This window comes from Pleurodeles waltl, chromosome 8 (genome assembly GCF_031143425.1).
Source record: "Pleurodeles waltl isolate 20211129_DDA chromosome 8, aPleWal1.hap1.20221129, whole genome shotgun sequence".
Classification (NCBI taxonomy): domain Eukaryota; kingdom Metazoa; phylum Chordata; class Amphibia; order Caudata; family Salamandridae; genus Pleurodeles; species Pleurodeles waltl.
In genome coordinates, this window is record NC_090447.1 from 266,010,909 (window position 1) to 266,082,997 (window position 72,089).

Sequence of the window (72,089 nt, forward strand, 5' to 3'; positions counted from 1 at the left end):
AGGGTGACAAATGCAACAAGAACTGATGATGGACGGAATGCTGAAAAATGTAAAATATTCACCACCAGTCAGAGATCTGGGCCTAAATCCATTGTTTTTTTATCCACCATGCCAACCTAGTTTAGACCCAGCCATATACAAATCAGTCTTGAACCTGCTCCCCATGGGAACAGTTCACCCACCCCTCATCAGCCAGGCTAGCTTGAATCCAGTGGCACAGTGAGTCCAGGGCCCACGCCTTGGCATACCCAGCGCACCTAGAGTGACAAATGCAAAAAGAACAGACGATGAAGCATTTCCATTGACATCTTTTCATAGTAGACACAGTGCTCATATGTTCAACTTGGTCATAATTAGTTGGCAAGGGTATTTAGGGTCCCAAAGTGGATGTCGAAGACTCTATTGTATTATTGTTTATTGTGGAGATGTGTATTTCTTTCCATATTGCCAACACAATATTGTAAACTGGACATTACCACTGACTGTATTTGTCATTTGTGTTCTTGGAGTGTTAACAAGGGGCACATTTTTGATAAAGCATACCTGTGAAAATTTGAAGATTTTAGAGTAACTTGTACTGAGGGTAAAACTTAGTTGAGAGTCAAAAAGAGCACCCAGTTCCCTGTGAACTCCACCTGGGTAGGCGGTAGCCCTAGTTTTGATGATCAGCCCACTTTCAGAAGCATATTTACAATTGTTTTCCATCAGTTCAAAGATAATTCTTAGTATAGCTGTGGTGTTAAGACAAATATTACCGTGAGACTTTCAATGAACCTGTGCATCTTCTCCTAAAGTTGTTCACACAAATTGTTTCACGGAAGTAAAGAGAATGATTTCAAGGACCATCTGAAAATCTACAAATATTATGGGTTATACAAATATTTGGACCCGTCAACCACAATGACAAAAACGTCTGAGAAAAACTCAGCACGATACAGGAAATACTTTGGTTATGTAGAATGTGTATGACTAATGCATCACTCCCAACTATTATTTGAGATTCAGCATCCACTTTTGCATATATGTGTGATAACAATGTAAAATATTGAGGGGGACTATATTCACTATTTACCATTATCAGAGTATCCCAAATGAGCCCATTTAAGACAATGCATTAAACACAAAGGGCTTGCTGCAACTATTCCAGTGGCACCAAGGAAACCTGGAAATATAGGGAAACAGATTTGATGTCTATATTAATGATATGATGGCAAAATCTGAATAGTTTGATAAGTGGAGAACACAGACCGCAAGTAAATTTCACATGGAATAGGGTCATCTGTTGCCCTTTTCTACTTCATAGAGATTGTTGATTGGCTGAATCCTTGCATCTTGTTTTATGATGAAGGTGCTATTACAACTATCTGTTGACACATCTTGTCCTAATGAGGACTCATGGCCTGTCTATCTAATGGGTTAAAACCTCAATATAAAGAAATCTGTTTTTTGTTTTGGTGGATGACCTCCAAACACTGTGCCATATTGGATACCTCTTGCCATTTTTACATTGAAAGAATGTACTAGGTTGCATGATTCTCCATTGTAACTTCTTTTTTCTTTGGATGATTGTTCTTCACGACTGCTGAGCACTGCATTGGTAACACAATTGATAAACTGGGACCTATACTACATGAAAAATTGAGACGTTTGCTATCTGAAGAGCATTGCACATGGAAAATGTGTTGCCTTAACTCCATTTTTAAGCCTCATAATATTTGTAAACACTGTATTTAAAGAATTTAGTAAGTGCCACTGATCAGGCTTAGACCTCTTTGCGGATCAACATTGATGCTATAACCTGTGAGTGATTAAAAATGCACCTAAAGTGAATCCGTATGAGCCATTGTTTGTCTATATTTTATATGTACCTGGGCTCTGAGAAATACAGGGTAAAACACCTATTCTTTCTATATGCATAGTTCATCCAAAACCATAAAATTTTGCCCCACTGTCAGGGGAGTGAAGGAGCAAAATACCACTTTTCCTGGTGGGGGGTGTCAAAGAATGTCACTTGCCCTGGATAACATGTTTTTTGACTAGATACATACAATTTGCAAAAATGGTTCACATAACAAGAGTTGCCTGGATTCTCAACATGAACAAGAAACCAATCATAGATTTAATTATGCTTACTCTTTTCTATTTAAATCTAGTATGGATTTAGGTTCCCCACATTTAGACATGGGTAATTCACTCATATCAAAACTTATTTTCTTTTTTTTTGTAGCATTTCTTTATTAAGGCATTTTCATTCATACACTGCCCATACTACAGTGGATATAAACCCAGATATTAACATTAGGAATAAAGAATAACATTTAGGCAAATAACATATTAACTATAACTCAAAATAGTACAATATGGCCAGAATTGAAGAGTTCCATGTTATAGGAAATAGCCACAAGAACTGAATCATCAAACCGTGCTGGCTCATGGAACACTGAACAGTGAACTGAAGCTATATCCCAGGAGAAATGGAGGAGATGCCAAAGAGAGCGAGGGAGAAGAGTGAAAGAGAGACCAACAAGAGAAGATGGGAAGAAAAGTACCTATCCCTCCTCGGGGCTGAGGGCCACCCTGAATTCAGGGAGGGGAGGTCTTCAGGCAAATGAGGACTATCTATATTTTCAAAGCGAGGACGTTTATCTAGGAGCCAGTAAATGATTTGTTCATGCGATGTGGCTCGCCCTATCTTCCATCGGGTCAGTATGGGAAGGGGGTGTCACATGCTTCCACCGGCAGAGGACAGGCATGGCAACCACCTTGAGCGCTGTGTCTATGCATCTCTTCTGATGGTTGCTAAGGTCTGCTAACAAAACATATTTTCTAAGTTATTCTTTTAAATATATTAATCCATCATCACACATCATTCAAACATACAAATTATTCTAGTAACCTACACAATAAACACAATTAACAACCTGAAAACAAACCCTGCCATTAACTCCATTGACTTTGTCGCTCTTTTCCAAAACTTTCATGGCACTTTTTTCAATAAACCCGTTCTATTGCCCTTATACATACATCACATCAACATGGGTATTAATTCATCAAAATGTCAGTCCTGATGGAAGTTACATAAAATACTTTTTGAATCCCCTGACAAACTGAATGGCTTCCTGGTTCCTGTTAAGGAGCTATGGGGAGGAGGAGGACAGGCTGTAGAAACACCAGAAAAGAAACAAGGATCTCAGAATCTTCTTCACTTATTTTGTATGGGTGGGTGGAACTCGAAAAGTTTCATTCCACAGAATTTCACGGGGTTAAATGAAAACTGTTTTTTTCAGATTTATAGAGTGCAATCTCGAGCCACAGGTATCGGAGCGCTTTACATGAGCATCATTTACGTTACACAAGGTCACAGTTTTTTTTAAGCATGGGGAGACGAAGTAATTTGCCCAGGCACATATGATGTTGAGCTGACACCAAGACTCGAACCCATTTCCAAAGTCTGCAACTCTGGCCATAATGCCACATCCTTTCTCAGTTCTACCACTACTCTCCAACTTGTTTCCTGGTGTGCCCTTCATGATTGTGACATGGGGGCCCAGCTATCAATGGTGCAGATTGTGCAGTTGCACTGCGTCCCAGTGACCTACGAGGATGGATTATTGCTGTACATTCCACTCACCCATACTCCAGGGGACCCATTGTTCTTGTTTGTATTAGGGCCATTGATACCCATTCTACCCACTGCCCTGGCACCAAAAGTAGCAACGCCAGTGCTAAGGAACCAGCAGGCCAGCTAATGTCAGCAAATGTTGCACCTAGTTATCCCTAATTGATGATAATGCATCACAAATCTACCATTGCTGCCTTGATTCCTCATTGGACTTCCTGTACTTTTTTCTGATGTGCACCGTTGGGAGAGTGGGACTCGAAGAGTGACTGACCGAATGTGACCCCAATAAAATAAATGGCCTGTATTTGGCTTTGGAGGTCACTGGGCAGATGCACGATAATACATAGACAATCCAAATCTCTGAGCTAAAAATGTCTGTAATCAAAACAAATCCTCCACCACCCCCGACGCATCTGCTTCTGATAACCATACACGATTTATAAAAAAAATGATGGGCAGTGTGGCAAACTGCTGTGCAAAACCTCATTACAGTTTGATTTAAGTAATATCTGTGTTTCCTTACCTACTGTACTTATAAATTAGTCCATGTACTACACTGCCAAAAACTGCAGCTCACATCTTGTTTCAAAGAGAGCTTTTACAGACCCTGCCAGCGCTATAATGCGATTAGCTTCAGTGGATTTGAGTCTGCCAGCCGGCTCTGGTACAGTGCCTTCGTCCAACCACCAGAGAGACCTCCTTTTGACAAAGTATAAGTTGCATTTGCTAGATTTGTTGTGTTTATGTGGACATTATCGAGTAACCCATAAATATCTGCGCCCTTTTTGCATGTTTTTCTGGAATTATTCATTAATTAGCAAAAAAGAAAACACACAACATGTCCTTCAAGCGTGCTCTGGTGGCGTTCAGTTATGATAAGCCTCCAAAGGCCATTGCATCCCTGCCCTCTAGCCCCCCTCCCATTTTTTGGAAAACCCATCTGTAAAAGCCGGTTTTTCGTCATGGCTGTTTTCAGGCTAAGATCAGGAGACTGGTTTTGAGTAATCTCACATTTGCGGTTCTGTTTCCCTAAACTCAATAAACAGCAGTGCCTTGAAATGTAACCTGCAAAAGTTAGAAAAGGAAAATTACTATTCTCCTTGACAAACTACTGCTTAACCTTTGATCCGTTTCTCTGTATTCCTACACAAATTTACTCTTCCTTGGTAACACCTTTAATTCCGCAAAATAATTTGCATAGCTATCACAGGCATCAAACACTCTTCACCGCTTTTTACCCTTTTCCATGCTCCTTGACTGTGCAATGCAGTTCGCCTATCACAGATACCCCTCCACTCGTCTCTGTACACGACTCCTATAACATACTACACTTTACAATATTCTGCACGTGCTCAGTAATCTTTGGACCCTTTACTCATTCCATTGTTCATAATGAGCTGATAGTATTATTGCTAAGAATGAAATCCACAAAGGGGGTCATTCTGACCCTGGCGGTAATTACCGCCATGGCGGAGGTCGTCGGTAGCACCGCCAACAGGCTGGCGGTGCACCGCTGGGCATTCTGACCGCGGCGGTTCAGCCGCGGCCAGAAACGGAAAGTCAGCGGTGTCCCGCCGACTTTCCGCTGCCCTTGAGAATCCTCCATGGCGGCGGAGCGCGCTCCGCCGCCATGGGGATTCTGACACCCCCTACCGCCATCCAGTTCCTGGCGGTTCTCCCGCCGGGAACAGGATGGCGGTAGGGGGTGCCGCGGGGCCCCTGGGGGCCCCTGCAGTGCCCATGCCAATGGCATAGGCACTGCAGGGGCCCCCGTAAGAGGGCCCCAAAAAGAATTTCAGAGTCTGCCTAGCAGACACTGAAATTCGCGACGGGTGCAACTGCACCCGTCGCACCTTCCCACACCGCTGGCTCAATTCTGAGCCGGCGTCCTCGTGGGAAGGGTGTTTCCCGCTGGGCTGGCGGGCGGACTTTCGGCGGTCGCCCGCCAGCCCAGTGGGAAAGCCAGAATGACCGCCGCGGTCTTTTGACCGCGGAGCGGTCTTTCGGCGGGAACCGCGTGGCGGGTGGCGGGTGGCGACCGCCGTCCGCCGCGGTCAGAATCACCCCCAAAGTCCCACATGCAACTGACAACAATTTGCATGGGTACAGCTTCAGCAATACTTTAAGTTAATGGCATTATTACTCCAATTCTCTACATTTCCAATCGGATTACATCTCCCCAAAAAATGTTTTTTAGTTTATTGTATCCGTCTCATGGGTGTGGGCTGGGAATAACGAAGCCAGAATATCGCTGGGTCACAATATTATGACCAGACTATTGAACGACAAAATATCAAATTATAAATTTGTATATATTTTCCATACTTACATCCAAATATGCGCACCTTGGTGATAAATGTGTATATCCTCTAAGTACATAGACGTAATATTGGTAAATCTATACCACTTACATCTTCGAGATTTTGTCCCTCGATATTCTGACCACGATATTGTGGCCTGTCGATATTTTGGCCTCAATATTTCATACCACACTTATCTCATGCAATAGTATTTCATCTAGATGCTTGTGGCTACTTTTAAAGATTAATTTCATAGACATGCTAAAATATGCTTAAAAAGTACCACATAAAACTAAGAATTATCACTACGTTTACCCACTTCCAAAGTGCACCAGAAGAAAGGCATGCATGCTAGCAATAATGTCGATACATGCACAAAATCTCCCTATCATACTGTACATCTCATAAAACACATACCCCCTTTACTTCTCTGAAATGCAACCGCCCCTGCCCCACACAAAGTAATGTGTCAATATCACACAAATTAAAATGCTTGTGGATTGAGCTAGCTGGTTCTTTAGTTCCATAAACTACTAGCAAATAATAAACCAGAGGTCTGAAGCAACTAATGTTCACATTACTCTCGAAATGTTGACAAAACATGCACAATCACTCTTTGCACAAACAGTTTTATTCCTGAACTACATTTTGCAGTTTTAAATGGGTTTGAAAAGCAGTTACCGAATTGCAATATCACCATGAAAAATCGCATAAAAATACTAAAATGCGTATGGTAAAATGAGAGACCAGATAAATTAAAAGCACAGCATTAAATGGTATTGTCAGAGCAACACCAGCCATGCCTATCTATTCTGGGGTAGCTAAGTTAATATAAGAGCGGCAGAGCTGCAGAACTTGACTAAATGACAACGGGCCTTCTTTCCGCTTTTAGAGTGTCTATTTCGCCTAGAGAGGAAAACTGGCTCTGATCACTTGATGAAAATCGTATGCTTGATCCCGAGTAACGGATAAAACATTGTTCAAGTCACAGCAATGAACATGTCCTAAAATAAAGAAAAGGATGATAGGTGGAATTCCTGCAAAACTCTCAGGGCAACTTATTACACCCATAGGGCCCTCCAGACATGAAGCAGTCATGCGCCATTCACTCTTGGTCCAGTTCCAAGAGGAAAAGTCCAGCCAAATTGTAAGGTCATATCTCCTCTGAATGGAAAAACAAGCAATACTTGACCAATGTTGGGCCTTTTGTGGTGTCAGCAGTGAGGTGCCCCTCGGATCTTGTGGTCCAGCAAGTATGGGGCCAAGAAATGGGCATACTCGTTTCACAACAAAAGGTGATGCATGAAATGTTTGCAAAATTTAGAGTCACTGGTGACTACCCGGGCCACATCCAGCATATCCTTTTTTAACCAACTATACCACTCTGTTCAGGAAGTAACCATTTGCGGATCAGTCTTGATTCATATCCAAGAGGTACAGTCCAGCCCCAACTACCTCCTAATATTCAACTTTTTTCTGTATATATTTCAACATATATTTTATGTAATGTATTCAAGTCCAATATGTATTCATATATATATATACAAATGACAGGGTAATTTAAAATAGAACAGCATATATGGGTGCTACCATTGACCGGTGAGGTCTCTGAAATTAAGCATTTAAGACTTATTGTAGGTAATATACTAGTTTCAATTACTCACTCTGAATATTTTACAGCTGCTCCCATGAAACAGACTCAATTGCAAGAAGCAGTAAATGCAATTTACATAAAATATATCAAGAGAGTCTTCGATGTTTAACGCCGTCTTTCTGGGTCACACAGGCCCATATTTATACTTTTTGACGCAAAATTGCGCTAACGCAGTTTTGCGTCAAAAAAATTAGCGCCGGCTAACGCCATTCTGAAGCGCCATGCGGGCGCCGTATTTATTGAATGACGTTAGCCGGCGTTAGCCGCCGGCGCCGTCTGGTGTGCGTTAAAAAAAACGACGTACACCAGGCAGCGCCGGCGTAGGGGGATATGGGGCTTGGGCGTCAAGAAATGGGGCAAGTCAGGTTGAGGCAATTTATTTGCTTCAACCCGAATTGCGCCATTTTTTTTCACTCCCAACCCCCATAGAAATGACTCCTGTCTTAGCAAAGACAGGAGTCATGCCCCCTTGCCCAATGGCCATGCCCAGGGGACTTCTGTCTCCTGGGCATGGTCATTGGGCATAGTGGCATGTAGGGGGGCACAAATCAGGCCCCCCTATGCCACCAAAAAAAAAAAAAAAAACCACTTACCTGAACTTACCTTAATGTCCCTGGGATGGGTCCCTCCAGCCTTGGGTGTCCTCCTGGGGTGGGCAAGGGTGACAGGGGGGGGGGTCCCTGGGTGCATGGGGCGGCACCTCTGGGCTTCTTCAGAGCCCACAGGTCCCTTAACGCCTGCCTTTTGCAGGCGCTAAAAAACGGCGCAAAAGCGGCCGTACGTCATTTTTTTTGACCCGCCCACTCCCGGGCGTGAATTTTGCCCGGGAGTATAAATCCGACGCACATGCTTTGGAGTCGATTTTTTAGAAGGGAACGCCTACCTTGCATATAATTAACGCAAAGTAGGTGTCCACGCTAAAAAATGACGCAAACTCCATGGACTTGGCGCTAGACGCGTCTAACGCCAAAGTATAAATATAGAGTTAGTTTTGCGTCGGAATTGCGTAAAAAAAAACGATGTAATTCCGGCGCAAACTGAGTATAAATATGCCCTACAGTGTTTCAAGAGGATTTCAGCATTCCAAACAAGTTTTTGGCGAGCAGAAACTGCTATTTCCGGTTTTCAACTAAAGGGAGGGGAGATAATCGAAAACACGCATGGCAAGGCATACATCAGCAGGAAAAGGTCATTTATTTATGAACTTCTGGTAAAAAAAAAACATAGTCTAAACTGAAACATGTACAAAATAGAGCTATAGAATTAAGAAACAGATCTCTATTGTATGAACCTTCAGATGCATTGCGCGGAGCTGGTAGAACTAATATCACTGGCATTAACATTTAAAACCTTCTACAGTGTAATTCTGATTTAAAGGGCACATCTGTTCCTAGAACCTCTGGAAGGCCAGGGGACTATATTGTTCCCTGTCGCATGAAACGTTTTATTGCCCGCTTTATGTGAAGCCATTTATTCTCATGTGATAACATCTCACTTGGCAAGGTTAATCGTCATTTATAATAGGAATTTTTACCCTGGTGCCAGCAACAGTGTCATGCACTTCAGCAGAGAGCATTATGTATCACATAAATACCCCTGCATAATTAAATCTCGTCTCTGTCGTATGAAGTATGAAAATATTTAAACTGGCGATCCTCAGTAGGGGATCCTAATTTTGCCCATTATAGAAAGTGACCCTAAATACGAGTTTCAAGGCACTGAGTTCATTTTATCGAACAGTAAAATCATATGCGATTTTACTCTTTCTATGCTGTATTATCTTTACCCCACTACCAAGCAATAATGAGTAAAACCTCATGGAATGGGGAATTACTATGTGGGGCTGATTTCTCCGGCCTTAAGACCACACAGAATCCCCTATTCCATGGGGTTTTACCACATACATTTGCCATGTTTTCTTTAATGGGGGAAGCAGCTGCATGAGACTTGACTGGTGTTGCTGCAAAGTCTTATCTGATTTTCCAGCCAAATTCTCCGTCTAGAAAACTGGGTCAGGTTTTAAATCAATCGGGAAACATCGCTACAGAAAAACCTAACCACTTATAATTGGTGGCATCCAATTAATGCATTTATTAATTTAATTTTGCATGACTTGTAAAGTGACCCAGTAGGTTTTAACCCATCATTAACATTACTGTTAAACGTTGGAGACATAGGGCCTCATTATGAGTCTGGCAGTTTCATGACCGCCAGATTCGCAGTAGCATACGGACCGCAACCAAATGTGGCGGTCCGAATGACACATCATGACTGCGGCAATTGTGCCACGGTCAGACCACCAGCACCTCCAGGATTCATCGTCCCACCGGTCTGGAGGTCGTGGCAGTCCTAATCCGCCAGGGCAGCACTGCAGGCAGCAATGCCCTGGGGATTATGACTTCCTTCTCTGCCAGTGATTTCATGATGGTTTCGCCACCATAAAAAGGCTGGGGGAGTGCATGGGCAGTGCAGGGGCCCCCCTCGCTAGCACTGTTGCAATGTTTATAGTCTGCTTTGTAGACAGTGAACATTGCAAAGAAGCTGGTGCACCCTTTGCACTACAGCATTGCCGCAGGCACTATTATGAGCCAGAGACAATGCTGTAGGCAGTTTCCCACTGGGCCAGCTGGGGAAAACTGAGGTTTCTGCCCATTGACCCAGTGGGGAACTTGCAATGGGCCTGGCGGGGAGGGTGCCAACTCCCCGTCAGAATTTTGGCAGACAGGCTTTTCTGTCCACCTAAATCATAATAAGGCGCATAGTTTTGGAACCTTCCTGTACTTAATTTTCGCTCCCTACCCACGCTCATCTTTATTTATTTGAAATAAGTGAGTATCTCCTATATTTCTTAATTTCCAGATTTACAATTTAGAGATGATGGCCCAGATGTATGAAGGTTCACATTTGTGAATACCAAATAGCGATTTTTACATAGTCTCTAACTGGGATTCTAAAAATGTGATGTAACAAGACCATCGCAGAATTTTTTGTGCTTTCTTAAAATTCGCTATCGCAAATAGCGAGTACCAAATAACGATTTGGTAAAATAGAGAATCGGTATTTCGAATTCACAAACTGCGATTTTCGTATTCTGGAGCAGCTTGATGACATCACAACCAGAAAAAGAGTCAGTGCATGCTGTTTCCAGAAGCCTGACACACAGGAGCAGGAAGAGAGACCCAGCACAGCGCCAGGGAGGCACTCAGGAGAGTCAGCCAGGACCAGGTGAACACAATAACCACTGATGGAAATGGCATGGACACAGGAGGGAGAAAAAAGAAAACTGAAATTCAGTGAGCAGGAATTGGAGGTGCTCACAGAAGAGGTGGTCAGGAACCGTGACCAGTTATTTGGCAAAAACTCACTACATGTCCCAGAAAGTGAGATAAGGAAAATGTGGACTAACATCCAGACCAAAATTTGTGCAGTGGGTGTTGTGCAGCGTTCAACCTAGGAGATACGCAAGCGCTGGTATGACTTACGATCACATGCCAAGCAGAGGGCAGCAAGCAGGCTGAAGGAAGCAAGGAGCACTGGTGGTGGACCACCCATCCAGACACCGTCCACCCCCTTGGAAGACATGGGCATCAACACTGCTGTCTGAAGCAGTAGGTGGTGTCACTGACATAGACACCTCAGGCACACCAGGCACCAGCAAAGGTAAGGGCAGTATTGATTTGAATTATCATATGTGGATGTAGAAATGTTCCATAGAAAACTGCAATGGCACCATGCACCGTGAGAAATATTCCATGCCATGTTTTCCATTCAACACAACAAAGCCTAATGGGAGTGAAAGTCCATACCCCAAAAGTGCATCTACTGCATAAGTAGCAATATTCTGTCAAACCAAACAGAGAAACAACACAACAGACAATTACAGGCACTATGCCAGGGGAAATGTTTATAATGAAAGTAACTGTGAATTTACACATGCAGGGAGAACATCATGAATGACATGCTGTGCATTGTTGTTGCAGATGTTCCGGGCCCTGAGGCAGCAGAAACTGGAACAGGGGGAATGATGAAAGTCAGCCACTGTCTGATTCAAACACCATTGAGTCCATCATATCAGCACCAACCAGATGCAGGGGAACAGTGGAACCCCTCCATGAGTTTAGTCTGGACGCTGATGAATTACAGGAAGATGTACCGACACCAGCTTTAGGAGATAGACACACTCACAGACAGCAGACCCTGTTCCGGTGACAGTCTACTCCCCTCGGGAGGCATTGTGAAGAAGGTAGACAGCGCACAGAGGAAGGTGAGGGCCCATTCCTGTTCGGTGGTCTTGAGGCATCCAGGTTGAAAGTGCAGTGCCTGCAATGTAAACACATGAGATCAATGCACAGGCAGTTGGTGTCTCTCAATCACAATATGTGCGAGCTGCATGAGTGACAGCAAGCTACAACAGAAAACATAAGGGAGATGACACATGCCTTTAAGGAGCTCTGCACTGTAATGTAGCAGGAGCATGCCACCCACCGTAGGTGCCATCACCAATTGATGGGTAGGTTGGATGGGTTCAGCAGATCTGTCAATCGGCTCACAAATACAATTGCTTTGCTGTCATAACGTGCTGTGGGCATGCAAGTGGAAATGGCACATTGCAGTAAGGATGTTTTATGAGAATTGCTGCAAGTCACCAATGTGTTGGAGTCAATGCAGACAGCCTCGAGTGCTGCAAACAGTGATCTGGGTGGTGGGAATAGTGAGGAACTCTCTAGCCTCAGCGGTGTCACAGCCCCTGTGATGGATCCTAAGCATTGCAGTTCCAGACACAGTTCTGTCTCTGAACCCGCAACAAGAGGTGCCACTGAGCCCACTGAGCATACAAGCAGAGTGCATGGACATAAAAAGCAATGTGGAGAAGTTCAGGACCTTGCATATTTTGTAGCAATGCATTGATACTATAATGTCAATAGTATCACTCTGTCATTGGGACATGATTGTGTCTTTTGAATATCTATGTCCTATTCGCACATATTTTTCCTGAAGTCAAGGCAATAAATCTGATACCTGCAGCAAAAAGTGAAACTAGACGTGGTGTTATCATTACTCACATCAGAAATAGTTGTGTATAATCTCAGCACGTCTTTGCTTTCCACCTGCTGTTTTGGTTCTGTCTGCTGGGTGAAGGTGTGGCAAGAGGTCGTCATCCTCATCGGAGTCTGTCTCTGTGGGTTCGACTGGTATGCCTCTTGTTGTGGCGATGTTATGCAACATTGTACATGTGGCCACGATCTTGCAGGTGGTTTCAGGACTGTATTGCAGTGCGCCCCCACTTTTATGCAGGCATCGGAAGCGACTCTTCAGCAGGCTGAAGGTCCTCTCAATCATGTTTCGTGTCCTCCTATGTGCTGCAATGTATCTCTGTTCACTTGGCATGGTAGGATTGAGATACAGTGTCAGGATGAAGGACAGGACTGCATATGCACTGTCTCCTAAAATGACAGGAGTATAAAATGAGTTAATATTATCTATGACATCACATATACTTTATGCAGCATTGTTCTGTGTTACATTGCCAAGTAGGTATCCTTCACCAAACTCCCCAGCAAGAAGTCTTGTGTGTATTCCACTGTGCCTAAAGACGTAGGAATCATGTGTGCTACCAGGGTATCTGGCCACAAGATCAGTTATGATATTGGAGGCATTGCATATGACCTGGATATTCTATTCATATATATATATATATATATATATATATATATATATATATATATACACTCTGTTGCAGTTGGTGGACAGATTGCTACATGTGTCCCACAAATGCAGCCAATGCCATGTGGAAAATGGGCTCTCTGGTAGAATTCTAATTTAGTTAGCTGCAAATCCTGTGGTGTGTTGGGGAATTTTATGTGGAGACGAAGTTTAGTTAACATGGCATTGAGGAAGTATTAAAGAAGCCTGAAAGTGCACTTTGTGACACACCTCCAGCTGCTGCTATGACCCCTTGATAGCTTCCTGAGGCTAAGAGGTGCAGGGAGCATGGTACCTGCACATGAGTAGTTATGGCATTCGTTCTGTGTATGTGTCGCTGCAGTAGGGGTTGTAAATCAGCTTTTAAGTCAAGTATAAGGCAGAATTCAACTTGTGCTTGTCATCCAATTGTCCAATTGTCTCCTCTGTCTGATCAAAGAGGGTAATGCGCACTCTGAAAATGCGTTCCTGTCTCCTCATCCCTCTCCTCAAACCTGCCAGGATCCTCATCCTCCTCGCAATGACGTAGAGTGCAGCCATTGTTGAAAAGGGCTGATGCAATCTGGGCCTCTTTATATAGGTTGCACCTGTTTACCACCTGATTTCAATTTGTGGTAAATTACACATGCAAAAACCCATTTTGCGACTAATCGCAATTTGCGAATGCTTCACACATTGTATTGCGATTCCTTATTAGAGAATCACAGACTGTGATTCGCAAATTCTAGCTGCATTTTTAAGAAATCACTATTTTAGCGATTCCTTAAATATGCACTGTGAATGTCTTTCATACATCGTGAAAGGCTATTTTGCATTCGCAAATGGTGGAATTTACAGATTCGAACCGTTTGCAAATGCAAAATCCTTTGATACATCCGGCCCTATGTAACATACATTACACTGGTGAAGGTCAATTTTACATTGGTTCTAAATTTGTCTTTCTTTTTAGCATTTTTTCAGGTATTTCCGTTCTGGTCAGTCATTGCAATGATCTATACATGACGGGTGAAAAATTGCCAAGCAGTAGGGCAAAAAAAAATAACAGTTCAATAATTATTTCCATCTTTCAAGGGTTTTTCTCTAGGACACTTATTGTGGATTACAATTAAATAAAATACAAATATATTTTGTATTTCTTATTTTAACTCGATTTTTTTAAAAGTGACAATAGTCCAGCTTCACTTCACAACTATGCAAAAGCTTGAATTGGAAGTTGAAAATGAAAAAAATCGACACAATTTTATTTTTCTCAATTGGAATTTCCTTTTACTGTTGGAAAAAATTAAATCTTGGTGACCATTTTCAATAGTAAATAGTTTGAGTTATTGATGACATCGGAAATTCCTTTGACAGATTTCTAATGTGGCAAATCTCTGAATAGTTTTCTTTTTTGTATCCAGTGCACCATCAATTGGTTGTGTACGGAGGGCTTACAATAGCCTGATATGTCATCTGGAGTGGCACATCAAATGCATTCATGTTTTATCAAATGTGAATTCTGTTAGTATACCAAGATGTGGAGGACTAACAGTGATGACAGTGACTGACTACAGATAAAGGACAGGGCTTTTTTTCTTTTAACCTGCATAGCAAGAGTTGCTAACTAGCTTGCCTGTTTTAAGTGATCTGCCAGTCCTCTGTAACTGGGCCTTTCCTCCATTCATTGGTCACATGAATGCTACATGCTTGTTTGTTCTTTGTATTAGCAGCAAGATGAGCGGGAAATAAAAGTGTGCAGTGCCTAACTGTTAGCGTACAGGAATCAATTTTCGATCCCATCTGTGGGTGGTCTAAAAAGTGGAGATTAGAGAGAGCTTGTCAGACTGCGATGTCAATTGCAGAGCTCCTTCAAGGAATTTCCGAGGGCCTTAGAAGTGAAGTACAACCTAGTGCATCAGGTAGAGACAGAAAGCCCTATTGAATTGTGCAGTTAGTCTCTACCCCCTTCCTGATTTTGCCTTCATAAAAGGTGTTATCTCCAGCAAGTTGAGAGAAAGGTGAGTGAAGAGGTTTCCATCTCCTTTGTGTCTTTACTTTGGGTTCCTCTGAGAGAGAATGTCTATCTTTCTACATTACTGTTTTCTACTGACACTGAAGGATGAAGGCTATGGTTTGACCCATCTAGGAGCGCTACACAAAAATTCAGGAACTGCTAGATTCTTGGCCCAGAATTGAATTGAACGTGTTTAATACACAAACTCTGGCCCATATTTATGAAAAAGTGGTACATCAGCTATGATGCGCCACTTTTCTTGCATCCCCCTCCCGCCACCTAACGACACCATGGTTGACACTAGTGCAGCAAGGTGCAAGGAGGCCCAGAGGTTACTATGGGAGCGTCATTTTAACACCTGCTCTGAGCAGCCATTAAAAATTACACCAAAAATAGTGCAGTGAAATCTTTTAAATTTCACTGCACCATTTTTGCAGGCCTCTTGGCTCCTGAACACCCCCCCTTGCATACATTATGCTTGGCCCAGGCATAATGTGGTGCAAGAGGTTACAAAGTGGCGCAATGCATGCCTTAGCGTCAAAACAATGATGCTATGGCAGCGCTAAGGTGGTGCTAAGGGCTCTTAAATATGCCCTTCTGTCTGAAAACCCAGAATATGTGTTACGGTACATTGACATCTGTCATCCAAAGCTATTGTCCCACACAGCCATCTCACCAACCAAGTGAGGGAACATAACCTGAAGAATAAGGTATCTGTTGAAAGTGCTGAGGCAATGATTCAAGAGAGGAACGTATAATTGGTGCTGTGAAAAAACATACCAGAAGTACCTCGTGAGAAGGAAATTGCTCGATGAAGATTCCAGCCCAGCAGCATAGAAGAGAAGATGACCAAAGGAAGGACAAGACCTTTATTACTTGATACCTAATGCACTAAGAGTCCCATAGAAGGAACGTTGCTGTGAAAGACTGGGGAGTGTTGTCAGTGGAGTTGTAAGGCTCTCTCACCACAAGACAGTTCTGAACATTGCTCAGTTTCCTGGTGACACCTGTACATGGGAGCCTCATTGACCTAAACTCTAAATGCCCCAAAGAGTTACTCCTAAAAACCCTCAGGGTGTACAACCCTTCGAAGCTGAAACAGCAATTGGCAGGTTAAATTTCCAAGTGTGGAGCCTTGTTGAGTGCACCTTCATGCAGTCGCCTTTGCCACCATCACCACCAAATCAAAGGATTCTGCAATGCAGGCTCCACGGGACAACTCTAATTCCGCTTCACATTCCCACTTCACATGTTGATGGAGCCTTCCTTTTGAACTGACTTCTGATGGTATCTCCTGTTTGTTTGGGCAAGTTAATGATTGAGGCTGTGGCAGATACTGCACCCAATGGTGACCACTTTAGGCTCCTGATAGTTCTCTCTCCAAGATTGTTGAAGCAAGCTTTTAAATGGCATGGCCGGGGGAACCACTGGGAAAGACCAGGCATAGGCAAAAGCTGTGCACCCCAGAACTGATCAATATAGCAAAGGTAGAAAGAAAAAGCTACTAGGAGATTTTGCAAGAGTGGGATTTGCAAGACCCTGATACCAAACATTACCCTAGAAGGCAAGAAAAGGAAAGGTTAGGTGTGAGATAAAGTGAGAGTGGCAAGACAAACGTATGAAGTGAAATAAGAACAAATTCTGATCCTTGTAGGTATTTACAAACATATAACACGAGTATTTACAACCCCAAAACAATTGTAAATCTACTCCTAAATAAGGAGTATGAAATTGAAAAAATGTACACATTGTAATGAATTACTTCATAATACTTTCGTATGTGTAATTAACACACAATGACATTTGTTTATGTGCTTTTAATTAATTCCCTAAATATTATAACCAGCATATAGCAGAAAGTGGCAATGTATAGTTTTCTGATGTCTCTAAAAAACTGTAAACCAGATCAAGACAATTTGTCTATCCACAATGAGGGATGACCACTGAATTCAAGACATTGCACTCAAAATGTTTCTATGTGCTAGACCTGAATAGTAGTTTACCTGGCTATAGTAGGGTTGCTTTTGAAGAGACGTAATACAGTAATAGACATAGCTTCCCAATATGTGCACAAGTTTGCACAAGAAAAATCTCTTTAAGGAATTATTAGGGATGTTGTACCACGAAAATGACCTCTACAACATGCAGCAGATTTGTGACAGACTACCCTTGAGTTATTCACCACATTTTAGTTCAAAATAGAAACAATTCTCTCTTAAGGTTCTTGACTCACCTTTGGTAGCTAGGCTAAGCTGAAAAAGTAATCTTCAACGAAAATGTATGAGAAGCGTTGTGGTAAAGCACAACCAAGCAGCAAAGCAGCATCAAAACGAATAACTTAAATGTCCTCAAGTAGTTGCAGTTTATCAAAATTAAAATGACAGATATGATACATTTTTCTACGGTGCAAATAAGATCAAGGGACAAAGGACAAAAAAAGCTCACACAAACAAAAACAAATGTGTGAGACAATCATGACTAAGGTGACATAGGACCTGATGACGACCTTGGCGGATGGGATACCTCGTCACAAACGTGACGCATATCCCATCTGCCGTTTTAAAAGTTCCATAGGATATAATGGCACTTGTAATATGGCGGTGGGATATCTGTCACATTTGAGACAGGGTATCCCATCTGCTAGGATCGTAATCAGGCCCATAATATGAACCTGCGCTCCACTACAAAAGTAAAGTTCTTTCCCCTCCACAATTGTATGCCAAACTGCATTAATTGACCTTATAAATTTTGCTTATAATTAATCAATGAAGTAAATAATTTTTAATCACTTTTTGTATATACATAAAGTGCCCCAATGCAATTTGGGGGTATATCCATTGTCAGGGTGCAAAACCTAGGAGAAGTGATCTAAAAAACAAAATAACAAGTTGTTCAGGCACTTAGGGGGTCATTCCGACCCTGGTGGTCATGGACCGCCAAGGCCGGGGACGGAGGAAGCACCGCCAACAGGCTGGCGGTGCTTCCAGGGCCATTCTGACCGCGGCGGTAAAGCCGCGGTCAGAAAAGGGAAACCGGCGGTTTTCCGCCGGTTTTCCCATGCCCCAGGGAATCCTCCACGGCGGCGCTGCAAGCTTGGCCGCCATGGGGATTCCGACCCCCTTCCCGCCAGTTTACACCGCCAGGAAGAGGCTGGCGGGAACGGGTGTTGTGGGTGTTTGAGTGACCTTGTGCGGTTTAGTCAATACAAAGTATAGCAAAGCAGCATCTAGCTTTGGGTAGATGCTACATGGGTGCAGCATAAGCATTTCCATGCATCTATCCATGTATTTTGGTGCAAACCCAGCTTTACATAAACGTATAAACCTGGATTTTCACCAAAACGATGCGACTACCTATTGTAATAAGGCAAAATATCTTTACTTCTCCTCCAGGTGCTACGTAGCACACAGTGCACCAGTGCAAGGCAAAAGCAGAAATAGGGGAAGGGAGAAAGGGAAGAGCAGAAATGCTCCATATCTCTATAAAGATGGCCACTTAGTCTAGAAGCTCTGCCACATCGATGTGAGAACACTTGACGAACCGCACAGAACCAGAAATCAGCTGTGCTGTTCTTATCCCCCCAACCCCAGAATGTAACAACGACTTACTGTGAGTAACCTCTGATATTAAAAAGACACTTAGATACCAAAGCTGCATGACTCTGCCACCCAACATGAGGAACGAATATGGCACCAGCCCTAAACTCCATAAACCTTTGCTAGCCAGGGGAGTGCTGGGACCGACAATGTACCATCAAACCTGGTGACCCGATATCCCTATGATGGTGTGTTTTTCTTCAGTAGGCAACCCTGCAGGCCTGCTTCGTCCGATGAGACCACTGACCTGCTGCTTTCTGCCTCATCACCAGCGGGCCTTGCTGCTATATCACTAGAGGGTCTCACTGCCACTTCATCAATGACAAAGACCAATGTGCAGCCTTCTAAAATCATAATACCTCATCAATATTTGCATTTCTAATCTATTACGCCTCAGCCCTGCACACCCACTGCAACCAACTAGACCTACCGCTCTCCAGAAGCACCACTCCACTGGCCTGCCGCTGTCTGCTGCATTACTGCACCACCATCAGGCCTTGTTACAGGCTGTGTGTCATTAAATATCAATGTGTGATCCTACAGGCAGGAGATGCTTGTAAATTGTTCACCACTTAACGGCCTCTGACCAACTGCTAACAGTTTCATAACGTTCCCAGCCAAATACGCTCACTTTCGACATGAGACACAGAGACTCACCAGGCCTCATTTGGAGTTGAACTCATACTCCCTTAAAATCTATTCTTCATCATTACAGGGCCATTTGTCAATACCTGAAAACAATCACCAAATACTACCAGACCTGATCACTTGCCTGACATTGGCCTGTCAATCTACACAACTGCTAACTTGCTTACCAAAACATCTGACTTCTATGACTGAGCAGTCTACCTTAATGAAATGAGGTGTCTCGCTGTGCCACACAGTCATGAGAAAATGCAGAAGAGAACCCTCCATAAACTTTAGCACAGTTCCATCAACACTTTGCTCAGCACAACTTCGGCAACAAATTCTGCTGAGACCATAATCTCCACAAGATGTAAACTAAAGCTCCTTCGAAACATGTAATAATTGCTAACCAATTCATCAGCTTTGGCACTAACCAGCACTGGTGTCTTCTGAAGGGGGCTCATTCTCTGTACCAACGTTACTGAATTCCTCCGATCAATCGTACAACATCCATCAATGCCCAAGCAATGCCTCCAACATTCTTGTGTTTCACTTAACTTAGCTCCAGACCAAGGTTTAAAACACCTTCAAGCATGGCAGACTCCTGAGACAAGGAAAGAGATCCCAAAGACAGCAGAGATCAAAGAGACCACAAGCTAGGTCAAAAATATCCATATCTAACCCACCTCTCCTAGAATCACCAATTAAAAATATATCCGACTGAGAGGCATCCATTGACATTATCTTGGATAAATTAAGGGGCATATTTATACTCCGTTTGCGCCGGAATTGCGTCGTTTTCTTTGACGCAATTTAGATGCAAAACTAACTCCATATTTATACTTTGGCGTTAGACGCGTCTAGCACCAAAGTCCATGGAGTTTGCGTCATTTTTTTGCGTGGACACCTACTTTGCGTTAATTATATGCAAGGTAGGCGTGTGCGCCGTATTTACACTCCCGGGCAAAATTCACGCCCGGGAGTGGGCGGGTCCAAAAAAATGACGTACGGCCGCTTTTGCGCCGTTTTTTAGCGCCTGGAAAAGGCAGGCGTTAAGGGACCTGTGGGCTCGGAAGGAGCCCAGAGGTGCCCTCCCATGCCCCCAGGGACACCCCTGTCACCCTTGCCCACACCAGGAGGACACCCAAGGCTGGAGGGACCCATCCCAGGGACATTAAGGTAAGTTCTGGTAAGTAATTTTTTTTTTTTTTGTGGCATAGGGGGGCCTGATTTGTGCCCCCCTACATGCCACTATGCCCAATGACCATGCCCAGGGGACAGAAGTCCCCTGGGCATGGCCATTGGGCAAGGGGGCATGACTCCTGTCTTTGCTAAGACAGGAGTCATTTCTATGGGGGTTGGGAGTCGGAAAAAATGGCGCAAATCGGGTTGAGGCGAAAAATTTGCCTCAGCCTGACTTGCCCCATTTTTTGACGCCCAAGCTCCATATCCCCCTACGCCGGAGCTGCCTGGTGTATGTCGTTTTTTTCACGCACACCAGGCAGCGCCGGCGGCTAACGCCGGCTAACGTCATTGAATAAATACGGCGCCCGCATGGCGCTTCAGAATGGCGTTAGCCGGCGCTAATTTTTGGGATGCAAAACTGCGCTAGCGCAGTTTTGCGTCAAAAAGTATAAATATGGCCCCAAATGCCCTACGTGAACTAGCAAGCTCAACTAAGATCAACACAGACAATCTACAAGTATACATGCAGGAAGTAAGAGAAGAACTGCAAAACATAATTTTAAGAATGAATGAAGCTGAAACTAGAGTCAGCAGGATTGAACACCAGTCTAACTCTCTACAGAAAACATTACAAGCTAACGAAAAGAAGATAACATTCCTCAAAAAATAAATCACAAACTTGGAAGACAGGAACTGAAGAGAGATCTTTGGTCTGCCCGAACAATTAGAAGATGACTTTGATTCAGGTGCGACCTTTCTAGAATCTTATGTACTGCGAATTCTAAAAATTGACTTTAAAAGGGAATTTGAGATTGAAAGAGCCTATAGAATCCTGACAAGCCGTGCTCAACGGCTCAAAACCCCTTGTTTAATAAGCTTCAAATCCCTAAAATATGAACTTGAGAAAATCATCCAACATATAAGGTTCGTAAGACCACTAACTTGGAAAGGCTATAAGATAGGTTTTTCTCAAGACTACCTGAAAGTCACAGCACAATGTAGGAAAGGATTCCTTGCCCAAAGAAATAGACTGAAAATGATGGACTTCAATTTTTCCGTTACAGGATCAGCAAAACTGAGGACCTCAAAAGATGGGAAGATCTTCTACTTTGACAAACCAAAAGATTTAGAAACTTTTGTGGACGACCACACACAACAAAAAATGGACACCTAGAATCTCTAGATATATATTGCCACTGTGTCTGATAACAATCGAACAACTAACATTGTCCACCCAAGTTAACATTTAACCAACAGATAATTCCTCCCCTTGAATTGACACTCTACCAATTAATGTCACAAACCACAAGACTCCTCCAGCTTGCGCATAAGTAACCTGACTAACACTTATTGTTGTTCTGTTATCACCTAGCTTAACTGTGAGATGATAACAACTAGCCGCACCTCCTGCAGTACTAACACCGCTAATCTACCTAATCCTACATTAGTAACATTTAATTTTAAGTTACATATGACATTCTCAATGTTCATTCCTATGGTTCATTATTATGACTACCTATAATGATCTAATATTCTTCAAGCACAATTCTATTTTGCCATGTTTTCCGTTACCACAGATGGATCCTCTAGGACCCAAAGGGGCTATCACTGTTTCATTAGATGAATACCAATATTCCACTTAGCCTACCCAGCTCTCATCCGCCTAGGTTGACTATATTACAATCCTATTTATTTATGCCATTATATATTTATATTGTACACACTCTTAAACATACTGTATATCGGTATATTTACCAGCCAAACACTTTATCTGAACACAATAATGCTTGTTCTCCTTGTGACATTTATTCCAGATACTGGTAACATTTTAAATAAGTTACTCATTGCATTTTGATAAGTTACATTTCAACAATGTGTTGAAAGATTTGTTAATATGTCAATTTTATGCAATTGATATAAGCTTACAACATTGATATTAGTTCTCTTTTCATGGCAACCCCTGCAACTCCTACTTCCCCTTTCCCAGTAGCTGACTTCCTGGGACCTCCACCACATCATCCTAGCTCTCTGAGGTTATTCACTGGGTGGGTTATGGGTATTATCTTGTTTTCCCTATTTGTTAACTTTACTCTCTCAATTCATGTTAACTATGCCCTCTCTCCTCACATGTCACATTTCTAAACAATAATCTAATCCCCAATAATATCAGCCATATATATCACCCAAACACAACCTCAACAGCTCACTATCTGATACAACCTCCACACTTGGATAAAACGTTATCAAATCATGAGCTGGAATTTCATTATACACATAGCTATGAGAAGTGGTCACCCCTCAGCACAGTACAAAGTCCATCTGAACACCGGGAACTAATCCGACTAGTTAATGATTCACTGACTTCTTTGATGTTTGAAATCTCGGACCCTACATCCCCACCTAGGATCTTTGAATAATAACCCACTCAAAGTACTTTCCCTCCATACGAAAGTTATTAACTATCCGCTAAAACAAAAGAAAATCCTCAATTATTGTACCAAACTAAAGGGAGATATAATACTATTGCAAGAGACACAATTGGGTCATAATGAATGCAAATATTTACCCTATCAAGGGATACAAAGCAAATCAGCCTCCCTTGCCAACAAAAAGAAATATGAAGTAATCACCGTCATCTTTAAAAAAGTAAACGTAGAATTTATCGACAATACCCATGATAGCAATGGTAGGTGACTAATCACCTGAGTTAAAAATAATTCCACACCATTTTACATATACAATATTTAACTGCTGATGATTCCGAATTTTGGATTACTTTGTGTAGGAAGCTGGCTCTTTCTGTTGTATGTCAATAACTAGATACACCATTAAAGAGTCCAGGGGTTCCCCAATAGGTGGATAGGGCTTGCTGTGCAATCTCAAGGTGAGCTATTTGGAGGTTGTGTGGTCGAGCAGCCTTAGGCTTAACACTGAGGTGTGTAAGACATCCACAAATGTATACAATGGTCAATAAATAAGACACACACCTCAATAAGGAGATCCACACCAATTTATATAAATACCAGGAATCTTTATATATGTTTAGGCATTAGAGACAAATCGTTCAGGTAAATACATTTTTAAATATAAATTATTTTCTCTTTCAAATTTGGGTTTTCAGAGTTCTGCAAATTTATCCTATGGGAGGAAGAGCAAGTTCTGCAAACAGGTAGAGTACAGCAACGTACAAGATCAGTCTCCAGGAGTTCAGGTGAGTGGTGGGCAAGGTCTAAGGCAGCACCATCAGTACCATGCCAGTAGCACGGGCGGACTGGTGCAGGGTGCAAAACAGCGCCAGGTGCTCAGTGTGTTTCAATGGAGATCGGTCACTGCAGTCATTGCGAAAAGAGGCTGCAGGCTCTGGCCAGGAAGCCAGTCGGGCTGAACCAACAGTGGGTCTCAGACCTCATGAAGCTTGGGCACATATAGGCACCTTTGGTCATCTTCTCTGCAGCTCAGGGGCAGTGGGTGCAGCTGTGTCTTCAGGTGTTCAGTTTTACTTACCAGAGGGGTTGCAGTAGAGGGGGCTGTATGCAGAGGCTGTAGGTGTCATCGGGGAGTTCAGGAGGGATTAAACCACAATGGACTCTGGGGCTGGAGAACCTTGCAGGAACTGGTGGTTCACTTCAACTTGGGTCAGAGATGGTGGGTGCAATAATGTCTTCAGGTGTCAGGTTTTGGCGGTTTTGGAGGCTTTAGAGCCCCTTCCTTGGAGTTTGCTGGAGAACAGGTGTGCTGTTCACCGGAGGTTTTGAGTGTTTTTTTAAGGCAGGCAGTCCTCCTGGGTTTTGGGAGACACAACTGCAGGATGAGTCAGCTTTGGTGCAGATTTCTATGAGAGATGCAGACAGGCCAGCGGGGCTGGTACCAGGTCAACTACTTTTTTTTCTTCTCTTCTGCTTCTGTGACTCTTCAGGGTCCTTGGACTTCTTAGGTCATCATGATCTGCTTCTCTGGTGCCAGGGGCCTCCCTAAATGCTGAATTTAGAGCAATTTCAGGGAGCGTAGGGTAGTAGGTAATGGGCTACTTACCCTTGGGGCCACTACACCCCCTATATAACCACTTTCTGTGGGAAGTGGGCATAACCCTGTCCCAGAAGTCCTAAATCTGCCGACACACAGATTGCAGATTCTAAAATGTAGTGTCCACATAAGGCAGCTCACCTTAGGAGTGGAACTGACCCGAGGGGTGAATATGGATCTGAATAAGAAATTTCTTGCCTGCCTAGGTACCATATGGACCCAGGGGCAGGAGGGCAGCATTTCCCTTGTGAGGGAAGCTGGATCTGCATACCAAGGGCTGTGGGCTACTTTGAAGCTCCTGCCTTGAAATTTAGATGTACTGGTCATCCTGTTAGGTCGGAGTGTGTAACACCCCTCCCAGAGCAGGCTTTTAGTTTGACCACCCAGGAACAAAGGCGATCACCTTAGGGGGGTCAGACTCATGTCTGGTGGTGGTAGGCTGGCTCAAACTAGTCAGCGAGCAGAGGATAGTAGGTGTTGAGGGGCACCTCTAAAATGACCTCTGGGTGCATTTATTAATCAATCCATCACTGGAATCAGTGTGGGCTTATCAATACAAGATGTTTAATACCAAACACCCCTATCTTTAATGAAGCCATCATGTATCTGGGGAACTCGTGTTGACCAATGCCTAGCACTCACATTTAAAATGGCATCCCTGCCCACCTACTATGTCTAAGAATCAACAAAGACATAGCAGGGGCATATCTGTTCGTGAAGATATGTCCTCACTTGTAATATAATGCACCCTGCCTTAGGGCTGTCAGGCATGATGTAGGGGTAACTTATATATATTGCATGCAGTGTTAGGGGACTTGGCACATGGGGATCTGCGAAATGTCATGTTTTCACTTTTTGTCTGCACCAAGACATGCAGCCTGTAATGGCAGCCTGGTATGTGCTTGGGGAGGGGTCCCTTAGGGTGTCACAATTCATGCTGCAGTTCTTAGGGACCATCTTTAATACCCCATGCCCTGGATATCAGGGGCACCATTTACTAGAGACTTACAGATCATGCTAAAGATGGCGACAATTGAGAGAAACAATTGTGGAATTTAGGGATAGAGATCTGGCACTGAGGACCTGGTTAGCAAGAACCCGGTGCATTTTCAGTCAAAATTACATCACATGCCAGGCAAAAAGTGGGGGGTAACCATGTCAAACAAAGGCACTTTCATAGACTCTGAGCAAACATTTATGTCAATTACCAAATGACTCGAGCATTCTCATGGCAGGAGACTTTAACCTTCCCTGGTATATCATATTAGATATAAGTGCCACACTTAAATATAGACTCAACAAATCACATCAACAAATGAAAAATCTATGTAAGATACACTTTATGAATTACATTTGGCACCTACATAATCCAACAATAGAAGTTACACTTTACTCATACCTGGATAATACACCATCAAGGATAGACTACATACTCACAAATAACACCCTCATGCCGGCTGCCTCTGTCCCAAAGATTGAACCAATACTAATTTCATACCACGCTTGAATATCAGAATATTTACAAATTTGTCATGACCCTCCCAGATCGAAACAATTGAGATTCAGTGAAGAACTACCGAAAGACCAATCATCCATTGACAAAATAAAAAAGCTCTATTAACAACTTCTTCCATGAAAATGATATTAATGACATTAATAAAGAACTCCTCTGGTATGCTATTAAGGCTACTATTGGAGGTGAGCTTATCAACATCAAGTTGAATATTAACAAACATACAAAAATAAATTGCAATGACTAGTGAGCTATCAAAAATGTAATAAAAAGCCATAACTACCTTTCCTCTGTTAGGAACATACAGGGAGTAATAAACACAGACCCATAAGAAATAGTAAAAGTCTTAAGAGAATCATATTGTGACCTTTACAATACTAAGAAAACATCCTTAGCAGACGAATGTAAAGAATATTAAGAAAATATTCAACTTCCAACATTATTTGATGCTGATTGCATATGCCTCAATCAAACCTTTTTCCACTCGGAGATTACAAAGGTGATACACTCTCTAAAACCTGGCAAGACACCATGACCAGATGGCTTTGGAGCCAACTTTTATAATACCTTCCAAAATAATTTTTACCGCAATTAGATTCTCTCTTCCAACATTTTGGCAAGACCGGTAAGAATAGGGGCTCAACCTCTGAAGCCACCATCAAAATTGTCCATAAGGAAGCGAACAATCTCCTAGAAGTCGAAAATTGCAGACCCATCTTGTTTCTAAATGTGGACTGTAAAATGGATATGAAAATCCTAACAACTAGACTAGAAAAAAACTTTCCATCCCTCTTTCACCGATGACAAACCGATTTCATAAAAGGCAGACATGGATCGGATAAGGTAAGGCTTTTTTGACAAATTTTCAAAAGAGCTAAATCTCTTACCTCACCCACAATTGCCATGGTCTTGGACACAGAAAAGATCTTCGATAAGGTCTCCTAGCCTTTCATACACACTGCCATGCGTAAATTCAACTGAGGGTACACCTTTAGCCGACAAGTCTTTGATTTGTATTCACAACCATATGCATGTTTCAGTCAATGGTTACCTCTCAGACAAAATTAATTTAGCACAAGGGACTAGACAAGGCTGTCCCCTCCCCCACTACACTATCTCTTAGCTATTGAACCTCTCCTGACTACCATCTGAGTAAAAAAACTTAACAAAGGTATCTCTATTGATAATACCCCATATAAAGTTGCCGCCTATGCAGATGACATACTTATCTTCTCTAAAGAAGCTGAAAGGGCTATCCCTGTAATTCTGAATGCTATGTAGTCTTAGGGACAGGTTTCAGGATAATTCCTAAATCTAGACAAGATGAAAGTCTTCCCTTTAAACAACTTAACACTACCATCCATTGTAAACAACACTAAACTACATTGCCAACTGACACAGATTTAATACTGGGGTATTTCTTTAAAAAATAACCTAGAAGATACAAAGAAAATAACCAAAGAGAATGTAGTTAAAAAAAGTCAAAGATTCGTTCTCAGCCTGATCGCTGAAATTCATGACCTGGTGGGGCCACACGGAATGCATCAAAATGATGATCACCCTGCAAATAAACTTTATTACTTTCATGCTCCTCATTCAACTATCTAACAATGTTTTCAATAATATAACCACCTTACTCACCGAATTCCTCTGGAAAGGGAAAAGAGGTAGAATTGTCCTTAACAAACTAAATCCAAAGAAACAGTGTGGAGGCCTGCGTTTCACCAACTTTTATAAGTACCAACTTTCCTTCCTAATCAAACAGGCCACTTGGGGGATCAATACCTTTTCTCATGATGCACCATTAACGTTACATATTGAAGAATCCCTGGCCAAACCATGCTCATTAATTTCATTATTAACTATGAAAAGTTTCCCACTACAACTCTCACATATTATTCTTAAAGACACCATTAAAATAATTGACAAAATGCTTCCCAACAAAATACAAAACTCAAAATATTCATCTGTTCAGAACAACCCTAAAATTAAAGTTGAAGGCACATCTCCATCATGGACACCTTGGTCTTCAAATAAGATCCTATTTCTCAAAGACATTGGTTTAACAACTTACTCTAAAACATTTGCAGAATTACAGAACTCCTATAACTTGGGCAACATTAAATTCTATGACTTCCCCTGACTAAAGTTCACAATAAAAAGGAATCCTACCCCCACACAAATCTGATCTAGTGCCTCTTCTTTTTAAATTGTCCAACTTGCCCCACACTGCATCTTCAATATACAAAATCCTGAACTCCTCTAATCCCAACAAGAAAGCCACATCCAAAATCTAATCTAAATGGATACAATTCTGACTCAAATTCTACTACACCTACCCTAAATGATGATTCTTCGAAAAAGATATGGACATGTGCCCTCAAAAACGAAATATCTCTGACTCTTTTACCACGTAAATACTGGGCAGTACATAACATTAACTGGACCCCTGAGAAACTTTCCAAATAAGGAGTTAAAGATTCTGGCACTGCCAAGACTTACCAAACACCAAACAGTAATATATAATATTTTCAACACTGAGATTTCCCTAAATTTCCACAATCACCTTAGGTGTTGGTCCCAAACCCCTGACATGAAACTAAACTCAACTGACATGTGTCTCTTGGACCTCCTAGTAATGATAGGAATGAAAAACATCCTGTGGGAATGGAAAACATTCCAAAACCTATCATACCACACCTGGTGGGCATGGTTTTGTTTGACAAAAAGCTCTGACAGTAAAATTTCCAACTCAACTTCAATTGGTAGACATCATGGAAGCCAATACATATAAAAAAAATCAAGCCTCCATGACTTAGTACTTTACATTCTGCCACCCTGAATGCTGGAGCTAACCCAATTCTCAGACGAAGTTGCAACAATAACATATACCATCACTTCACTGACTTTGCTCTAGCCTTAACATCTATCTCTTCCCCTATCATCCGATCTTTATCATCCCTCTTCTTTTCTAGGGTATCCTTATGTCTTCCTTCTCCCCTCATTTCCTGTCTTCCTCCCATTTCCATTCAGGGCCTACAAACATTAATGTATAAGAATCAGCATCTATAATGTTGATCTGTATCCATTTGATCGCACCTTGTACTACTAATGATTGTATTCAGAGACCTCAAGCAGTCCTCATATTACAAATCTTCATTACCCCTCTTTATTATGCCCTTTCTTTCTTTTGCCCCCCAAAAAAACTAATTAAATGTTTTGAAATCAAAAATAAATAATGGGCATTTCTGCCCTCTCACGCTCTAGCAATGCAGTGCAGCGCAGCGAAGCGAGTAGCCTTGCTGGGTTACGATGCGTGAAAGGATGATAAATTTGACACTTAGGTGGTCATTCCGACCTCGGCTGTCTTTTTTCCAGAACGCCGAGGCCGGGGGATACAGAATACCGCCATCGCCGGCGGTATTCATGCCTCCCTATTCCGACATTTCCGCTGGCCCAGCGGAAATGGCACATCAACATTGCTGCCGGCTCGTAATAGAGCCGGCGGCAATGTTGATGTGCAGCGGGTGTAGTAGCACCCGTCGCGCATTTCACTGCCCGAAATTCGGGCAGTGAAATGCACGACGGGGCTACGCCTGGGGGCCCCTGCACTGCCCATGCCAAGTGCATGGGCAGTGCAGGGGCCCCCAGGGGCCCGTGAATCCCCTTACCGCCAGCCTTTCCATGGCGGTGTCTACTGCCACGGACAGGCTGGCGGTCGGGGACTCATAATCCCCAGGACAGCGGGTGATCCCGCCAGCAATCCGCCAGCCGACCATTGTTTAAGACTATAGTTGGCATACGTTAACTTGTTTTGATGATGGTTCAGCAATATTTTAGTAAAAGTTTCCTATATCTTCTTCTGACTGACTACATTGTAAAAAACAAAACACTACAATACTACAATTACTGAAAAAATTAAATTAATAACAATAATATCAGTCTCTCACATATTTGACTTTTGATAGCAATCTACCCTTCATAGTTTTGCTGTCTACAAGAAACAAGGCGTTGCTATGCGATCATTTAAAGTGAGTGGGCAAATATTTTGATATAGAATATTTTTCTACTTTATTACTGTTAGACCTGCCATCCTTAGGTTGATCTTCCCCCAAACATCTTGCCTGCTTGTCTCATATTTTGCTGATTCATTTTTGTTGGCCTTAGGACTCTGAGCGCTTTGCTACTGCTGACCAGTGCTAAAGTGCATGTGTTCTCTCCCTTAAACGTGGTTTGATTGATACATTCAAAATTGGTATACTTTATTTACTTATAAGTCCCTAGTAAAGTGCACTGCCAGTGTCCAAGGCTTGAAGATTAAGTGCTACTAGCGGGATTGCAGCACTACTTTTGCCACCACGTAACGTAGCCATTAAACACATCTCAGGCCTGCCATTGCAGAGCCTGTATATGAAGATTACAATGCCATGCCAACTTGGCATTTAAAACCTCTTGCCAAGCCTTAAACTCCCCTTTTATCACATACGAGTCAACCCTAAGGTAGGCCATAGGTAGCCCATAGGGCATGGTGCTCTGTAATTAAAAGGCAGGACATATACTTTTAGATCTTACATGTCCTGGTAGTGAAAAACTTCCAACTTCCTTGTTTACTGCTTTGAGGTCTACCCTCTCTTGAAGGTTAATCTTGAAGATTCCTTATTACATTTAATAAGCTGCAATTCCTAATTGAGAAGGAGTAATTATGTCATGTTTAGTCTGGAGCCAGGGCAGGAAGAAAGGACCTCTCTGCACTTCAAAGACCCTTCTTTGAAGTCACCCCCACTTCAAAGGCACAACTAGGTATAATAACTGGACTTCTGAACCTACTAACTCAGTACACTACTGGGCCAGTAAAGAATTCTGCCAGGAGGAAGGACTGCTGTGCTGCTACAAGGACTGTCACTCTGGACTGCTGCTCTGGATGAACTGCTTTTCTGCTGTGCTGCTCTACTGCCATTTCTGACCTGCTGACAAAGGACTGGACTCATCTCACTTGAACCCAGAGTGGCTCCAAGGACATGTTGGCTTGCCCCCTGTTCTAAGTCTGAGGGACATTAAAGACTTCTCATCATCCTGCAACAGCATCTAGACTTTGCTTGCTGCAAGTCTTGCCCTGTCAAGTGGTGCCAATCCAGTCCTGGGCCCTTGGAGGTGGTATAAAGTGCTGCAACAGCTGGAATCTGCACATCAACACTGTTGCCCCGATCGGAACTGGCGCATCTCCCTCGACGCCGATGCATCACCACTGCCATGAGGATCACAGACACCACATAGCTGACTGCATGGTGCATCAACTCCAGCTTCCGATGCATCTCCAACTTTGTGCGGATTGAAACCAATGCATCACCTACATCCAAAGGATTGACGACGATACATCACCACCTCTGCTCCTAACATCTCGGCTTCAATGTCAATGCATCTAATAACCAAGGTATGGTTTCGGGGCATGGATAAACAGGCCAAGATGGCGGGCGCATTATTCGTCTGCTCCGGAGGGGCCTACCACTAATCCGATAAATTGAGCCCATCCCCGGGGCCATCGGCAAAGGTGCTGCGAGCGGAACCCCGTTGGAGTTGATGGCGGATGGCGGTGCCTGGTTTCTGGACGTCCCAGGCGGGACGCGATGGAGGGAGTGGCGTGACTTCGGACTCGGAGACTCCTGCTGTTGGAGGCAAGGGTTGTCTGCTCTGGAACCCGTGGGTGCTGTGGACCCGACCTGCTCCTGTGGCATAGGGGGAGAGAACATGTGTTGCCCTCCGCGCAGCATTCCCGGAGGGACGAGGCTGCAGGCTGGAGCTTGGACGCGCGGTTGGAGCTGGGATTCGGGGCCCCAGGTTGAACAGCCTTAGCGGCGGAGTGGAGAGTGCATGGACCGTTCTGGTCTCCTTGGTGGCGTGGGGGCACCACATCCGGGCCAGGCGGGTCGCCCATCTGCTCGTGGCGCCATTTGCGGGTTCGGGTCCCTCACGGAGTCTGGTGTGAGGAGGCCGCTACCACCGGCTGCACTGGGCTGCCAGTAATACCGCACCACCAGCGGTGCCCTGAAGAGAGTCTGAGCCCAATAGCTGACAGACTCGAGGAGCCCCTGGAGGCAGTGCGAGGCCTACTGGCCCTGTGCACTTGGGGGGGCCTGCGGACCCTGATTCATGCCCTGCGGTGCTGAGTGAGACCTCACATTGATCCCATAACTGGCCTTGGAGGTTAGGCATAGCCAGGCCCAGGCAGTCTTATATAAGCGCAACGGGCACACAAAGAATCTGCTACTCTATGACGGCCGAAGGAATAGGCCGCTAATGGACCAGGACACTGCCGCTCAGACATAGTAACTTAGGCTGTGCACACTCAAATCTGGGACAGCGGGTGTCTGTGGTGTCGCAGTAAAGGGCCGCAAGCCACATTGACAACCCTTGGTATAAAGCCCTCCAGCGCCGAAGACCTCCAGGAACCGGCGCAGGGGTAAAGCTATGAATCGCACAATATCTGCCGAGACCTCACGCAGTCTAAAGTCCAGAACACTCTGGACAAAATTTTGGGTGCAATCGAGGATACAAAAGCAACTCTACAGCATGACATTAACGAGGTCGCAGTGGAAGTAGGCCTCCTACGGGTGGACCACCAAAAGCTGACAGACAGAGTTAAGGAGGCGGAGGTCACTCTAGCGGATCTCACACCGAAACAAAAGGATCTAGCGGCCACGGTGATGAATCTAATGGATAGAGTGACGCGGCTGGAACAGAGGGCAGAGGATGCGGAGGGGAGAAACCGAAGGAACAATGTACGAGTGGTAGGCCTCCCGGAAGGTGCGGAAGGCACGAATATGGTGGAATTCCTTGAAGAGTGGTTGCGTACAGTTGTAGCGCTGGGACGACTGACACCGTTCTTCACACTGGAACGAGCGCATCGAGTGCCCTCAAGACCCCTAGCACCTAGGAGGCCACCCCGAGTGGTGGTAGCCAGGTTACTGCACTACAAGGACAGAGATATCCTGCTCCAGAGGGCAAGAGAGGCAGGTCCCTTTAGAGTGGCGAATGGAGAGGTGACACTGTTCCCGGATTTTACAATTGATGTCCAGATTAAAAGAGCTTCGTTTTTGGCAGTGAAGAGGGCCCTCAGGGATGAAGGGATCCAGTACTCGCTTCTCTTCCCTGCGAAACTGAGAGTGATCGTGGAGGACAAGACCACATTGTTCCAGAACCCTGAGGAGGCATGGGAGTGGTTGGAGGTCCGTGGAGGGCAGAGAGGGCAGCATGCGAGACCAAGCAACACTGAGCTTGGGTTTCGCGGGGCCCAAGGAGGCGACGGAACAGAACCCGCCCTTGTGCCGAACCAACACGGACCCAAAAGGAGTTGGGAAAGAAAGAGGCCCTGGAGGCGGCAGCCTCCATGAGTAGAGAGGCATCCCCACTGGAAGGTAATGGGGGAGACTCGGATGGCACAACCGTCTCCTCAGTGGAGTGTTCCGGCTACTCCGGGCCGCCCCTGAGGGTGACTCTGAAGACGGCGGATTAACTGGGATAACTGTGCCCATAAACTGGTCCTGAGGTGAGGTGCACTGTGTGGATAGTAGGCCCCGACAGGCATGGACCGAGCCCCCTACCGGCTTCTCGTCCGCTCAGTTAGACTGGCGAGAACTATATTTACTCTGTTGACAAAGGTGCACTGTTGCACTGTTTATTTGGGCAGCCTACTGTTGGAGAGGTGCCCTGGGGATGGGGAGTTGGGTCTTCCAATTTCGAATTTTGATGGTGCTTTGGGTGTTGTGGATTGTTTATATGAGGCATTTGAAAATGGACAAGGGGGAGCGGGATACCGAGGGAGGTGGTGTGGTCCGCAATTTTCTTGATATATCTATATGACAGATTACAATTTCCTAACATGGAACTTACGGGGGGTGGGGTCACCAGCTAAAAGACACAGAATATTGTCCCACCTAAAGAGGAGAGGTATACATGTAGCAATGCTGCAGGAGACCCACTTGACCGCAGGTGAGGCAGAGAAACTGAGGCGTAGATGGAGAGGGCAGGTGTTCGCCACTAAGTATTCTGCTTATGCCAGAGGAGCACTGGTCTGGGTTCGTGCTGGAGTCCCTTTTGAGGTAGTATCTACTGACATAGATCAGGAGGGCAGGTTTGTGAGAGTGGAGGGGAAACTTCATGGAGTTCCAATTGTTCTGGGTAGTATTTACGCCCCTAACCAGGATCAGATCCCCTTCCTACAGCGTTTGACGAGCCACCTTACTCGCCAGCAGCATGGAGAGTTGTTAATTGGGGGAGACTTTAATAGCATACTGGATATAGACCTGGACCCCTCTACTCCACCGCTGCCGGGAGCAGTAACGCATAAAGTAGCTAAAAAACTGAGAGAGTGGGTACACGCCTGGGGCTTGATTGATGTTTGGCGCGAGCAACACCCTGACGACAAGGACTACTCATATTACTCAGGCCTTCATCGGGTACATACCAGGAAAGACAGGGTGGTATGCTCAGCCAACCTAGCGCAGGGAATGACCCATTCCGATTACTTGGGGCACACCTTATCTGATCACAATCCCCTGTTGCTCCCCTGGAGGGTGACTGAAGACAGACCCCCCATACCGCTGTGGAGACTGTCACCAGCTGCACTGGAAGACCAGGCATACAGAGAGGCGTTCCGCTTATATCTGACAGACCACATTAATATTAATAAGGGATCTGCCTCCTCCAGATACATGGAGTGGGATACACTTAAAGTAGCAACAAGAGGTTACACTATAGGACAGATGGCCGGGATAAGACGCACACTGGAACGGGAGCTGATTAGACTAGAGAAGATCATACACGAGGGGGAAAAGAGAGGGAGCAGTGGGGCACCAGAACAGGAGGAGTATGAGCAAGCGAGGAGTTCCCACTCTCAGGTTGAAGAACAGCTCTGATGCCATTGCATGCAGCGATACTTAGCCTTGGTGCAGGCTGAGGAGGGCAGGTCTGGTAAGATGCTGGCCTGGTTGGTGAGGCTGGGAGGGGATGGGGCGCCCATTGTGAGTGTACGTGATATGGAAGGGGAGCGCAGATTCAGGCCGGGCCCCATAAATGACGCTTTTAGAGATTACTATACCTTCCTGTATAGGAATCCGGACAAGCTCGGGACAGACAGCCTAGATAGTTTTTTACACCCGCTCCCATCGCCTACCCTGACGCACGAGGAAAGGGATGGGCTGGGGGGGCCAGTGACAGTGGAGGAGGTACAGGAAGCCATTTCGCAGCTAGCTCCAGGGAAGACACCGGGTATGGACGGTCTCCCAATGGACTTTTACAAGAAGTATGCAGCGCTGTTAGCCCACCAGTTGGTGGAACTGTACGCAGAGGCATTACACCGTGGCCTGCTACCAGATTCGCTTAGGAAGGCCTTGGTGGTCCACCTGCCCAAGTTGAAATCGTGTGAAGCATCCATCACCGATTTTCATCCACTATCAATGTTGAACTGTGATTTCAAAATTCTCAGCAAGATCCTGGCCAATCGCTTGCTTCAAGATATACCCACATTAGTATATGCAGACCAAAATGGGTTTGTCCCGAACCGCAGTACTTCGCTGAATCTCAGACGCCTCTTTGCCATCTTACAAATGCCGATGGCGGAGAGATGTTACTTGCAATAGATTTCGAGAAAGCCTTTGACTCGGTTCGATGGGACTACTTGAGGACAGTGATGCTTAGGATGGGTCTGGGGGAAGGATGGGTAAGGTGGGTGGACCTGCTATATGCAACCCACTAGCGAGAGTGAGAACGGGTAAGATGATCTCAGAGTCTTACCCGATATGCTGGGGTACCAGGCAGGGATACCCGTTATCACCATTACTATTCGCCATGGCTATTGAGGCCCTGGTGGCCCAGCTACGGACAGATGGCATGGGTAGGGGAGTGGAGTGGGACAAGCTGAACACATTATCTCACTCTATGCTGACGATATTCTAATCTATCTCAGAGATGGGGAGTCTGGGCTCCCCTGGGCTCTGCAAACTCTAGACTATTTTGGAGGTCTTTCGGGACTACACCTCAATAGGGGCAAGACATTTGTCTTCCCCATGACGGCGGGTTGTTACCGCCCCTCCTCGTGCCGGGGGACGTGGTATGGGCACCGTACACTTTTAAGTACCTGGGTATACAGGTGTTCCATGACATGAAGGACCTCTGTGATGGGAACGTCAGTAGAGCGCTCTGCTCCCTTCGGGCATCTGTTGGGTTCTGGCGGTCACTGAAGCTATCCATAATGGCCAGAATATCATTGTCTAAAATTATTATGTTACCTCGCCTCCTTTATTACTTCGCTAATCTGCCAGTGCTGATCCCCTCGTCGTGGTTCCGAAAGTTGAATACCCTGCTCAGGGACCTGATCTGGGATGGAGGTCGAAGGTGCACAGCGTTCTTGATTCTCTGCAGGCCGACCCTTGAGGGAGGACTTGGTGCCCCAGATTTTGAATTCTATTACCTGGCGTGCCAGTTACAATGGACCTCCAGGTGGTTTGCAGGAAAGGGTCGCCTGGATAGATGTACTGCCAATGGCGAGAAGAGTAGCGATTGGATCATAGCACAAATGATAAACTGGAGGGTGGAACCCCAGGAAAAAAGTGCAATGACGAAGATAGCCTTAGTCTGTTGGAAGAGATACTCGTGGCGGGTGGGGGTGGGCCTGGCTTACTCCCCTGCCTTACCATTATCAGTACTAACGTTAGATACGGTGAAAGGGAACCTGGCGGGCACCGGATTGGGAGTATGGGCGAAGGCGGGGTGGAGACAATTGGAGGCTTCTTTCGTGATGGGGTGTTGAGAACCTTCCCCGACCTGATGGACAGTAGCGGGGTTCCGCGTGGACAGTTCCTTTTATATCAGAGGTTGATACACATCTTAAGGGAACATTGGGACACGGTTAATGCGGAGCCCGCCACACACCGGGTCTTGCACCTCCTGCTAACATCGGGAGAAGATACTCATTTAATCACTAAACTGTACAGGGCTCAAACTGAAGGTATATTAGACCCATTACAGTCCCAGAGGGAGAGATTTTAAAGGACACTGGGCAGGGACTTGACGGACACGGAATGGTGGAAAGTACTAGCATATCCACGGGTGGTCTCAAGGAACACGCGACTACAATACATCCAATACATTTATATCCACAGGACGTACCTCACTCCACATCGCTTGACTCTTATATATGGAGGTGTCCCTAAGGTGTGCCCCACACATAGATGCAGATTTTGACCACATGGTGTGGTGCTGCCCTGAGCTCCAGCGGGGCCGGGGGGCAGTGATAGTCGACCAGAAGGGCCTGTTAGGCGTGGAACTGACCTTGGCCCCGACTGTGTGTCTATTTGGTCTGAAAGCGGGATTAGCAATTGGGAAGGTAAATGACCGCTTTCTGGATTTAGCCCTAGTGCTATTCAGGAGGTTAATCACTTTGGGTTGGAGGTCACCCAGGTGCCCTTCTTTGACTGAATGGAAACGAGACGTGTCGAGATGGGCTAGGGCTGAATTGCAAGTCCTGAAGTGCGAGGAGGCACAGGGCCTTCGCCAGACTCCCATTGCCCGGCGTGGTAGGAAGTGTTGACGAAATGGTAGTGTGTGGTGAGAGGTGGGGGAGCTACTGCAGAGGGGACGGAATGACATAAAAGATAAGAAATGGAGACAGCAGAGGTGTGAAGGCACATTGAGCTGCATGGAAGGGAGCAGAGTCCAATATTAAGTGAGTGAAGGGGTAGTTGGCTACCAGTCTGGGATGTAGGTCCTCAAGGATACTGAACAAGGAGGTGTGGGAGAGTGGTAAAGTATCGAACTGAGTAACCTCTGATGCACAAATGAACTGACAGAGATTGAGCGAGGGACTAGACCCCACCTTGGTAAAGATACATTGAGGCATTTCCCAGCAACTAGAATTTACCCGCTCCCTAGTGCACCATCATGTAAATATGTTGTTTCGAGTTTGACAAAGACTGTTATGTGGGCAAGAGAATGATAATATGGTATATGACAGACGTGATTATGAATGTGCAGCACCAACAAGTACAGTACCGAGGACATACAAACGCGAAATAATGATATAGTAACAATGTGATGTAAATGTTAGATCGAGGAATATGTCCAGAAGTTGTAATCACTGATACCCAAGGGTAAGGTAAGAGTCTGTTAATGCCCTAAGTTGATTTGAATCTGTAAAAAAAAAAAAAAAAAAAATTACGATTTCAGCGGGCCAAGGCTCGTCCCTGTATCTGACCTGCACTCCATTGCATTCACCCTGACTTTTCAGATTTTACCCGGTCTAGTGTGACCAGATAGGCCTGGTTGGCGCTTTACGCTTCTAAGCACTACTATTAAGTTTATTCTTTAAAAAATCATATCTCATCTTCTACTTATTGGATTTTTGTTGTTTTGGTCTTGTTTTGTTCATTGAGTTTAGATCATTTTTTCTAACCTGGTGTGGAGTCTGTTTGTTGTGCTTTCACTGTGTTACTGTCTAAAATGTCACACAAATAATTTACACATTGCCTCTTAAGTTAAGCCTGCCTTCTCTGTGCCAAGCTACCAGAGTGTGAGCACAGATTAATTTATGGTGTGTAATTGAGTTACCCTGACTAGGATCGTGGTTCCTGCTTGGACAGGCTGCCTATCTCTGTCAACCAGAAACACAATTTCCAACAATTCTAAAAAGAATTTATGCTCATACAGTCTTGCTTTCACATTTCATTCAGTTTTCCCAAAGTAGGTCTTAGAACACGGGCATTTTAACATACAGTTAGTCTGACACACCACAGAAACAACACTCACTGGGTATAAGTGTTTAGGAGATAAAGAGGGGGGGTTGTATTTTTTTACTAACAGTATTTTCCTTTTTGATTTGTTACCCATTGGACTGAACTATATGTCACTCAAGGTTGCTCAATTTTAGACACAGGCATTTTGTAGATGCTGTGAACTGCACTCATAAGCAGCTCAAACTGTCAAACTTCTGGCTTTCTGAAGTCAATGCATTTAGCAGAGAGGAGCCAAAGAAGGTTTGGTTCCTTCCCGTCAAATCAAGGCATGCAACCTATCCTGGTGATAGCTTATCTAGATGCTGGCTACTGATTGATACACTGTGGTTTGGACCTGTGTCTCAATGATGTGGAGTCTGATTTCCAAAGCTGTTGACATGGCTTATTTGTTAGATAAACCTCTGAAGGTGCAAATGAGCCTTCCTGAGGCCATGGCTCGAGGCTGGAACAATGTGGTGTGTTTCAAATGAGTTTCAACTAGAATGGCTACTTACATAGACCTCAGTCTATTGATTTGTTGACTTTAGCAGTCATTAGTTGTGCCTGCCTTCATATGGAAGATTGCATATTTCATGATTGTGACAGTTTAACATTCCCTATTTTCAAACTAAGAAAAACAACACTGTTCCATGTGATAATATCTGTGAAAATGTTTGCTTATTTCTTTTAAGCACTAATTTAAGAGTGTATAAATGGCATTCTAAACAAGACAATGTTTTTAGTGAAATTATTTTTTATAAATAGTTTGGTGGCAAAAAAAGGAAAAATAAGGTGAGTTTGATACATTGCTCAGTGCTAAGGTGACTACTGTGTAAATAATGAATATAACATCAAGGAAAGAATGCAATTCAATATCTTAAAAGAATCAGTTGATTTTAAGTGGTATGTATTTTATTTTTAAACAAATCTGAAGGTGAATATCTGTTGATGTGTTAAGCCCTTTGTCAGGAAATGGAAAGGATAATCGTCATGACATGAGATATATGTAGAGGTTGGTAGCCACTATTTGGCAAGGGTGTAGCTGGGAGCTATTAATAACTAGGTGAAGTGGCACAATTATGCATTGCAGAGCTCAATTGAATTCTCAGGACTATTAGGATGATTGATAAATGTAACTTAAAGGATTTCAAAGTAATTGGGTTTACAATCTTGATCACTGCTGGGAAATACTTCAAGAATGAATTTCCTCATGAGACAGTGCTGATGATCTTGCTAAAATGTTGCAGTGCTAGTCTGTAGCAGAAATTGCACGTAAAGCCTGGAAATTGTGCAGGCCCTCGAATATAATCCATCCTAGGATTTCTTAGAAAGGTACTGTGACTTGACAGTAAGATTGTCTAAGCTGTCTATCAAGAAAATAAGTATTGCTAAACTTTCATAGTTAATGCAGCTTAGTAAGAAAAGAGGTTTCTAGTTGGCAGTGGTTTGCAACCTGTCCAGGTAGGGGCCCTCACTCTAGTATGAGTAAGGGAATCACAGAGCTAAGATCACCCTTGCTCACCCTCTTGGTACCTTGGCATGAGCAGTCTGGCGTATCTCAGAGGCAATGTGCAAGGTAGTTGTGCACAGACGCAGTAACACAGCAAAACACCACAAAAATACTCCACACCAGTTTAAAAACATAGACAATATTTATCCGGATAAAACAAAACCAAAACACAAAAATCAAACATACAAGAGTGTCACTTTTTAAAAGTTCAAATGAGTCTTAATCCATGTGAATCAATGGTTGTATCATTTTAGCACAAAGTACCTGGGATGCGTCAAAAACATGATACGTGCCACAGGGGAGGTGAGGCACAGAAAAAGAAAAGCAATGCATTGGTTTCTTACTGCAGAGGGGAGGTGATGCATCAATTCTTTCCTCATGGGAAAGGTGATGTGTTGATTTCCAGACATGTGGCCTTGGTTCCTTATTGTGGTGTGGGGTCGATGAAAATCTGATGCCCAAGGATGATGTGTGGAATATCCAGATGCTCTGTGTTGATGGAACCACAGTGAAACAGGTGCTGCGTCAATTCTACAGCCACAAGATAGGCGATTCTCTGATTCTCCAGCCGGGGGGACAGGTGTTGCGTTGAACTTTTAGCTGCATCGCAGCAGTGCATGGATTTTCTACTTCAGGTCACCCGCTTACACTTCCAACGGCCCAGGTACTGGAATTGGCACCACTTGGCAAGTCAGGAATATCAGCAGAAGAGCCCAGCACTTCCAGATGAAGTCTTTGATGTCCCTGAGACATCTTAACTGGAGGCGGGCTTAGTTCAAAGCAGGTTGAAGAAAGCAAAGTCCAGTTCTTTCACTCCCAGCAGCAGGTCAGCACCACAAAGCAAAAGGCAGAGTGGCAGTCCCTCCTACAGCATCCAACTCTTCTTCTTAGCAGAATGTCCTAAGTACAGAAGTGTTCTAACCATGTGGGTTCAGAGGCCCAGTACTGATATCTATTTCTGTCTTTGAAGTAGGCAAACTTCAAAGAGAAGTCTTTGTAGTGCACAAGGCCCTTTCCCTGCCCAGGCCCCAGACACATGGGAAATTACACTTAAAAGATATTTCAGGGCAATCCCATGTTACCCTATGGGGGAGATAGTCCTTGCAATAGTGAAAAATGAATTCATCAGTATTTCACTATCAGGACATGTAAAACACACCAGTACATGTCCTACCTTTTAAATAAACTGCATCCTGCACATGGGGCTGCCTTGGGCCTACTTTACGGGTGACTTACATCTAGTAAAAGGGAAGATTTGGGCTTGGCAAGTGGGAACACTTATCTGATCGAAATGCAGTGTAAAACTGCCCACACAGACACTGCAGTGGTGGATCAGAGACATGTTTACAGGGCTACTCATCTGAGCGGCACAATCAGTCTTGCAGGCCCACTAGTAGAATTTGATTTCCAGGCCCTGGGCACACATGGTGCACTAAACTAGGGACTTACTAGTAAATCAAATATGCCAATCATGGATAAACTAATCACCAATAAAATGTAGACAGAGAGCACTTGTACTCTAGCACTGGTCAGCAGTGGTAGAGTGCCCAGAGTCTTAGAAACCATCAAAAATTAAATTCAGCACAGGATCAAAAACAGAAGGTCAGAAGCCAAAAGACAGGGGAAACCATGCCAAGAGCTGATAGGTCTAACACAAAACTATAACAGTATAAATTTATTTAAGTAGCTTTCAAAACCATGTGCTCACTTTAAATGGCTTGAAAGCTTGAGACACTTTCGGCAGGAAAATACACTGAAAGGCATTTGATCACATTATGCAATGTCATCCCTCCCAGTCCATGAAACTGCCCTACCTTGACTTACCTTATTTCAATACCCAACTTGTTCAGGCTATTTTCAAACTCCAGCTGCTCAGCATCCTCAAACCTAACATGCTTCTTTTTTGATCCAGATACTTTTCCCTTTCATTATAAGGTAAGTCTGAACACTCTCCTTGTATTTAAGATCCACTCTCTCATAATCACAGTCAGTATACAAAAACTCAAAAACAACTTCCTTCAACTAAAAATATTGACCATCCACCTGCAATCCATGGTTGGCAAATTCAGAATCATATGGCATCACTCTATGGAGTAATATGTAAATGCTGAACCATCATGTATAGTTTTACTCTCCAGGCTCAGGAACCCATTACTCTACAACGGCAATGCACATGCTTTTTATGTAGCTTCTGTACAGTATTTCTGTCTCTGGCACCCACAATTAAATTCTCTCAAATTAGAATGACGTGGTTTATTAACCCTTTCATAGAGACCATGTGCTCATGGAGCCAGTGGCATAATGTATTATGATAAAGCCCCCTGCAAAATGTGATGAAGGTCCACTAACCTTCCTGTACCTCACAAATATTAATTGGCCTTAGGTTGACTGGGTGTCCCCTGAATGGCTGGCAGCTCCCCTTCACCACCTGGGCCTGTAAGGGCCTACATTATGCCCCTCCATGGAGCTAAATCAAATGAACATGCTACTTAAGTCAAATACTTTGCAGCACTTACAGTAAAATTATTTTGCGGTTGGGTAGATTTAAATAAGCTGTGATATAAAACATTTCTCCCATTGTAGCCACATCTGTTTTCAGTTAATTGTGGTGCTTATGCAGATAGTATGGTCATACTGTTCCATTCTAAACATGCTCCTTCAGCACAATGACACAAAATGTATGATTGTGGGAAGTAAATAGACTACAGGCAATCCAAAGGCTGCCCCATAGCACAGTCACTTAATCACCTAAAACTGTAAAATATCACTATACAGGCACATTTCCTGGATAGCTCAGAGAGACTCATTGTAATATTTTTTATTTAAAATGTTGTTATAAAATGAGGACTTGAACTTAGCAAGCTTCAAAATGTTGTACAAGTTGATCATCTACAAGTTGCACTAATGTGGCTCTAAAGCCTCATAGAAGTATGCATGGTATTCAACTGGACACAGTACAGTCTTTTGCACCCTATGCAATGCATACTCAAGTCATACACTCAGAGCCCTCAAGACATTCTGGCTCTATTGTCCTCTCATGTCCCTTGTTAGTAAATATATACATCTTTAATTGTGCATTAACCACACAGGACATTTTCTGCAATTATACATTTTAATGATTTTGGTAAAGGTTTAGAGATCATAACAGCTATAACCTCTGAAAGTCGACCGACCTTGAACAAGCAGCTTCCCTGTCTCAACTAAAATTAAATTCTAGAGACATATGAAATGTGCATTGCTTGCATTGTACGAAATTACCCCCTTGCAGCGATACTGTACAACATTTATTTTCTGTAGCACGGTACATCATCAGTAATAATAATAATAATAATAATAATAGTAATAATAATAAATATATTGTATAAAGTACACCCTGACGTATATTATAATGATATTGCAAGATCACAGAGGATGAAGGCTGAAGGATGACTTCCTTCATATGGTTATGGAACTCCAAGGTGACTTGCAATATCCTTATCATGTATGGCTAAGGGTATTTTATTCCTCATAATACATGGTCACACAATCGCCTTGCCCCAAATCACTTAAAGCCTCGGTACATAGCTCTTTCTTGTGAAAGAGAGAACATCTTTGTAAAGATGAAGAATAAAAAGAGACTCTCTAGGGCAAAGATAAACACTTCATGAAAGATGTTAGATACTTCTTGCAAAAAGATATTAGAATCAGTTTAATACAAATCAACTTTTTATTTGAAGGAAAAGCACAATAGAATCATGCAAACAGATTCAAAAACTTCTATAATTACTTAAGGAAAGCAAAAACTAAACATGTTGTCAGAAATAGAAAAAGAAAAGAAACATTCTGTCTTCGTTTTTTAAACAGCTTCTCTAAATATGCTCTATGGCGTGACCTGCCTTTCCCCTGGTATGCTGGCTCTGTTAGCATGCATTGTGATATCATACTTGACTGAAACAAATTATTACAGTTGATTTCTGACATCATTTCTTTACTATAGGTGAATGGGTGCCTCTCAAGCTGACCATTACAAAAAATTAGAGACAGGCTCGTATACAGGGATTGCAGAATCCTACTATTATTATTAGTAGTAGTAGTAATATTACTACTACTGCTACTACTATTATTATTATTGAGATATATGTTGCTTTATATAGATGCTCAGAAACTCTAAACTAAATGTGCAATGCTTTTGGGATTTAATGCATTGACTGCAGGGGTCTCTGTTCGACCACAATGTCAAATATTTGTATCCCCCTGTGACAACCCTGCTTTTCAGTCTAGACGTGAGTTGGAGAATAATAATCATTTGATTTCTGAAATTAGTGTCAAAAACCCACAGACCCATTTGGCCTTTGAATCCTCCAGAGTTGATAAAACAAGAGGTGCCAGTGAGTTGGGTAAACATAAACAAATGCTTGTTTGACAAAAGTGCAAAGAGACACCTAGGGAAAAATTGCAATCTGCAAATTATGATTCTGAGTGCAAGTCAAATAAACATCCTCCTATGGAATTGAGAAATGCAAAGGAGAATTCACCGAGGAATTGCCTCCAACGTACTATTGATGTAATGGATTGGACATCCATTGCAGACGTTGGAAGAATTGTCATTACCTAGCAACTAATAACCAGGCCCATGTATGTTTGTATAATTACATCGCATGAACTTAGTGGAAAGGCAGAAGTGTACTGTACAAGGCCCAAGGCAAGGGCCAGTCAAAGTGTGATTGGAGGGTCAGCTGGTTTCTCAGAGGAAAGGGGACTCTTACTACATCATAATGTCTTTAAGGAGCTGAGTCTTCTGCCCTTTCCTAAATTGGGGCAGGGTGGAGGCAACCATATGGCTATGGGGCTGTCTATTTTCTAGGTGGATGGATGAAGATCTGCTCACATTGTTTTCTTTCTTACACTTCTTTGTCTACCGTCTGATGGTGTACTGGCTGCGGCGATGCCGAGAGCTACCAAAGATGGTGATCTTGTCGTCTAGACAGGTAGAGGTGTCGGTAGTAATGGCTTTGTAAATGAGGTGAGCCAGCAGAGTTCCAACAGGATGAAGATTGTGGTCCCATATTTCTTCAGACCCATGGTGAGGACCAAGGTACGTGAAGAATGTACGAAGACAAATAAATACCTGCAAACCAAAATCGTAACTGGAAGAAAACAAAATACTTTAATCAGTAGTTGTTACCTCCATACTTTCTCATAACCCATCAACATTGTCAACTTTTCCATTACAAAGTGCACTTACCTTATTAAAAATCCGTGGGCATCTTTTTCCATTTAGGCATTTAAAAAACGTATCTGTTTAAATAACTGAATTTCGCAATAAAGAGCACGCAGGCCTTCGGAGTCAAACGGAAAGAAAGAGCAACTCAGAAAGACACTCAACTGGGAGGCAGAGATGGACTTCCTAATGAAGGTGAGATGCGATGCAGGCATTACTTCCATTCATCAGGAATGACCCCGCACAACGTACTCATGACTTTGCCACTCATGCATAATTCAGCCATCCTTAACTCATGAAAATAAAGCATTATTCTATCTTACCGCATTATTTTTATGATCAATAACTTCATGGGATTATAACATTTGCAAAATGGATGCTTTGAAAAGGACAATTGAGGCTGCATATTACTTAACATCGCCCACTTTACTCTATTAGATTTTTGTAAAGAGATGAACAGTATGGGAGGCTCGGCATCAGTATGCTGAGCATGTGCAGCTTTTAAGAGAGAAGAAGTCAGGCCCTGAGGCTTGCAATGTACAGGAGCTTGACAACCATGCCCCTTCATTTTGTGTAGAGAAAAAGAGAGCTTGTTCAATGAAACTTCAGCATATGTGGTTCCTTCACAGCTATCTTCGAGCATTCCCTTATTTTAACAGCATGCCTGTTTCATTAAAACTGCTGTGTGGGAAGCATGCCTTAAAATAAAGTGTTGCTGGGGAGGGATTCTGCAATGTGCTCACAAAACAAGCGTGCAATTTGAAAGCTGCTTAGAGATCTTCTCATTTTTTGCTGTTATTATGAGGACATCAGCTACAATGTAAGTGTCCTTCCAGAGAGCCGAACACTGCGCCCTCGACGAACAAATAATAGCAGGAAAGCTGCATTTTGTTATAAAGAGCAATTATAAATGTGCAGCACCCTGCTTCCACATTCAGGGTCAATTCGGCAGGAAATGCGAGGTTCTTTAGTGGTGTTTACTGAGGCCACAATCCGGTATCCTAATTGGCATTGCAACAATCCAGTGATTGATTAGGTGTTGCTGGATGCCTGGAGTCAGAAAAGATGCTATTGAAATGGGGACGTCGTAGGGCTGATGCAGTGGGATAATTGTTGTTTTAGTGGGAGGGAGGAGGGAGCGGGGGGGGGGAGGAGTGACGTGGAGGGAGGGCAGGACGAGGTAAGGTCACGGAGGACTATCTTGTTCATTCACTCTCCAAAATCATCTGATGGGTCTTCTGCTTATAACGACTCGCAGCATAGCTGTCATGTTTTTATGGTGAAAAAGCCCACATAGGATTGAAATATACATTGTCCTCATTTTGAAGTGAAATCTGGGAAAACCTATATGCACAAGTCTGACATTAGGACACAGCTTTTCATTTTGCCAATTAACATACTGCGACTCATTTTTGAGGCAGGCACATATGTATAACAAGTCACAGAGTGTCCTTCCTATGAAGTTAATCATTTAATAAATTAAGCATTGAATATTTAATAATGGATTTTTAGTAGCAAGAAGTTCCCTCATGTGACTCTTAGGTTTAAAACCATGGACGTCCATTCACCAAAATGCCAGGGGTAGCGGAAAGTGACATCACACGCCCTTTGACTTTCCCTTTCACCCAGGCACACACATGCTTACACATCCACACAAATACACATAATGTCTCTTGCATAAACACAGTGTCATCAGCAAACACGCTCACAAAATATATTTAAAAGCTATTTTTACTTACCTCAGCTACTAGGGAAGGCCATATTCCAGCTAACTGTACTTAATTTTCTATTACACTACTAGTGAATAAAGTAATATTAGTGTAATAAAATGAATTGCTGGAAAAGAAGGAGAGTAGAGCACCAGCCATGCTACACCTGAGTTCCTGGCACTGATTTTGCCACCTCTGAGGCCAGGGGTCATAAAGGCCGTGCCAGGGGTCACAAAGGGCAAGCCGGGGTCCCACCTGCCATGAAAGGCTAGTGAAAGGCGTTGCAGAACTAAGCACTGCCATGGTTGAACATGACTTTCACTGCCGCCAACCTGTCTGGATCCCGGCAGAGATGCCAGTCTCTTGCTGGTCCGACCGCCAGTATCGTAATCTGGAGGTCAGACTGCCAGGACTGCGGCGGTCTGACCACCACTGCGAGTTTGGCAGTCTCCGGGCCGCCAAACTTATAAGAAGGCCATTAGTCTTTCAAATATGCCGCCCTGCTGAAAATAACCCTTCTCTTTTTGGCATATGCCTTAAACAATTTCCTTTCTTTTAGATTATATAATTGCATGTTTAGCTACTTACTTTGATTTCTTCAAAGAACAGCCTGTACATGCTAACATACAACATATGCGCCAGAACTAAAATATGGGGATAGCTGTATGCACTGTGTGGTCGCAAATACTTGTAGCAATTTGAAACCAGTATTTTTATGGACTTAAAGTTTTTTTGTGAACTGACTAATTCACAATTAGTTCACCAGGAAAGAATTTGAAGAAGGCTGCAATCCAGTTTAACACATTAAAATTCACTAGGTAGGTCACAGCTTGCAATGCACTACAATTGGAGACATTAGTGGGCGGATGGACAGCTGTGGTAAAAAAAAAACACCATGCCTGTAATTGCCTCTCAATAAAGAAAACTGCATTTTCTTTAATGCAGCCCATTTTTCTTAAAGGAGATGGGCTGCATTTAAAAAACGCTTTCATTTTTGTGTAAAGTGTGTTTAAGAATTTGTATTTGTCTGCAATATCTTGAAAATTAAATAAAAATATATTTTTAAAAACAATTGGTAATTGTACCCTGGACTACTGCCTACCCTCATACAAACGTTTTATTAAGATTCACAAAGGGAAGTTGTTTCAAAGGAATGGAACTGAGCCTAGAAGCAATGCATTGGTAAGTGTTGGAGAGAGGAGGGGATCCAATTCATGCTCACTTTGGTTTCTGTCCTAGGTGCCTTCTTTTCCCAGGTGGTCCCTTTTGCAAATTAATTACCACGCGATTTCGTGAGTCAGTATTGTTTCAATTTATTGAGACCAGATTACAATAGGAAGGGGAACAGATCATCTACAAGGGAGCAAAGGAAGAGCATTCTCCATGAGGAAAAATGAAAAATGATTCTCTTTGGAGAAAAAAATAGCAAGGAAAACACGAGTTTTTTTTTATTTTTAGCTGCTTAGCCCATTGTGTGCAAATGTACCCTGTGAACAATTCAACTTAAGTGGGAACAAGCAGCCAAAAAAGGCCATGTGACAGTTCAAAAGTATCCCTGGAAACGTATGTGTGGCATGGGTTTCCAGGTGCACGATTAAATCTATTTTGTGAATTTGAAAAATGTATAAATATACACTAAGTTGACGTAGTAGAACTCTTCCCATCTTTTACACTTTCGTGAATCAGGCCCTAGATCAGTGGTTTTCAAACCTGTTAATGCTGCGTCCCCCCAGTGGGGAAAATAACATCATAGAGCCCCCCTCAGAGTTCTTCATAACTATTCTGTTAAGTTGGCAATGTTTAAATAAGTCTAGATTTATTTAAACATTGCAGGTAAGTTCTGTTACCTTTTTGCAAATGCAATAAACATGTTTCTGCTTAAAACAAAGCTCTATTATCTGCACAATATTTCTTTTGGTCAGAGCCTGATGCCCCCCACTAACCTCCACCGGGATCACTTGAGGCCCCCCGGGGGGGCACCCCCGGTTTGAAGACCCCTGCCCTAGATCCCCATACCCGGGCACGGCAGCATACGTGTTCATCTCCAGTGAGGACCTCGCCTGTCTAAACCTTGCTTGCCTGTGGGTGTTCAACTGACATTAATTCTGTCTTGGAGAAGACCACAAGATGATTTTCGAAGAGCCCACTACCGATAGTTAACTGCATTTTTTTAGTTTATTCTCTCTAAAAGCCCATATGCCTGGACCGAACTGTGCCTTTATTTTATTCTAATGAAATCTAAAAATGTGATTTGCTTTTCCATTAACTGTTCTTTGTCAGCTACAGAAGCCTCCTAGCATCTCCTAGCCCAGCCTCTAAAATTAAAGTGTGTCGGTGCAGAAATAACAGGGTAGACAATGCAGTCTTCTGGTCCAGCTGTCGGAAGTTACTTGTATTCCCCTCTGTAGGGAACCTGATATGGCAGTTCAGGATGTGCTGTTACTCCTAAGGTAGGACCACAAGTATGATTTGCTTATGGTTGGTCTCTGCCTATCGTGACATTGTGGGCAACAACCGATGTCCCAGGATGCGATACAAGGAATTACCGTCGTCTGAGATTATGTCCATCATGCCACCCATCATGGACATAATCTTCTTTTAACGTTCCTCATCCAAGGCAATGAATATAATAATCTATGCAATAAGACAAACCACATTATACAATTTATTTTGAAAACAAAAATGTATTTTTTATCGCCAACAAATTAAGGAAAAATATACTTTTGTTATCAGAACTCTAGATATTTTTTGTTGAACCTTCCTCCTTCGCATTTTCTTGTGTCACGAACCTGCAGACTCGATCTATAGTCTGAAGATGTTATTGAACAAACCTGTCTTAAATTCGTCCAAAAGCAAATGTTGACTGCTTCTCGGGCACTTTACATTATCGATCCATTATTATTGCTCAGTGAAAAAACTACTTCTGGTTTGTGCAAGATCCTCATGAAATGTGACTGTGCATAAATGAACGCTGATATTTGATTTTCCCCAAAATAAAACAGCTGTGACCAACAAACACGAGCCAAAACGTGTGTGCAGGCCAGCCGCATAACCTAGCAAAAGCAAACATGTCTCTCCAATTGACTTCGTTGATGAATGGAAACAACAGACAGCAGGTCCCCATGGCAGCAGAAAGACAGCCTGGGTCAGAATGTGAGTTTTTTTAAACAAAGCGTCAATGGCTGAAATAATAAAGAGTGAACAGGAAAATAGACGTCACGTTAGACAAATATGCATTAAACTATCACCCAGTTAGAGTGCATTATTAAAGAAAAGGCTAGCATACCGTGAGCTTAAATTATTCCCGCATACAGTAATTACTGGATATGGCTTGGTTCAAGTACTGTAACAAGCATGAAGACCAATTTATGTCTTGCTACGCTATGCCACCATTATTGAGAGTCCACTGGGCAACATTAATTTTGGACGAGGTCTGTCTGATCATTAATAAACTGGGCAAATTGGACTAATTACTAATTTCATGCATTTATGATTTGGATTTAGCTGGATACATTTGCGATTTTAACCACTGCTCTCCAGAGAACTTCACATTTTACAAAGTGCCTGGAATAGTGCCTCCGCTGTTCTCTACAGTATATCTCTTCAATGCACAAAGTAAACTTGGTTGTAAAAAAAAGTGCAGAAGGGCGTAGCTTCGGGGTGCGGGGTGGGATGTTACACCCCCCCCCCCAATAAATCTATTTCTTGATGAATAGTTGGGTACAGTAGCTTTCAGTCCGGTGTGGTGATGTGTCTGTCGGACATTACCTGGGATTTATGCACGCACATAGTGAAAAAAAACCACACAAACATTCTCTCATCTGTATTTTGAAAGCCTTAAACATTTTCATATTTTACAAAATATTGTGTTTATCTCACTACTGCTACCAATCTGCATACCTCTCCCTTTCCACTATCTCTTAAGCCCCTCTTGTTATATTATGTATTTATATACCAGCCCTGAAGCTCCCCCCAATCTTACAGACCATGCTACGCCCCAGAGTATAGAGTTAATTTTCAAATATATGTTATCTCTTTGACAACATACCATTTGTTTGCATCCATTTCCTTGTCTAGACAATCCCTTGGGGGCATTTCCTTGGGGACTACAATTTCATTCCCCATCATGCCGAGGAGTTTCACACACACTCCTGAGACCTTACTCTGTGTCTCTTCTATACCTTATACCTCTAGATGAGACGGAGGGCTTACACGTCCTTTTTCTCTACATACACGCCAGCTTAATTATCGGGGAGCAAGACACAGCGCCCCCAACACAAGAATTTACCCAAAAGAACTGTTTTGTTATAGATCGCACCGTAAAAGATTTTGGATCCATACGTGCTGACTTATGAGTACTCCCTCACGAAGACTCGGGAATAATAGTGTTTTGCCCCCATCACGTGATTCCCACTACTCTTTCTCTATTGATCGTACATTATCTTGAAGAGTTTTACTTGATTAGGATAAGCCATCTATTCATGTTAACACCTTACTTATATTTTGCCCTGAGGAAGTCAATGAGATTAATTTCTCGGAGACGAAACACGTGTTGGCTGTTGGATGTTGTTGTGATGACCACATATGGAATCTTTCTGATGTGATGAACATGTATGAAAACCTCGCACAAGAATAAAGACACTGAACTTTAACTCTGTTTGGATTATATATTGATTTTCCGAAGACCAACAACCTACCTGTACAGACTCTTATCTTATTTCATACGAGTGCCCTGGCCTTTTGAATCAGTTTGGTTTTTCCTATTGGAGAAACACAGGAGGTGCTGGGAGGACCCTCCGTTCGGGAGCACCTTATTTACTATCTATTGTTAAAGAACTTTTTGGTGATATTCTGTTAGCGCCTATCCCTATAATTTCCCCCCCTTTTCCTCACTACAATTTCATCACAGACCAGTTAAGGGTAAAGGAGCAGTATGTCTAAGGGGTAAGTGGATAGGAGTCAGGAGGAAGGTGAATCAGGTTAGAGGTGAGGGGGCTGTTAACAGTGAAAAGGTAAGTGGTTAAGGTCAAAGCTAAAGGGAAAGATGGTAAGAGTTGAAAGTGTAAAAAGGAAAGGGTAACTACAAAGGCTTAACAGTAAGGTCTTATTGGTAAGGCACAAGCAGAAGACAATAGGGTTAAGGGTAACAGGTTAATGTAAGGGGACAAGGTGGAAGAGGTTAAAGGTAAGGGGTAGTGTGAAGTGTTAAGCATTTAAGGGTAAAAGTAAAGCAGGGAGTGAATAACGGTAAGGTGCTAAAGATGTAGGGATGTAAGGTAATGTGATAAAAGTGTAAATATCAGGGGATGAAGGTGGTGGCTGAAGGGATGAAGACTTAAGGGCAAATGGTTAATGGTAAGAGAAAGAGTAAGGGCAAGTGTAAGGTGTTTAAGGAAAGGTATAATGGGTAAGGCTAGGGAGTGAAGGGTATTGAGTTAAGCACAAGGGTATTAAGGATAAAACCATTAGCAGATAAGGGTAAGGGTAAAGGGGTGCTGTCAATCTGTTAAGGGTAAGTGTAAGAGGGTAAGGTTTTAAGGATGTAAAGGGAAGGTGTTAAGTGTGAGGTTAAAGGCAAGGCCATGGAGTAAACGGTGAAGTGTGTAAAAGGAAGGGCTCAATACTTGTGGGTAAGTTTAAAAGCAAGCTGATTAAGGGCAAGGAGGGATCAGGGTAAAAGGTCAAGGATGTATGTTTAAGGGGGAACTGTAAGGCTAAAGGGAAAGTGCTCAAGGTAAAAGTAAGGGGTTTTGGTGTCATATATGTATAATAAAGTAATTGATTAAGGGAAAAGTGTTCAAGGCAAAGCTAAGTGGTCTTGGAGGTATGCATCATTGATTATCAATAAAAAAAGGGTAAAGAAAAATAAATGTACAGACGATGAGATGGTGACAACAAAATAGGAAAAACACTACATAAATAGACAGTGAAAGCAAAAATGTGTAAAGAGTACAAGAAGATGATAAAGAAACAGACAGGAGGCGAGGAAACAATGTGCACATATCTTTTTCTGGGCACATGTTCCCATGGTCAAACTTTGAGATGTATGGGCTCCAAAGAGTATCTCCCCGGCAAGCAATTAAGTTATTAGTTAAGCATCCCTCTTTTGAATGGCTGTGATTATATGCTTATTTTTGTGTTAGCTCACAAATAACCATGGTCACATTCTTTAATTAAAATATCTGTATATTATTGAGAAATTATAGCTAAACTAATTATCCTAAAACCCACATGTCCTATTATAAGTAATATGGGCCTACGTTTCTATACAACTGCAAGAACACAGTCATTATTATTATTTCGATCACAACTGTGAGAAGTGCAAATGCCAAATTCATGTTGCCTTTAGTAAAAATATTTGAACCAGTGTGTCGTGGATAAAGCAGTGAGCAAATCAAATGATAATTGCACAGAGTGCCTTACTCATCAAAGAGATGCATCATGAATGTCTCTTCCTGTGATTCAATACTTAAGAGTACACCGTTCCACAGAAGGTAATAGATTCCACTAGGCACTCCTATATCTAGAAGCAAAAACCCTCACACATCCAATGGATGTCAGGCTTCATCACAGGGATTGCTCCTTGTCAGACTGGCACTGCAATGTCTGATGGATCCACTACAAGGGGGCGCTTTGCCGGAGATCTTTACTGAATGTCCGTGCAGTGATTTAAAGAATGTAGGGATGAGTTCAAACTCACATGCAAGGAAAGAGCAGGAGAGAGAAAAAGGATGAATTTGGCTCAAGAATCCTCCAAAAAACCTACAATTTATTGATCAGCGAAGGGTCTTGGTCAAGAATAAAAGAATGCTAGGGAGTGAAAAAGAGATAATGCTCAGCCACTCTACCAACAGAACAAAGATGGGAGAAGAGAAATATCTTCAACCATCATAACAGGTCAACATGTTTCGGGCCGAAAGAGTCCGTACGGATTAAGTGGCGCCTTATCAGGACTAAATAACAAAGAAACACTTTTCCTAAGCTACTTGGAAAGACCTTGGTGTGTCTGAAAATTTGTATGCAAAGAAGTGAGTCACTTACTCACAACTAGATTGTAAATTAAATGGATGGTGTAAAAGAAAAGGACACATATTAAAAAGCTCAACTGAAATTCGGGATCCAAAACACTTATAGTAAAGCTTAATCTTTAAGGTGACATGGCACTCAGTGATCAAAATGTGGCCATTCTCAGTGTGAATGAAAACAAAAAATAGTATGTACAGCACTGCTTACCATCGTCAGATAAGGACAAGGCTTCATGGGAACAAGCATGTCATAGGATTGGTGTGGTATCTATAAAGGAACAGGAAAAACACCTGCTCATCAATAAAAATGGTTACATAAAAATTCACCTTGAGTAAAATAAAGAATCAAAATGGCAATGTGTGATAATGGCGTATAACTAGGAGTAATGTATATGTTTCAATGTACTCTCCAGTGATGAGGTGACGTGCAATAAAATGCATCACTCACTACTCACCTAAGTATATGTTTAAATGTACTCTCCAGTGATGAGGCAACCTTCAATAGAATGCATAACTCACCACTGGCCTGTGTATCTGTGAAATGTCTATCAAGAGTCTTGAAAAGTAGTTGGGAGGGCGAGTGATGTGTGGACTTCTAGCCAGACTCATTCATGTCAAAGTAGTTATTGCCCTCCCTGTGTATCTCAAGCCAGTACATGTAATGTCCTGCTTGTGTATCTAAACTCAAGCAGGAACTCATAGTCACACACACCAATTGTTGATTCAAAAATGTGCTGAATGCGAACAGGCAAAGAACTCTTGGAATGGGCAGTCGTCTATACATAGTGGCCCGTCAATCTCCGTACAGGCGAACCAATGAGTGCCGGAATGGGCCTTTAGTTGAAAAACAGTCTGTGCCCTAACGGCGGAATCGGACTCAGGCTAGAGTGTAGTGTGCCCAAAACTGTAAATATTATACAACAAGTTTAAATAAAACACTCAGGACAATCGGTTATACTCACATTGTCACACGCCAAGTCCAGCTCGGAGACCTACCTCGAGGACACGTTCCCAAATAGTACGAAGGGAACGTGCCTCTCGGATCAAATACAGCGGACTGCAACCAGTGCACCAATCAGTATCAATGATTGTTGATTGGGTAGCCTGGGAAGGGCGTGTCACCCATCCGTAGAAGTAGAGAAAGGATGAGCCCGGAAATAAAGTAAAACGCCCATCAAATTAGAAATAGGAACGGGACAGTCTCGGGATCCTGAGGGAATCCACACATAGTAGAAACACATTGTATGTTGAAAGTGTAACAAGCAAACAATACCAGAACTGGCAGAGACACAAGAGGCACTTCTCCTCAAAGACGAGGGAAGGGAAGGAACACAATAAAATAAAACCTCAGCACACAGGATCTCATATACTTAAACTCATTGAGAGGGAGATCAGGTGGTCAAATCGAAAGGGTATAATACTGCAATCAAGTGGCAATTAACCAAAGGTATTACCCAATAGTGACAGAAAGGAAAGACACTGCTGGGAATGCGATTGAGTGTTAATGAGTATGAACTGACTGATACCGAGGATGTTCATGACGTCAGCCCCCTCAGGTCTTAGTATAAAAGCTCATCCGTGGAATCTCATCATTTAGCCCACGGATGTGGGTACCCAATTTAAACACCTAACATTGCTCTCTTTCAAGAAGGTACCTGGATCCTTTTGGTGGGGGTCTGGGGGAGTCCAGGACTACCCACCACATATCCTCTGTGGTGTGTTTAGCATCAAGATAGTGGATGCTCAGTTTGGTAGTAGAGCGACCGCATCGGATGTTGCTGCGGTGCTCGTTGATCCTAACCTTGACTGGTCTTGTGGTCATTCCTCTATAGCTTAGGTCACAAGGGCAAGTGATCATATAAATACAATTACGGGTATTGCAATTGGGGTGTTTCAAAAGGCGCCATGTACCAATAGACTCAAAAACAAGAACGTCCACTCGTTTGGTGAGTGAACACTTATTACAGTTACCGCATGGATAATGCCCTGATATGGGAGTGAAATTCCAAAAGTGTGGTCTCTTTAGGTGCTGTGAAGGTAAACAAGGGTTTTGGAATGGATACCCCACCACTACTAAGAATTGACCATTTATTGGTAACTAGTTTTCTCAGAGTATTAGATAGTGGGGTGTATGTAGTGACGCACGTGAGACGGGTGTCAGTCGACTTAGGTTCAGTCGTCAGCAATGCCTCTCTATGGTTGTTCCAAGCTCGCTTCCATGCTGTATTAATCACATGACACGGATAATGTCTTTTGTGCAGTGTAGCTGAGAGATCATTGGCTTGTACGTCAAATGTGGAGACATTAGTGCAATTGCGTTAAAGTCTCTTCCTGTGGCCAGTCAGGATGTGAAAACTAGCAGTATGACCTCAACGTACCTTTACCCCCATTTGCTGAAAGCATTTTTGTGCTTTCAGAAGTTGTAAAGAAATTCCACAGAACCTCCTGAAATCTCCAAGACAGGTAGATGCCAATTACATGTTGATTATTAGAGCTTAGAGTGCAACTGTGCTCAGCTTTGCTAGTCCTCCTGAATTATGTAATTTACAATTGTGAATCTGTGTCCTGTTGAACTGTGCATATTTGCACTGGTTTCATAGGACAATATTGTGTTACTTGATTATGGTGCCTATATCTAAATCTGAAGAAAGGCTGCCTCATAATGTTAAAAGTGCTTGCAGATTGGTTCCATAATTCACTGCTTACACAGGTTTTACTGATTTTAGCTGCTATGCAGAGGCCTTTTAAATTCCCCAAATGTAAATAAAACATGTTGTTGTGCTTGAGATACATATCTCCTATTTAGGTAACCTGTATTCATAGTGCTTCACTTGATATTTCCAGCACTTGCATACATGGTTCGAGATGCATGGTTGACTGAATATGACAAAAATAGGAATTCTGCTATTGAGAAGGTGTACAGTTATACTTTTTCAGTCATCAACATCACAAAAGACTATGAGGCCAATTCACAAAAACATTTATGAGCATGGGAAGCAGAAGTACATAAATATTATTTTACACACTCTTACATAAAATGCAAAGCGACTCCCAAACTTCCGACTCCTTATTAGTAAAAGAGCAAGTAGGGCACAATCTCGTCTATTTGTACTAAATTATATGAATATCCCCATTCTATTACCATTTTAAATGGTTTGAGACTAACTCACAAAGGCATGCAATCGTACATAAAACACTACTACAGAAGCAATACTTTAAAGGCTCCAAAATGCCCTTTGTAGGTCCGAAATCCAGGGTGTTGCAAAGTATATGCTTTCTTAACAACAGAAATTAGCAGAGGAACAAACATTCAATCAATCAGGAGTAGCGGGTAGGGGGAGAAAGTAGTGCTGATGGTAGCATGGCCTCTCTCGCTACACCTACCTTCTGGTAAGTCTCTAGTTGACAGGTAGAAGAGAGGCATATTCCATTTTCTTCAACGCCCCAGGCAAATTAAAAGATTTTGGGAACTTGGATACCGGCTTTATCTGCTAGCTCCTTTAGAGATCCATGCAAACAAAATGTGCCTTTCTTAAAGAGGTTTCCCCAAAATTAATGAATGCTTAGAGTGTTCGAATTTCCATATGGTAGCAGCTAGCTAGTTTCTTATGCTAAAATTGAAGAATCAAATGTATTGGTAAAGTACACAAGTAATGCTGCAAGAGTATGTGAATGGAAGCCCAGGGGACATTGCAGCATGTGCAGGAGCTGTGGCATAAGTTATCCCTTTCACAAAAACAACTGTAGAATAGCTATCACTTTTCTACTCTAACAGTGATTTAGCTCTTACATCGTTTTGGTCAGTGAGTCTGTTCGTTGTATGAATGTTCAATCAATTACACATTCACTCAAGGTTTAGCATATGCAGTTCAGTCCATTGATTCTGGCCATATTTACAAATCAGCATTGTCAGAAGATTATTTTCGAGAGATTCCTACTTTAAATCAGCAAAGCTTAACAAAGATACACAAAACACCCGCTGACCAAATATGTACAGAAGAAATGTCTCAATAAGTTCATTGCTGCTCCTACTGCAAATAGGATACTGCTAGCAGTATTCCAACTACCATTCACTGATGTACATTCTTCGAGTATGGAATCCCATTAGCCCACTGAATGATAGAGGTCACCATTGATAAAGGCTATGACTAGGAAGTAAATGGGCCCGGGGATGCTCCAAGGATTCATGGAGAATGCGGTTTTCTAACTCACAGTACACTCTTTCGTGCAGGAGACAGGGATTGTCTTTTTTTCTGGCTCAACTTCCTGGAGCAGGACAGCGTAGCGTGTGTTCTGTCCTTAAAAAACACAGTATCTCATGTTTGTTCCATTTTGTTGTTGAGCCTAATGCGCTCTTAATGAATCACTTACTTGCCATCTTTCTTCCCACACTATTTCTGAATCTTATTCTGATCAATGCGCTCAGAACACGATTGCTTCTTTCCCCGTTCTCTGTTCTATAGGAACTGGAACAAACATTTCAACCTGGGGTAGCTTTAGATGTAAGATACATCTGCTCCAGAACCCACTGTGCATGTTGAGTCCCCCTAAAGTTAACATTTGAAATATTTGTGGAAAGAAGAGTAACAAAATCCACCCTCACTTACCTCTGAAATTGCAAGCCCTTTTCCTTTAACTCGTTATGGTGACAACAGCAGGAGTAGCACTCTATATGTAAGGACAAAAAGGCATTACTCTAACATGCAAAGGTGCAATAGTGACTACACCCTGACGTATTCATAAAAGAAGCACCGTCATCAACTCTGTAAGCATAAGCACGTGCCTGCTGCATGCCTCAGTCCTACTGACCATGGGTGAATACAAGAAGGGGAGAAGAGCTGGAGACTAGAGACAGCTACAAGTGGGATTTTCACGGCGAAGTGGTGAGGAGAGGTGATTTCTGTTAGACCCATCAGCCTTAGGGTGGTCTTCTCCCAAATGTTTTGCCTTACTCCTCTATTTCTACTGATCTCATTTTTGTTGGCCTTAGGTAATCTACTGTTAACCAGTGCTTGAGCGCATGTACCATCTCCTTCAAACATGGTAAAACTGGTTTACACCCAATAAAATATTTAATAAAAATATTTAATTTACTTTTATGTCCCTAGTAAACTGGGACTGCGTGTCCCCAGGGCCTGTAAATTAAACACTACTAGTGGGCTTGCAGCACTTATTGCACCACCAACTTAAGTATCCTTTTAAATGTGCTTCAGTGCTGCCATCGCAGCCTGTGTGTGCAGTTTCAACTGCCATTACGAACTTGCAAAATAAACCTTTTACCAGGCCTAAACCTTCCTGAAACACTCCGTAGATTGATGGCGCAAGTTTTAGAACATGGTGAAGTGAAGGATTAGAATGTTGAGTTCGCGGATACACACTTGCTGAAGTAGATGTCTCAATTAGAAATTATTGAGTGTTTACGTATTTTTAATAATGACTTATGTAGGAAAATGAATAACGTAGAAAAATAATGTGCACGTTTGAAATTGTGACCTCGAAGAATGACCACCAGTGTTCACGAAATGTACTAAATGATGATTAATACTTTGAAAATGTACTAGATTAATGTAGTAATATGTCATATTAAGGGTTATGAAGTATGTTTTAGCTTATTAATTGTAGGCCTCAACTTAGCGAGTATTTGACCTAGTTTTGCCAGACCTCATGCAGAAGCTGTATTTCTTAGCGTTTAAGGAAAAATGCTGACAGAGTGAACTAACTGTGAAATGCTCATTGTCTTGCTAAAATGGTTAGCAGAAGCTTTCCATGAGAACCAACTAACAGGAAACAGCGTCCTTAAAATGTATCAATACGTGTGTAATGGGTTCTAGGGGTTCTTTCCCAGGACGCGAACAATGAAGATACTGACTGGAGAACAAGATGCAACAAATTTGATACCTGATGAGCTGCATAATGAGAACATCGTAAAGCAGACCAATCAACGATGTGTGAAGTATGAAATATTAGAATTCCGAGATTTGGTATAAAAAAATTACTGGACAGAGTAATAATGTACAAATAATCGACCAATTGGAAATTAGGGGTTTAGTTTGGGTGACTTTGATATACCAACGTGACAGAGGAGACCAGACTCAGATTACACCGTATTCTGATTTGTGATGCGGTATTGACTTAAGAAGAGATTCAAGATCCTGTCATTGGGCTCATACTCTCTGATTCAGAGCCTGATGTTTTTTGCTGATCGATTGATGCTCTGAGGACGAAGACTGATTCTGCTTGCTGACCATACTGGGGATAGGTAGATATGACAATGTGACCGAATTGCATTTTATGCCTTTCTTTCTAGGTACCAACTGCACTGTTTTAATAGTTTTCCTTAGCTAGATGTTTTAAAAATTTGTGTTCTAAGTTGTTTTGCATGAAGCCCCACAAGTTTAGGCTAATCTGGGTTAGTTGAGGCTATTCACATGATGACTGACAATTTGCAGGGACAAATGGTTGATGAACTATTTTGCTGAATTCTATGGATCATGCAGTAATATTTAAATTGGTTTTACAAATGATTTGTGCTGATGCTTTAGAATGCATTGTGATTCAAGGTTTGATTAGATCATGCTTTTGCATCTTTTTGGTTAATAAATATTATTAATTGTGTTTGATTTGATTTTGAGATTAATCTACATGACATTAGCATTGTTAATATAAGGGAAATAAACTTACTTTTACTAAAGGTGTGGTTTTTCATGGCTGAAAAGTCATGGTGCATGACAATTACTGACTCCATTGATTTTTCGTTTATCGATTTGACTAATGATTATTGATTATTGTGTATTGATTAATGTTTCTGTTCTGGAATTATGGTAGGAACATCCTGAACGAGTCAAAAGATTCATCAATCTATACGCATCCCCTTGTAAGTTTACTTATTAAGGTCCTACACGCTAACAGTTATGGTAGCAGATTGATGGTTTGTCTCTTTAGGAGCTTGCCGTAAGTCAGAGTGATAGGTGTTACGGTTATGGCAATAGTTTGAGATTAATCTGTTCAGAGTTCAGTATTATTGAGATTTGTTTTTCAAAATGGCATTTGTAGAGAAAATGATGTTGCCTTAAGCCCAGAAATGACTTTCCCAGATCCTGGATCCTACTAGTGGTGTTGGATATGTTCCTGGTGTTCTAGTGATAGAGTGAGAGAGATAGGTTGTGCTTGCACAGCTTATGCAAATCACAGGTGTATTGTGACGTATGGGAGAATTTAGGGAGTTGTGTACTCCAAATGAAGTTTTAGTAGGAGTGTGCGTACTCCACAGTATGAAAGTAGGGAAGTCCTTGATCTTCACGTGTGTGGCACTTTGTGCTGAAAAATTGTCCCCGTGGTTGTTGATGTACGGACCCTCCGTGGTCTAAGACTTGGGAGTAGATTGAAAAGTGTATGAGACACTTGGTTATATGTTGTAATCTGTCAGGTTTAGTAGGTTGATCGGGCGTGGTCAACGGGTCAGTGTGTGAGTAAAATGGGCGAGAGGACATTTCGAGTGAGATTTGGCGAGTCCTATGTGCACCAGAACAGACCCATTGATCAGTTGAGAGTAAAATTTGCGGGTCGAATTTTGCTTGTGAATCTGGGAGACTGAGAAAGAGGAATAGCTGCATGAGCGAAAGGGCCATCAGTGAAAATCCGTAAGGTTTCTGAAGCGATTGTGTTACCTTCCTGTAGTAAACCAGCAGATTTGTTTTTTGTTTTTTGATTAGTGCTCGCAATATTTTGCATTTAGTTTTGTGTGAATTGAAGTTTTGAAGGACGAACCGCAAGACTTTGTCAGCTGAAGTGCGTGTGAGTGTGATGTCATTGGAGCCGTGCTGGGATAGGTCGGTTAGTGAGAAGGGTTGTGCACGGATTGGGAGCCGTCCGTGAGAGGCAATTGGTTGAGAACATGGGGGAAAGGAATCTTGGGAGCAAAAGTCGTTTCCTGATTTGATTTGAATAAACAAAAAGTTTTTCAAGACATTGAAGAGTTCCCTAAGGGGAGAGAGCCTACCCCGCCAAAGAATACACCAGCTTACATTGTAATGGAGGAGAGAGGTGTCGCACCATGTCTTTGGTTAAAGCAATGGTGGAAGTTGACAGAGAAAAATGGGAGCTTAGCGTTCCCCGAGAATGGGACGTTCAATTTGAGAATTTTGGAGCAATTGTGGATGGCGCTATATGAATCAAAGCTTCTTCCGAGACCAGCACAGTTTGAGGCATTAGCAGTTTGAGAGTTGGTAGCTAGGCAGCAACATCAAATGAAATTTGAGAGGAGAGTAAGAAAGGTAGAAAAGTCATTAGCGGAAGCAAGATGGGATTGGGAACAAAAGAAATGGAGAGCAGAGACATTGCAGGGAGTAAAGTTGTTTCCACCAAGTACGCAGGAAGATGAGACTGAAGGAAAGAAAGCAACCAGAAAGACTAATAAGAGTCTGTCCGAGAGTAAGGAAGCAAGAAAATCTTCCATAGTAGAGGAGAAATCAGATGCTGAAGATCTTGTTACACAAATACTGAGAGATCGACCACCACCGTATGCGGTGCATGAAAGTGGTCTGAGTACTAGTGTTGATGCAACAGCCCCGGCACAGGCAGTGGGGACAGTGAATCCGGTACAGGTTAATACTAGCCAGATACAGGGTGTGGTACAAGGTAGTTCTAATGTGTTGACTACTCCAGTAGTTCAGGCACAGATGCATCGCGACTCATACAGAGAATTTATCCTGATATGCCTATTTTAGAGATGACTTCGAACTTAGTGGTGCCTACTGAGCAGGTGGTTCCAAGACCACATATGGTTCAGAATGAGCCAACTCCAATTTTTTTGCCCCAGGTACAGCCGCAAAGGATGCCAAGATTTATGTCAATGACAGGGACACAGTCAGACTTGACTCCGGTGATGAATCGGAGTATGGGAGTTACTCTCCCACAGTGTTCAGGTGCCAGAGCAGCCCCAGATGGAATATTGCTGCCGATTACTGTTGGTCCAGCGGTACCATTATTAGCGCAAAAGAAACAAATTATGAATGAACCAGGAGCGATGTCCCAGAGTCTAATGAGGAGAGGACCAGATGAACAAGTGCAGGTAGTCTCATCTATGGGTCAGACCTTTGATGGGTTTAGATCACAGTTAGATCTTAGTCCACTTATTGCACTTCCAGATGCTGTGAGTGGCCCTAGTGTAGGTCAGAGCTTGAAGCTATTGACACCACAGACTCCGAATGCAGTGGTGCAGCAGATGCCACCGATTCAAGCGAGTAACATTTTGTTACAGGGTCTGACAGATCAGCAGTTAACTGAATGGTTAGACAAGCTGAATACCCCACAGAATACTTCCAATGGAGAAGAGCAGATCAATTGTGTCACATTGAGCATGGAAGCAGGTGAACTAGTTGAGGGAACAATGGGGGTGAATAGATTAGAGTCCTACACAGAGGCAGAGTTGAGATACTTATGCCCGAGAATTACGAGAGAGGTGGGAAAGGTACATCAGAGATTAGAAGATTTGGCAGAAAAGCATGGAATACACATTGAGAAGATGAAGCATTTGAAGAGAAGTTACAGATTAGATTTTGAGGCAAAGGATTTTGAACACATGAGGTATGCCAGAATGAAGGCACACCTTAAAGAATTACTGCAGTGTTCAGGTTTGGGGAGCATTAGAGAAGTGGGAAGGAAGATGGGTGAAGAAAAGAGACAAAAGAAAAAGAGATTCTCTAGAAGTGACCAACGTTGTACAAAAGGACAAGTATCCAGTAAAGATTTTGCCAATGAGAGAAATCCCAAGGGGAAATTTTGTTCATGTTCCTTGGAGCAGAAGTGATATTCTGTCATTTACAAATGATTATCCAAAATTGAGGGAGAAGCCAGTAGAGTGGTATCAGCAGACAGATAGATTTGTGAAGCTTGCAAAGTGTTTGTGGGAAGACTTGAACACCTTATTGGAGATAGTGGTTCCTGCTGACTTTCGAGTTGAGTGCAAGAGAGTTGTATATTGGCCAACAAGTGAACCAGAGAGAGATAAGAGTACAGGTGCACCGTCTCCTGAGGTAATGAAGTATTACTATGAGGTGATTGAGTTCCTAAAGATGAGGATTTTTCACCCCAAACCATTGATTGGCAGAGAATTGACAGGACAGTGCAGGAAGTAAGGGAGTCGATACATGAGTACTATGAGAGATTGTTGAAAGCATTCAAGGAGTACAGTGGCAAAGAAGCGATTGAGCTGAAAGACATGTTGCATTTTGTGTTCAGGTTTGTTGAAGGACTGAGACCTGAGATAGGTCAGATGATTAAGAGTCATTTGATTTGCTGGCAAGTGAAGCCGATTGATGAGGTGTTGCAGTATGTGAAATACTGTAGTGACGAGTGTTAGAAATGGGGTCTTTGGTTGACAGTCAGGTTACCCACTGTTCAAGCAAGAACCCTCACTTTAGTCAGGGTAAGTCACACACAATCCAAATTATCCTGTGCCCACCCTATGGTAGCTTGGCACTGAGCAGTCAGGCTTAACTTAGAAGGCAATGTGTAAAGTATTTGGGCAATAAATCATACAATAACACCATTTAGCACCACAAAAATACACCACACAGTGTTTAGAAAAGTATATAAAATGTATCTGGATAAATGCAGGTCAAAGCGATTAAAATGCAATAAGTATGTGTTGGGATATCACTGAAAAGTGCCATAAAGGGGGTCATTTTGACCTCAGCGGTCTATTTCCAAGACCGCCGAGGGACCGCCGTGCGGAAGACCGCCAGTGGTGGCGGTTTGCCGCCCGGCCTATTATGACCGTTGGCAGCTCTCCGTCCTTTTACAGGAGAGCCGCAAACAGCCATACTGGCGGGAGGCGGGGAAGTGGAGGTTGCTCCAACTCCACCGCCACACCAACAGAACACCGCCCAGCTAATCATGTCCTGTGATTCGCCGTGGCGGTGTTCTGTTGACGGTGTGGTGTCGGCGGAGCAGCCCCCATGGCTCCCGTCCCCTCCTGGAGGATCGTCGGACCAGGTAAGTCGATCGTCTGTGAGGGGAGGAGGGTGGGGGGGTGTTGTGTGTTGTGTGCGTGCATGTGGTGTGTGTGTGTATGTTGAGGGTGTGTGTGAGTGCGTGTGTATGCTTGCGGGGTTGTTGTGTGTTTGGGAATGAGTGCGTGTCTGTCTGTAGGTATGTCTGTATGGATGTATGCGTGTATGTGTGAATGTGGGTGTGCGTGTCTGACTGTGTGTGTGGATGTTGGCATGTATGTCGGTGTGTGTGCGTGTATGTGTGTTGGTGGTGCCTGCGTGCGTGTCATGTGCGTATGAATGATGTTATGTTGGGTGTCGGGTGGGGAGGGGGGTCCTGCCACCTTTGGGGGGTGGCAGGGGTGGTGGTGGAGGGGTAGGGGAGGGATTCGGGGTGGGTGGGTGGGGGACGGAGACCCCTATCAGGAATTCCCTGGCACTGATAGTGTTCACCGCCATGGATTTCATGGCGGTTTCAAACCGCATGAAATCCATGGCGGTCAGCAGGGTCCAAATACCGCCGGCGTTATAGTGATGGCCGCCGGGCTGGAGACCCAGGTCTCCAGCCCAGCGGTCGTCTCCGCCCTGGCAGGCGGAACGGAGAAGCGGTGGTTGACCATGGCAGTAACCGCCATGGTCATAATACAAAAAAAAAGACTGCCAGCCTGTTGTCTTAAGTCTTTTAAAAGCAAACAAAGGGGCATATTTATACTCTGTTTGCACTGAATTAGTGTCCTTTTGTTTTACTCTAATTCGGTGCAAAACTAACTCCATATTTATACTTTGGTGCTAGACCCCTCTAGCACCAAATTTATGGAGTTAAAGTCATTTTTTGAAAGTGGAGACCTACTTTGCCTTAATGAGATGCAAGGTAGGCGTTCCCGTGCAAAAAATGACTCTATGGCCTTAATGCCATATTTAGGGGCATATTTATACTCTGCAGCATATTTCTACTCTGTTTGCACCGAATTAGTGTCATTTTTTTTTACTCTAATTCGGTGCAAAACTAACTCCATATTTATACTTTGGTGCTAGACCCATCTAGCACAAAGGCCCTGATTTAAAAAATTTTTATATAAATATGGTGCCCAGCTGGTGCTAAAAAATGGTGCAAGCCGTTGCAAAACTTTTTGGGGCAAAACTGCCTTAGTGCAGTTTTGCACCAAAAAGTATAAATAAGGCCCAAAGTATCTTTCAAGCACAAAGTACCTAGTTTGCATGAAAGATCTCCACAAAGAACCACAGAGGAGGAGAAGCGTGGAAACAAAGGGGTGTGCGTAGATTTCTCGGGCCGCACATGGCAATGTGTCGTTTAGTTTTCACACAGTGACAGTTGTGCGTCTATTTCTGGCGCTCGGTCGTGGATCCTCTTAGGGTTGTAGGGTTTTCAGACACCCCAGGGACGATGTGTGGATTTCCTGCACTGGCAGGGCGAAGTCACAGGAGCTGCATCGATCCGGTGGGCGTTGCATCAAATTTTGTACTGCACGGCAAGCGCTGCGTTGATTCCTCTCTGGAAGTCAGGCTGCGTCGTTCTGGTTCGGCTGCGCATCGATCCAGTGGACCGTGCGTCAAAGTTCTGGTCACTACGCTGGCTCTGCGTCGATCTTCTCGTTGCGAAGTCGGGCTGTGTCGTTCCGGTTCTGCGTGCGGTGAAATTTTCACAGCGGTGCAGGCTGTACGTCGTTTCTTGCAGGCTGTGCGTCGAATTTCACCGCACAAGGAGTCCTTCTTGTAGAGTTGAAGTCTTTTTGGTCCTAAGACTTCAGGGAACAGGAGGCAAGCTTTATCCAAGCCCTTGGAGAGCACTTCTTCACCACAGCCAGAGAGCAGCAAGGCAGCAGGGCAACCGCAAGGCAGCAGTTCTTCACAGAAAGCAGACAGGTGAGTTCTTTGGGCAGCCAGGCAGTTCTTCTTGGCAGGATGCTGGTTCTGGTTCAAGTTTCTTCTCCAGGAAGTGTCTGAGTTGGTAGGGGCAGAGGCCCTGTTTATATCCCGAAATGTGCCTTTGAAGTGGGGGAGACTTCAAAGAGTGGCTTAGAAGTGCACCAGGTCCTCTTTCAGTTCAATCCTGTCTGCCAGGGTCCCAGTAGGGGGTGTGGCAGTCCTTTGTGTGAAGGCAGGCCCTCCACCCTCCCAGCCCAGGAAGACCCATTCAAAATGCAGATGTATGCAAGTGAGGCTGAGTATCCTGTGTTTGGGGTGTGTCTGAGTGAATGCACAAGGAGCTGTCAACTAAACCCAGCCAGACGTGGATTGTAAGGCACAGAACGATTTAAGTGCAGAGAAATGCTCACTTTCTAAAAGTGGCATTTCTAAAATAGTAATATTAAATCCAACTTCACCAGTCAGAAGGTTTTTATATCACTATTCTGGCCATACTAAATATGACCTTCCTACTCCTTTCAGGTTAGCAGCTACCACTCAAACAATGTATGAGGGTAGCCCCAATGTTAGCCAATGAAGGGAGCAGGCCTCACAACAGTGTAAAAACGAATTTAGGAGTTTTACACTACCAGGACATGTAAACTACATAGGTACATGTCCTGCCTTTTGTCTACACAGCACCCTGCCCTATGGGTTACCTTGGGCATACCTTAAGGGTGCTATATGTAGAAAAAGGGGAGTTTTAGGCTTGGCAAGTACTTTTAAATGCCAAGTCGAATTGGCAGTGAAACTGCACACACAGGCCTGAGACAAGGCTAAGGGGCTACTTAAGTGGGTGGCACAATCAGTGCTACAGGCCCACTAGTAGCATTTCATCTACAGGCCCTGGACACATATACTACGCTCTACTAGGGGCTTATAAGTAAATTAAATAGTCCAATTGGGTATGATCCAATATTACCAGGTTTAAAGGGAGAGAGCATATGCACTTTAGCACTGGTTAGCAGTGGTTAGGTGCGCAGTCTAAAAACCAGCAAAAACAGTATCTAAAACATGAGGGAGGCAGACACAAAGTTAGGGGTGACCACCCTAAGGCTGTCAGGTCTAACATGTGTCCCCCCCAGCTGAAAGTGGGGAGAGCTACCCAACCTCCTGGGAGCTCTCATCGCTAAGGCGGAAGTATCTGGGGAGACCATCAGCATTGGTGTGGTCAATCCCCAGGCAATGCTCCACCATAAAGTCCATCCCTGTAGGGAAATGGACCACCTCAAGAGTTTAAGATTCTCTCCCTTCATCTGCATGAGCCATCTGAGGGGCCTGTGGTCTGTCTGAACCCGGAAGTGAGTCCCAAACAGGTATGGTCTCAGCTTCTTCAGTGCCCAGACCACAGCAAATGCTTCTCTCTCAATAGCACTTCACCTCTGTTCCCATGGTAATAGTCTTCTGCTAATAAAGACTACTGGTTGGTCTAGGCCCTCCTCATTTAGCTGTGCTAGGACCTCCCCTATGCCATGCTCTGAAGCGTCTGTCTGCACAATAAATTCCTTGGAGTAGTCAGGAGCCTTGAGCACGGGGCCGTGCACATGGCTTCCTTCAGGGAATCAAAGAATGTCTGACAAGCCTCTGTCCAATTCACCAACCTAGGTTGTTTTTTGGAGGTAAGTTCTGACAAGGGTGACAGAATGGTATAATAGCCCTTGCAAACCTACGGTAGTATCCAGTGAGGCCTAAGAAGTCTCTCACTTCGGTCTGTGTTCTAGGTGGTTGCCAGGCCTTGATAGTTTAAATCATGGCCTGAAGTAGCTGCACCTTGCCACCACCTACTAGGTGTCCCAAGTACACCACGGAACCCTGCCCAATCTGGCACTTACTAGCCTTGATGGTCAGGCCTGCCTGTTGCAGAGCCTGAAGCACCTCCTTGGGGTGGAGCAGGTGTTCCCTCAGCTGGAACTATAGACAGCTACGTCATCTAGGTAGGCTGTGCAATAGGCATCCTTGCCAGCTAGGACCCCGTTAACCAACCGTTGGAAGGTAGCAGGGGCATTTTTCAAACCAAAGGGCATCACCCAGAACTGGTAATGCCATCAGATGTGGAAAATGCAGATTTCTCTTTAGCCCCTTTAGTCAAGGTGATCTGCCAGTACCCTGATGTGAGATCAAAGGTACTCAGGAACTTGGCAGCGCCTAGCCTGTCAACAAGCTCATCAGCTCGGGGTATGGGTGAGCATCAGTCTGTGTGACTGAGTTGAGACCCCGGTAGTCCACACAGAACCAGAGTTCTGACTTCGCACCGGGGGCAGCAGCCTTAGGAACCAGTACCACCGGGCTGGCCCAGGGACTAATGGACTTCTCAATAACCCCTTAGGTCAACATCTTGGCGACCTCCTCCTTGATGCTGGCCTTCACCTTATACGATAACTTGTAAATTTCGTTCTCACAGAGGGGCTGTCTCCCATGCAATGTCATGGACACACAGATGGGTAAGTCCAGGAGTAAGGGAAAACAGGGAAGAGAACTGCTCTAACAACTCATAGCAGTCTCCTCTCTGATATAGAGTCTGGGAGTCAGAGAGAATGACACCCTCTACTGACCCATCACCTTCTTTGGCAGAGAGGAGGTCAGGAAGAGGTTCACTCTCCTCTTCCATGCCCTCATCTGTGACCAGGAGCATACTGACCTCAGACCTCTCATAGTGAGGTTTGAGTCTGGTATGATGGAGAACCCTTAGGGGGGTGCCTATGGGTCTTGAGGTCCACTAGGTAAGTGGCCTCCCTCTTCCACTCCTTAATCTCAAATGGGTCAGACCAGTGGTTCTGGAGAGCCCTAGGCTCTACTGGCTCCATCACCCAAACTTTGTCTTCAGGTGAGAACTCAACCAGAGTGGTCTTCCGGTCATACCACCCCTTCATCACCTCTTGACTAGCCTCAAGATAACTCTTGGCCTGCTTCCAGAAGCGTTGGGTTTGGTTGCGGAGGGCCAGCATGTAGCTGACCACATCCTGAGGAGGTCTCGGGAGCTTTCTCCCAGCCCTCTTTAACTATGCTTAGCGGTCTCTTGACAGGGTGACCATAGAGAAGTTCAATGGGGCTGAACCCCATCCCTTTCTGGGGAACCTCCCTATAAGCAAACAGCAGGCATGGCAAGAGGACGTCCCACTTATGCCTCATGGCTTCAGCTAGGCCATTGATCATGCCTTTAAGGGTCTTGTTGAATCTCTCAACAAGCCCATTGGATTGGGAATGATAAGGGGTTATAAACCGGTAGATCGACCCACACTCACCCCACATGGACTTCATGTACACAGTCAGGGAATCCCATATGGGTAAATATTCCCAGCAGGGCACTGGTCACCACCGGTGCAGTCACTGTTTTCAGAGGGATTGCCTCTGGATAGCGGGTGGCACGGTCCACCAAAACCAGGATAAACCTGTTACCCAAGGCAGTTTTGGGGTCCAAGGGACAAACGATGTTGATGCCTACCCTTTCAAAGGGGGTGTCAACGACGGGGAGTGGGATCAGGGGAGCTTTAAGCTTTTTCCCTTTCTTCCCACTAGCTTGGCAGGTGGGGCAGGCTCTGCAGAAATTATCTGAGGCTATCCTCATTCTAGGCCAATGGAAGTGGGTGACAAGCCTGTCAAAGGTCTTGTCTTGGCCCAGATGTCCTGCCAGGGGAATGTTGTGAGCCAGACCCAGTAGTAAGGCTTGGTAACACTGGTGGACCACCAGCACACGTGCTGCCCCAGGGCCTAGAACCGTAGGCTCGCTGTAAAGGAGATCATTCTCCCAGTAGATATGGTGAGTTCCAGAGGTGTCACCGGCTGCTTGGGCTGTGGCCTGTTGCCTCAGACCCTCAAGGGTGGGGCATTCTTTCTGCGCCTTGCAGAACTCTGCCCTGGTTGGCCCACCCTCTACTTGCCAGCCAGCAAGTTCAGGTAGGTTGCGCAGGTCAGCTATGTCCTCCCCAGTTGGCTCAGGGACCTCCTCCTCCTCAGGTGCCCCGTCCACCACCATGGGAACATCTGAAGCGGGTTTCCTGCGCCTCTTGCCATTCCTCTTGGCAGCTGTCTGGGCCATTGTCCCAGGCTCCAGACGCCCTTGACTCCCTTCCCGGGCAGCCTTGGACCTTATGGTCATGCAGACCCACTCAGGCAAACCTAACATCTCCAGGTGGGATCTGACCTCTACCTCCTTTCAGACAGTATGCTCAAGATCAATGCCTAACAGACAATCTACAGGCATGGCAGCCTCAGCATGCTTGGCTTCTCTCTCTGCTCTCCTTTCCTCCTGTTGAGCCTCAATTTTCAACCTTGCCATCTGCAATTGAAACGTTCTCTCCTCTCTCCTTTCCTCTGCTGTCAGGCCTTGATCAGATACACTGCTCCCTGGTTTGGCAGGAGCCCCAATTGCATTGGTAACATCATCCACTGATGGCAAAAAATCCTCTGAGGGGCCATCCTCTGGACCCTCCTCCTCAGCATCCTCCTCTGAATGGGCTTCTGCCCAGGCCCTCAGTGCCATTTGAAATTCCTTCTTTCTGGAGGCACCTAGGGTGGGTACTCCCATATCTGTGCAGAACCCTTTCAGCTGTTTGACAGTGTGGGCCAGATGTAGGTAGGTATTAAATTGCGACTTGCAATTTGCGAGTCATAGCGACTCGCAAATTGCAACTCGCAATCCGAGATGCAGAAAGGTGTCTCAGACACCTTCTGCGACTCGCTATGGGGTCGCATAGACCCACCTCATGAATATTAATGAGGTGGGTTGCAGTTTGCGACCCCATAGCGAG